General features: G+C 40.6%; 1 pseudogene; it reads left to right on the top strand.

Annotated features, from left to right (window-relative positions):
* The first annotated feature begins 30673 nt into the window (after positions 1-30673).
* Positions 30674-34004, top strand: LOC149185507 (uncharacterized; annotated as a pseudogene).
* The last annotated feature ends 38085 nt before the right edge of the window (positions 34005-72089 follow it).

Below are 72089 nucleotides of genomic sequence, written 5' to 3'. Positions count from 1 at the left end.
AAGCTAATAAGCATAAGCTGTCGACAGTTGATCCCATCATCCTTAAAGCTCTAGCTCACGAGGTAAGAGGCCTTAACAAGTCTCCTTCTCCTTTTAGTTTTCAATCAAAAATTCAGAAGCTAAGAATACTTATACCTCTGATTGAACTAGTGAAGAATGAGTCCTTCAAGAAATCTATCTTCGAGGCCCTTGAGCCTAAAGCCATCCAAGCCTCCACTGACTATGTAAATCTGCAAGATGACAAACCAGTTGTTGTTCTCAGCCCAACGATTGAAAACTATGATGACAACTCACCATCATTCTATGTCTCTCTGACTATGCATGACAAAATCCTTCACAACTACCTTTTGGACACTAGAGCCAACCATAATCTAATGCCCAAGGCTGTCATGGATGAATTGTGTCTTGACATTACCAAGCCTTATCATGAACTGTTTTCTTTTGACTCTAGAAAAGTGAAATGTTTGGGATTAATCAAAGACCTAGCCATCACCTTGTCTCAGCTACCCATGAAGAGCATGATGATGGATATTGTGGTATCAGATGTACCCCCCAAGTTTGGCATGTTGCTTTCCAGAGGTTGGATCAAGAGGTTAGGTGGAACATTACAAAAGGATCTATCCTACGCTACTATCCCAGTTTTTGGAGGTGAGAGTAGGAGATTATACAGAGAAGCTCAGTTGGCTTATGTCATCAGTGATGAAAGGAATCCCACTAATCATCCTATTTATGATGTCGACACTAATTTTGGAGCTTGTATTCTTCATATTGAAGAATTCCAGTTGGCCTCCATGCAACTTAAGAAACCAGTTTGCCAGATCACAGAGGAAGAAGGCCTACAAATTTGGGACATGTTCTTTGATGGAGCTTGCTCTAAGGAAGCTGCAGGGGCAGGTGTAGTCCTTGTGTCCCCCACACAAGAATGCATTCATTTATCTTTAAAATTAACTTTTCAGTTCACAAATAACATAACTGACTACGAAGCCTTGATATTGGGCTTAAACGTTGCTAAAGGATGGGCATCAAAGGTATGAAAGTGTTTGGATACGCAAACCTTATCATTCAGCAGGTCAACAAAACTTTCCAAGCAAAGCATCCAAGGCTGAAAGCATATAGAGATGAGGTATGGAAGCTCAAGGACTCTTTTAATATTTTTACCATTTCTTACATCTTGAGAATGAAGAACCAACTTGTTGATTCCCTTGTTGTGTCTGCTAGCACATTTATTCCTCCTTTGCCTCCTAAATTGACTTATGAAGTTCAAGTGAAAATATAGACCATCTCTACCTGACAATGTAAAATACTGGAAATATTTTGAAGATGATGATGAAATTAATAGGTTTTTACAAGTCATTGATGAATTTTCTGAAATGCACATTGACCAAGAAAATGAAACCATTGAAGAATGCAACCAGTCCAAGCTAAAGGGCAATATTGGTCAGGACAACATTATTCAGCTACCTAGTAACCATATACCCAAAGGATTGGTGCCCCTAGAGAAGATATTTGGTCATAATGATGTACCTTATAAGCCTACCAAAAAAGAAAATGAGTCTACTATTCATAAACATAATGTAGGGAGTCAGCCCATCCAAAGTACATAAATCTGTCCACTCACTTGTATTTTGCCTAGAGTTTCAAGTATTGCACCCTTATGAAACAAATTTGCTGATATTTTTTCTTGGGAATACAATGATCTTAATACCTATGACACCAACATCATTCAGCGTAAGATTCCACTGGAGAAAAACACCATCCCTTTTAAGAAGAAATTAAGACCTATCAACCCTCTCTTATTGCCTTTGATTGAAAAGGAAATCAAGAAGCTATTAGATGCCAAGATCATAGTTCCCCTAAGGTATTCAAAGTGGATAGATAACCTTGTGGTAGTAAGAAAGAAGAATGGAGAAATCAGGCTTTGTGTTGACTTCTTGAAACTGAACAAATGCTCTAAAAAAGACAACTACCCCTGCCTAAGATGGAACACTTGCTGCAAAAAGTTTCAGGGGCTAGAGTCACGTCTTTCTTAGATGGATTTTCAAGTTACAATAAGATTGTTGTACATCCAGAAGCTTAGGAAAATATCGCCTTCACTACTCCTTGGGGCACTTTCATGTACTCCAAGATGCCTTTTGGACTGATGAATGCTAGGGCTACTTTTCAGAGGGCCATGGACATAGCCTTTTTGGGAGAGAAGGACAAGTTTGTCCTTATTTACCTTGATGACATAACAATCTTTTCCAGCACTCATAAGGACCATTTGCAGCATTTGAAGAAGGTGTTTCTAAAGTGTAGATGGTTTGGAATTTCTATAAACCCAAAGAAGTCACAGTTTGCTCTAAAAGAAGGAAAACTTATGGGACATATTGTTTCTGCTGAAGGTGTGAAGATTGATCCAGCAAGAGTTCAAGCAATTCAGACACTGTCCATCCCAAGATCAAAAAGGGACATTCAATATTTCCTGGGTAGGATTAACTTTGTAAGGAGGTTCATTCCAAACTTTGCAAAGCTAGTGAAGCACATCACTTCCATGCTGAAGAAAGGATCAGAAATAAAATGGACAGATGTTGCAAGAAGCTCTTTTGAAGCCATCAAACAAGCTATCATGGAAGCTCCCACTCTAATCAGCCCAGATTACACCAAGGAATTTTATATCTTCTCTTTTGCCTCTTATGATACACTTGCAACAGTTCTATTGCAAAAAAATGATGAAGGCATAGAGCACCCTGTGGCCTTTTTCAGCAAAACTCTGAGGGATGCTGAACTAAGGCATGACCTTATTGAAAAACAAGATTATGCTCTCATAAAATCTTTAAATGCATTCAGAATTTATATCCTGCATTCCAAAGTGATTGCATATCTACCTTCAGCCTCAGTAAAAGATGTCCTAACTCAGCCAGATATTGATGGAAAGAGAGCTAAATGGATTGAAAAATTCATAGAGTTCAACATAGAGGTGAAGCCCACCAAGCTTGTCAAAGGTCAGGGCTTGGCTAAGCTTATGGCTGAGGAAAATTGCAGTTTGCTAGACATAAATTTCATGGGTTCAAATTCAAGTGATGAGCAGACAGAGGAAGCAGCAGAAGAGCAAGAGCAGAATCAGTCTTTGGTTGAAAATCTAGCCACCTATGAATGGTATTCCAATATAGTTAATTTTTTGCAGAAGCTAGAAGTTCCTCCAGGGCTTAGCTCAAGTCAAGCCCGGGCCATTAAGCTCAGATCAGCCAAATTCTGCATTAATGAAAACCTGCTCTATTGGAAAGACCCATCAAGAATCCTCTTAAGATGTCTAGATAAAGGACAATCTGTGGAAGTCATGCACCAGTTCCATTCTAGCATATGTGGAGGACATCATTATTGGAAAACCATAGCCCACAAGATCTTGAGAGTTGGGTATTATTGGCCTGATCTATTCTCTGATGTGTTTTCTTTTGTGAAATCTTGTGACAAATGTCAGAGGTTTGCAGGATGACAACAGCTAAAATCTCTTCCCTTGAAGCTAGTACACGCCAGTGGTCCCTTCCAGCAGTGGGGCTTGGACTTTATAGGAGAGATCAACCCACATTCTAGTGGCCAGCACAAATGGATCTTGGTAGCCACTGATTATTTCACCAAGTGGATTGAGTCTATACCCACTAAGAATGTTAATCATCAAGTTGTCATAAAGTTCTTGAATGAGAATATTTTCACTATATTTGTTGCCCAACCAAACTAGTCACTGATAATGCAGCAGCTTTCAAGGCAAAAGAACTGGTGGACATGACTGAATCCATGGGCATTCAATTGGTGAATTCTACCTCATATTATCCTTAAGGAAATGGCCTGGCAGAATCATCTAACAAGAGTCTTGTAAGGATAATCAAAAAACTATCGGAGGACAACAAAAAGAGCTGGGATTCTAAGTTGAAGTTTGGACTGTGGACTGACAGAGTTTCCAACAAGAAGTCCATAGGAAATTCTCCATTTAAGGTGGTTTATGGCGTTGATGTTGTTTTTCCTATCCAGCTGATTCTCCCTGTGGCCAAATTCTTTCAAGAAGAACAGGATGAAACGAATGACATGGTAAGGAGAATGAATAACCTGGTTGAATTACAGTAGATCAGAGAGCAGGTGGTTGAGAAGTCAAAAGTTCATTAGAAGAAAATCAAAGAAACCTTTGATAGGAAGGAAAAAGTTGACAATTTCCAAGTTGGTGACTGGATTCTCAAATGGGATGCATTAAAGGAAAATAAAGGTAATCATGGTAAGTTGATCCTTATGGACAGGTCCGTTTGTCATCACTCAAATTCAGCAGAACAATACCTTTATTCTGCACAGTCTGGAAGGAGAAGATGTTTTTGGTGGCCCAGTCAATGGGCGGTTCTTGAAACTTTATTTAATTTAAGGCTTTAAGGCCTTGTTATTGTAAATATGTTTTTCAGTTTTTATTTTCTATGCAAAATAAACTCAATGCCCAATGGAACACTAGGAGATAGATTTGATTTTGGTTTTACAGGAAAGGCATTGGTCTGTGGTTCTTGAAACCTCGTAGGGAGGCTTTCATCCCCAGAAGGAGCCAATGTTAGCCTTGTTGGCATGTGGCCCAAAATGGATCCAAATATGCTCTCTAAGTCTTTAAAAGTTAGTAAAATCATTCAAAAGATCAAAACCATCGCATAAGGCGAACCTTCAAACACACAGAAAAACACTATCGGGAGGCAAAAAATGCAAGAAAATAGTGAAAGAAGGCTTAGCGGAGGCTTACAGTAGCTTGGCACAGCAGCCGTCAGATATGGCCGATCAATGGTCTAGATCTAATCGGCGAATCGAAATCGAAAAACACCATGGAGCGGGGCCTATGCACATGTATATGTGCGATGCGATTAACCGGACCTGATGGCTATATAAATATTATTGCATAGATTTTGAGATCCACCAAAAGGCGTTTTTTAATGTATTTTCACATATTTCGTTATTTAACAAAATACAAAGAAACAACGTCGATGCAACATTATGGACCCGAAAGGATTTATTAATGCTGTTGAACACCATTTCAAGTCCGATAAAGCGGGACTTGCACATTTCTCGAGGTCATCCTGTACCTTCTTGTCCCCCCGCCGTCAATCTTCCCACTGATCTGACAGCCCACACTTCGTCCGGCTAATGATTTACGCTCACCCACTCCGACCAACCACCACTGTTAGATCATTTCCGTCAGATCTAACGGTTATCATGCATTTCGCTCAGATAGCGAGAAGGATACCCATCCGATAAAGGCAGTTTCCTCTCTCTCCTCCGCTACTACGTGGCGCCTGATGAAAGGAATCAGGCGGGCTCTGACCTTTACCTCTTACCGCTCGATGACCGCTTGATAGAAACCATTCCTGCTCAAATGAAACCGCTCCTGGGCATTATCTTTCAAACACTTCTACCACCCGATAGCCATTTGATTTTCTCATCTGAGATCTGACGGCTCAGACTTATTCCGCTCCCGCCATGACTTCCAGCCTCCGGCGATTGATCTCCTCCGTCCATTCCTCCCGATCCAACGACCCTCATTCACGATCATCTCAATTCATCCTCTGCCATCCAACCAACGTCCTGACCGTCAATCCATCCCATCCAACAGCCCATATGCCTCCATACCCTGCTTCCCATCAGTCACCCTGTGAGGAAAGTTGTTGGCTCTGTCAGTGTTTGTGACAGTCAGACAGTTGAACTGAAATAACGGAATACATGGCCGAAAGGGGAAAAACAGTAGCAAGATGCAGCCGAACTAACATAAATGATCTTGGAACATCACAACACATGCGAGCCACCTGACAACGCGACGAAATGACCAAAATTTGGTTACTATGTTTGTTAGAAATAGAGCCCCTATGCTCATGCTTGTCTAATTATGGCATCAAGTAGTTAGAAGATAGAGGGGATAGATTAAGGCATCTCGAGCCCTAGAGAGCCTAAGAGCATTGTAAAAATCCTATAAATGGCTGAAAGCTAGAAGAAACAACGGTTCAACTTTTGGAGACTGTGGATACTCTGTTCCTTCTAGTGTCTCATCTTCATTCCAGTAATACAATCTTCTTTTGCTGTTACATGTTCAATTGCCATCTTATCCTTTGTTCTAAGCTTGCACTTGAATAGGTTATTCATGTTTTCTATTGTGTCTAATGCCAGATAACTGTCATCTTATCTCTGCGTTGATAAAGTAGATCTGCAAACTTCATTTACTTTCTGTAGCTAGCCCTTCATATGTGTTTATATATGTATCTACTGCTACAATCAGGATTCTCCATTTATTCATTAAATCTATAAACTATTGAGCATTATTGGTCTAAAGCCTTGTCAAGCCAAGGGTGTTCATGCAAGTCTTGAGAGGAAACATAGTTGAAACATTCATCTGACTTGATCCAAACCCCAATCCATTCCAATAGTTCGGAGAACGATATTGAAGATTTATATGTTACCAAGCATCTCCGAGCTACAACCTAGGAGAGCTTCCTGGAGTGATAATAGGTACTGTAGTGATTATAACTTGCCAGATCATCAAGTGAACCAGGCCTTTGTAGTGCTCAAACAGAAAAACAATTTTAGGTTGTCTAAGGAGGAAGTATATCCTGCTTATTCCTTAACTCAACTACACCTTAACGATCTTATTGCATGAGGACATGCAAAAGGGTAAGTAGGGGAGTATGCTGGGCCAAGGAAAAGGTATGTTTTATCCTCATAAATAACTTAATTAAGCATTTGTATTCACATGTTTATCTTCGTTTTATGAATAAAAATAGAGGAAACAGCATCATAAGCTACGTAAAATCGATTAGTAACAAATTAGATAAATTTGGGCATCAAAAACTGACTTTCACTATCTTTATATGCAGGGACGCGGATTGGACGATTATTGTTCAATTGACACAATAACAGTAGCCATGAAAGAAAAAAAGACAGTGTCTTGAGTATGGAAGATAGCGGAAGGCCAGGAGGACCAATGCCATTCTATGATGAAATCAGATCAAGTGTTGCGAAATCCTCTGGATCCCCTTATCTCGAGGATTCACTTCTATCCATTTATTTTTCCAAATGTTATATAAAGTCATGAGGCGAATTGAACAACTAGTTAGGAATTTGCAGATTATAACTATTCTTTTTGGACATATAATACTTTCATCACGGTGATGCTGTAACTCTGTTATTGATTTTAATGAAGAAGACTACGTTTCATCCATAATCGTATTCTGAATATCTAACAACAAGGACTTTTGGAGACTTTGGGCCCAGTCAATAGGAGATCTTCTACTTCAATTGTGTTATAATTATTTCTGTTTATTCTTATAACTATTTATTATTGTTAGTTTGTAAAGTTAGCACCATTATGATTACTGTGAGGATTGACAATCCTGGTTTGCATTTGATGTTTAGTTAAGTTTCTAGATTTAGCTGTGTGTTACATATGCGTGATACTCTTTATTGAATTGGTTATGTTAATTTCAGCATTAGATTGTTGTTCATTCTAAAGTAACACTATCAAAGATTTCAAATCTAGAGTTGATTACTTTCCATCATATGTTTATATGGCTATTTGCTGTTCAATTGTTATAGCTTTACTTCATGTTAAATAATTAGTTTCAATACCAGTTAGATTGCTAAGAGTGGTTCTTTATATTTGCATTCTGATCAAGTTTCTTACAGAATATATTAATTAGACTTGAAAGTATGTTACAAATTTCTTTCAGAATTGTTTGGTTTGAATTTAGAGAGATAGACATTAGCAATTGCAATGATTCCAACTTCTTTCATTATGAATTGACCTCTGAACTCACTGCATATACAGTGTTGACACTCTTGAAATAAAAATAATTTCCCTGGGTTGATGATTAATGTAGGTATTAATATTTCTTGTAATAAGATGTCTTAGTGCACCAACACTAAGTTCCTAAGGTGTTATTTTCTATGGTGATGTTTTATTTTCTTTGTTTATACAGATCATCTAGCCGCATAATGGCCACTATCGAATGTTGAGGTATATGTCGTATAAATATTTTATAGTCTACTTTATTTTATATTCAAGTATTCATCGTCTTTCATGTATTATACTTTGCATTGTATCTTATTTCATTTTCAGGAGAGGAACTCAATATTGATGGTAAGAAGTAGCAATTGAAGAAAGAGGAGAACAATAACACAAGAGCAACAAATTCAAAATGAGAGAGAGAAGAGAATATGTCTAGTGATACCCTTAGATACAATATCTTACATAAGACACACTCATAGAGACTGATGGTCAAGCCTTCAAAGTTGGTGAATTCACTTGCATTGCTTTGGCAACACAGTGATAATGTTTTGAAATGATTAAACAATATTTCATGTGTAAATTGTAGTCCAACTGATATTAAGTTGGAAACTCATATTGTAATACTTCATATTTTATATAATAAAATTTATATGGTTGTAATTATTTTTATTTGTACTTGATATTATTTGGTCTTTTGATTAACATATGTAACTTTGCGTTATCATATTAGATAAACATGCACATTGTATGTCATTTTTTTTTAAAATTTAGTCACAATCATACTAATTAATTTATGTTGATTAATAGTGAACGCATAAAATCAATCTAAAACTACTAAATTAGTAGTTTATATTAATTAATGATGAACACGAATATATGACTAAATTAGTCGTTTATAATGATTATGAATGAAATTAAATGAAATGAATATAAACTACTAAATCAGTCGTTTATATAATAAATATGAAAATACCAAAAAAAAGATAAATGACTACCGCAAATGATAATTTTTTTATTCAAATGATGAATAAATTTTGCATATATACAACTATTAGTAGCTAATTTACAGTATCTTATGACACGACTAAAATTTAGTCATATTTCTTTAGTCATGACTAAAATTTGCATATATATGACTATTAGTAGCTAATTTACAATATCTCATAACACGAACAACACTTTGGTCATATTTCTTTAGTCATTAATTGGTTTTCTCGACGATTCATATAGTAATATGTTTTGTTGTATATTTGGTCATTAATTGCGACAATTAATGACTAAACCAATGAAAAATTAATGACCAAATTTATGACTAAATATACTAGTAGATGGTAAAATTGAGGAAACCAATTGATGACTAAGCTAAAAATGACTAAAAGTTGGTCGTGTTATAAGATACTGTAAATTAGCTACTATTGGTCACTGACTAAAAAATAGTCATTTATATGCAAATTTTAGTTGTTTTTTTAGTAATTAATTAGTCATTTTGTACTTGTGATAGGTTTGATACAGGATGTTGCTATAGGATGTCCTAAGATGCTATAGGATACCTTGAATTGCTACAGGAAGTTGGCTGAGAGGTGCTAGAGTGAAAGAGTTGTGAGATGAAGTGTTAGAAGGATGTAGGACAGGGGTGAAAGTGTGGGGAAGGTGACCATCACCCTTTTCCAAGCCCAGCATTCCAAGAAGGCCAGATTTTACTAGGACAACTTGCTCATGGTGGCTAAAAGACAAAGGTTCAGAATATGGGTTGGCATGAATCAACATAAGGTGGAGAAGACCTAGATGGAGTTGGTTGGAGGAGTCCCTTCCTGCAGATAAACAATCCCACAACTACACCTATTTCTCTTTTCATTTGTAATTCATTACATGTCAATGTGGAAAATATGAATTGAATTTGGAAAATTTGATCTAACTATTGCTAGAACTAGACCTCTGAAAGGACCTACCTTCTAAGCTAAAAAATCCTAAGAAGTGTCATAACAACTATAAATCTTTCCAAGAAATCATAAACAACTATCTAACTAAGACTGGATCTATGCAATGGACAAAAATAAAGTCAAACTTTGTTTTTGGGCTGTGAGAGTGGGGTCCTCTAATCATCATCCCATGAGGGAGATGAGATAGAGGTCACTGTCATGGGATTTTGGATGTATTTTACTGTATTTCACTGCAAAAACTAATTTAACCTTTGAGCTAATGGAAGCATGAAAAAACCAACAACCTAATCAATCTTTTAAGCTAAAAGAGATATGAATAAACTGCAACAACTAATCAACATTCTAGCATAACAATATAAATAAAAGAGAGGAACTTATACTTCTAGGGTTGGGCCCTAGCCCAAGAGCTTTAGCCCTCTGAGTTGACTCAGTGCTGGATCAAAACTGAATTTATCATTATTATTCAAGAAGTTTCAAATACATCATAACATATTAGTAAAAATGGGGTGCAACTAAAATGGCCTCTTTGTCTATCAAAAGTTTGAATCTTAATGAGTCTTTTAGCTTGTTTTTTTATAAAAAAATGGAGCTACCAATAGCTCCCTAGAAAATAGGGATACTTGGCTCCCTAACTCGAGTATAGGTGGGTCTAACTCTTCCTTCACTTGCACTGGCTCGACTGCCAATGAAATTGGCATGCTTGGCTTCTAGTGAACTCAAGATGATGAGATAGAGTGGGAGTTCTTCGACTGATTGGAGGAGTTAAGGAGAGAGACCACCTCCTAGAATATCTCTTTCTTGTCTACTCTGAGTTCCTACACCCAAATCAACTCAATATTGAACGAATTCCTGCATTTAACACACATTAGGACACATGACATAGTAACACATCTTTACTCCTCACATTAGGCATATTATAACAAAATCTGTGGATAAATGTGAGAAAAGACAATTTAATAAGCTAGAGAATGGCATTGTGACCCATATATTTTACCTATTGATGAACCTCATCAGTAGCATATGTATTATTGTGTACATATTGTGCCTATTGTATATATGGTGTTGTGTACATATGGTGTTATGTACATGTTGTATATGCAGTGCTATGTACACATGATGTTGTGTGCATGATTGTACATGTGGTGTTGTGTACATGTTGTACATCCGGTGCTATGTGTAGGTGGTGTTGTGTATATGTTGTGCATGTGGTGTTGTGTACATGTCATGCATGTGGTGTTGTGTGCATCTGGTGTTGTGTACACATTTACAGGTGGTGCGGTGTACATGTGGCGCAGTGTACACGTTGTGCAGGTGGTGACGTGTACATGTGATGTGTACAGGTTGTGCAAGTGGTGTTGTGTATAGGTGGTACTGTGTACATGTTGTACATGTGGTACTGGTGTACATGTGGTATTGTTTTCATGTTGCACATGTTGTGTTGTGTACATGCAATACTACGTATGTGCATTGTGTAGTCGTGGCATTGTGACATGTGTATTTGTTGTGTTGTACTATGTGTACGTATGTGTATTGTGTTGTTTTGTACACCAGGTGTATGTGTATGTGTCGTGATGTATATCAGATGTAGGTGTATGTACTATGTGGTGTCGTATGCAGTGTGTGGATATATTTTTTGTGATGTACATTCAATATGTGTATGTGATTAAAGAAAATAAAAAGGCACTAGGTGTTTGTTGGGTTTGACAACTGATCATGTGTGTGTACGAAAAGGACAAAGGATAAAGGCAGAAGTGAAGGACTAATTAAAGGATAAGTATCAGTATTTTATTTCATTTTTATTATGCATGTGATCTATGATTCTAATTTATGATGCTTACATGTGATCTATGATTTTGGTTTATGATGATTGCATGTGACTCATGATTTTGATTTATGATTGTTGTGTTTCGAGCTAACTGGATGTGATATGTTTATACATGATGATTTGATCAAAGAGCTAGTTTGACTTGTTGTGACAGGAATTAAATAGAGTTGCAGGCCTACCTTATTGACGAGCTACCAATGAGGTATGATTTGAAATTATTTCAATTTATTTTAAATCTAATGGTAGTTATGTGCTTGGTACAGGAAAACTGTCAGAACAGGTAGTAACTCCACAAATTTAATTAATCTTATTCCTTCAGGTAGGTCTTTATTATATACATGAGGGAGACTGTTCACTTCATCTCTTGATGACTGTTCATATTTCTTATTATTTATTTACATCAATTGTATTTATTCACCCAATCCTGATGATTAGGTGTCAACATTCCCCCCCTTAATCTGAAGGGATGTTGGTGAGTCCAAGCATCATTCTGAATCATTCAAGATTTTCTCTTCCAAGCACTTTGGTGAAGATCTCTGCAATTTGCTCATTAGTGGAACAATGACAGAGATGGATTGTCTTGGCCTCAACATGATGTCGAATCAGATGATATTTAGTATTGATGTGCTTCATTCAATCATGGAACTTTGGGTTCTTGGCCAGCTTTATTGCAGAGGTATTGTCAATCATGAGTGGAGTTGATTGTACTTGTTTTACCTACAAATCTTCAAGAATTTTCCTGAGCCACACAATTTCTTTTGTTTCCTCAGCTGCTGCCACGTATTCTGTTTTTGTTGTGGAATTTGCTGGAACTGATTGTTTGCGTGATCTCCATGAGACAACTCCTTATACAAGACTCATAGCATATCCTGAAGTAGATACCCCAGTTTCTTTGTCTCCATCGAAGTCTGAATTAGAGTATCCAATCAAATTGAAGTCGTCCACCTGTGTATACTTGATTCCAAAGTCTTGAGTTCCCTTCAAGTACCTTAGAACTCTTTTTGTAGTAGACCAATGTCCTTCACAAGGCTTTTGCATAAACCTGGAGAGAATTCCAACAACAAACGAAATGTTTGGTCTGGTAGTAGTTAGGTAGTTGAGACTTCCTACAAGCTGTCTATACTTTGTTGCATCCTCAAATTCTTTTCCTTCAATAGATGTGAGCTTTAAGTTTTGTTCCATTGGAGTAGTAAGAGGATTGCATTCTTTCATGCCAAACCTGTTCAACAGATCTCTAATGTATTTCTTTTGAGAAAAAAATATGGACTTTGGATGTTGGGTTACTTCAATACCAACATAGTAATGAACATAGCCCAAATCAGTCATTTCAAAACTTTTTCCCAATACTTCTTTATGGATGCAATGTAGCTTTCATTTTTCCCTATCATCAAAAGATCATCTACATATACCACAAGATATACAATTGTTTTGCCAACTTTCTTGACAAATAAAGTTGCATCATCAAGATCATAATGTTTGAAATTGAGTTTCAGAAGATGCTCAGTTAGTTTTTTATACGAGGCTCGAGGTGCTTGTTTGAGTCCATACAAGGATTTCAAAAGTTTGCATACTTTTTGTTCATGTCCTTTCACAACAAATCCTTCAAGCTGGGACATAAAAACATTCTCTTTTAGATCTCCATTCAAGAAAGCAGTTTTTACATCCATTTGATGGACTTTCCAACCGTTTTGAGCTGCTAGGGAAGAGAGTGTCCAGATGGTAGCCCATTTTGCTGTGGGGGAAAAAGTCTCCTCATAATCAACCCCTTCCTTCTGTGAAAAACCTTTTGCCACAAGCCTAGCTTTGTTTTTGTCAAGTGAGCCATCAACTTTATACTTGTTCTTGTAGACCCACTTGCAGCCAGTTGGTTTGGTTCCTAATGGAGGATCAACCAGCTTCCAAGTGCCATTCTCTATGAGGGCATCATACTCATTTTGTATCGCTTCTTTCCATTCATCATGAGAAGCATCTTCTTTGAAGGAAGTTGGTTCAAAATCTGTAGACAAGTTCAATTCACAATCATAAGAAACATCCATATCATTAGGTGAATTAGAGTCATCTACATCACCTCCATTTTGCCGGTTTGAATTTCTAGTTCCTGTCTTTCCAACCTCATCAGGATGAACACTTTCAAGTGTCTTTGTTAGCCACTTTGGGGGACCTTTCTTAGATGGTCCAGGCTGCTCCGTTTATTGAGTTGGCACTGAATCAAGATTGAGTCTCCCAATTCTATCAATCACATCACTTAAAGCATCATCCGTTGTTGGAGTTTCATGCGGGGGAGAGAGTTATTCAGAAGAAGATTCCACATGTTGATCTAGTATAGGAATCCCCCCTTCAAGATGTGGAATCTGATTATCAAATTCTTGAAATGATTTTGCATTTGCAAATCTATCCAAGCAATCAAGTTGCCACTCAACAACATTGTCAGTTTTGGATGATTCAAGAAAAATTACATCTCTAGATATAACAAACATTTTATTGACTTCATCATAGAGACGGTATGCTTTGGAGGTGTTTGAATACCCCAGGAAGATACACTTACGACTTCTTGCACCAATTTTTTTTCTATGTGCCTTTGGTATCAAGGCATAACTGGTGGAACCAAAGACCCTGAGATGCTTTACCGAAGGAACATGCCCATACCACATTTCATATGGAGTCTTGTTTCTAATAGCATTAGATGGACATCTATTCTTTATATATGCAGCACATAGAACAGCATCAACCTAAAACATTATCTTTACATTTTTGAAGAAGAGCATGGAGCATACCATATTTAAGATTGTCCTATTCATTCTTTTAGCTACACCATTCTGTTGGGGATTATAAGGTATAGTTGTTTGATGTTTGATCCCATGTTGGCGAAGATAGTTTTAAAATTCATTTGATGTGTATTCTTTTCCATTAGCAGTGCGAATAGACCCAATATGAGATTGTGCATCATTTTCAATCCATTTATGAAAGTTCTTGAATGTTTGAAAAGCATCAGATTTGTTCTTCAATAAATAAACCCAACACATTCTAGTGTAGTCATCAATAAATGTCATCATATATTTATTTCCATTTGCAGAAAGAACAGGAATTGGACCACATAAATCTGAATGAATGAGTTCAAGTTTTCTATGTGCTCTTGAATGTGAATCATGAAAACACTGTTTGCTATGCTTTACTAGAATGCAAGCATCACATTGCTTAAATTTCTTAGGTATTGTAGGCAAACCAACAACACCATTTTTCTTCAACAAGTGGAGGCTGTCATAGTTCAAATGTCCAAATATAGCATGCCATAATAAACTTGATGGAAGTGTACCTTCTTCATAATGAGAATTGTATGAGAAATGTTGTGCACGAGCATAGGTACCTTGCAGCTTGAGAAGCCTTTCTTCTTCTATTCCCCTCATGACAAGTGAGTGGTCAGATGCTTTTCTCACCTCAAGCTTGCCATCAAACATGTGAATGGAGTGACCTTGCTGGCGGATGTGAACCAAGGACAACAAGTTTCTCTTCAGTTGTGCGAGATAGAGAACATGATGCAGAAGAAAGTCTGGAAGACTAGGCAATTTAAGCCTAATTGTGCCAAACCCTGATGGCTTGATTTTTGATTGGTCTGCAAAGTATACTGCTCCATCAACATTTTCAGTAAATTCTTCAAAAAAATATTTTCTATGAGTCATGTGGCAAGTTGCTCCTGAATCAAGCAACCAGTCATTTTTCCAAGAAGCAAGTGAAGCATTAAATAAATCTTCATTTACTCCAATATTACATTGTGCCACAACATAGTGAGTGGATTCAGGTGCTTTACCTTTGTCTGTGTCATTAGTTTTACCTTTTTATTGATTTCTTTGCTGCTCAATGTTGTCCCATGGTAACTTGCATGTAGAGGCATCATGTGATCCATTTATTTTGCAATGTATGCAGTGCAGATCTGCCTTTTCTCCTTGAGAGTGTCTGCCCCCCCTACCTCTGAGATATCTTCCTCTTCATCTTTGACCACCTCTTCCTCTGGAAGAATCTTGAGTAGGATTCTTTTCTTTATGAGCAAGGCACATAGCCTCTTCAGAAGATTCAGGGGCTGTCTTCTTTCCAAAAGCTTTCTCTCTTTCAGCAAATTTTTTCACAAGAGAGTCAAAGGTAATATCTTTGAGATTTCCATTTTCTTGCAATGACTCAAGATAATTGGAGTAAGTAGGATAAAGTGCCTTGAGAAAAGTGATAAGAGGAATATCCAATTCAACCTTAGTGGATTTGATATCATGCATTATAGATTTTACTTCGGATGCAAGAGCAAGAGGATCATTATTTTGTAATTCAAGAGTGAAGAGTTTAATCATGAGTTGAACAACTTCAAGTGCAGAATGTGAGTCATAGAGTTCTTTAAGCTTTTGTAAGGCTTCAAAAGCAGTTGAAAATGGCAAAATATGGTGACTCACCTCTTCATTTACAGATGCTGCAATTACTACATAAGATTTGTTGTTCTTATTTTCCCAAATGGCGAGCTCTTTGTCTAAGTTAGGCTGTTCTGGCTCATTGTCTCCATCTCCAATGCACACTCCTTTCCACAACGCATTGAAAATGAGGGTGTGTTTTATCATCTGGGACCAGTCAAGATAGTTCTCATTGCCAGTGAGAAATATTCCCACAATGGATGTGATTGAATGCATATTGTAACAAAAAACTTCTGCTGCAAAATTTTTACTCCTAATGGGAAAAAAATATAATTCTAATATGACGGGACAACAAATTTAGATGTCAATATACATTCAACTGGAAAGCGTTAAAGTATAGAATATATATGGGTGAGGTAGTGTAAATATATGGTGAGTGATTGTGTATATATATGGCAGCCTAAATATATTGTCGAGTAGCTCTAATACACAAACAAACTGTATAGCGCATTCAATAGAGGTATCATATCAGAGGTATATATCAGTAGCGTATGGACAGCGTATTCAACAAAGGTATCATATCAGAGGTATATACCATACAACATGAGACCATAGCGTTCACAACGCTTCATGCCACAGTTCTTTGATACCAACACATTTCATGGATTCGACCCATGACCTTGTTTTAAAAAGACTTTATTCAACACATGGCATTCAACAATTTTTATATGCCAAAAAAACTTCAACGCATACACGAGTCTTGGACTACTAGTTCAACACAAATGAACTACCGGTTTAATGACTTCCAAATATTTTTTTTTTTGCAAAGATTGACCATAAAAAGAACTCACCGCAACATTTAATTAAACACAGTCATGCCCCTGTCACGTATACTTCATGCACAAGCCAATTTACAACCCAAGTTCAACGTACTTCACGCAGAAGCACATATGGTGGTCCTTCACGCAGCACAACCAGAGCAGCCCACTTCAACAAGACACGCAGCACAACACCTTCACCTTGTAAGCCGGGGGAAGATTGTCTGCTTTGCGACCATAGTTGATACCCACAGTGCCAGCCCCAGCAGAGGCAATGACAGACAAAACCACCATAATCGTGATCAGCACCGAACTCGTCTGGAAGCTCACGCTGAGCAAAGAAACTATAACCGGCCAAACTTATTTCTTTTTCTTCAACTTCTTTTCGCACTGAACTTTTACTTGGAACTTCTTTTGCTTAGTGTGATTCTAACGTATGACCTAGTATACTAGACTCAAGTGCTAACGCTCTGAGTTGTCACTCCTCACACACCAGCACCATTCATGCAGGTATGGTGTGCAGCACTCCCTCACACTTCAACAGCACACCGGTCGCATGGGTTGGCTCACTTGTTTCTCCTTCGGGCCAGGCCAATGAGAGGAGAAAGTAACGGGTAAAGAAAACGTTACGACAGAGGGCTATTACAACTGTACAGAAAAACCGTGCCAACTGTTAAGAGGGCGCAGACAAGGATTATGGCAGAGAGCCCAGAGAATGCAGAAAGGACAATTATGCATAGCTTAGGGAGCACAGAGGGTGCAGTCAAGGAGTTATAACTAATTTTAGGAACTTGGCTCTGGTACCATGTCAGACCAGGTAGTAACTCCACAAATTTAATTCATCTTATTCCTTCAGGTAAGTCTTTATTATATACATGAGGGAGACTGTTCACTTCATCTCTCGATGACTGTTCATATTTCTTATTATTTATTTACATCAATTGTATTTATTCACCCAATCTTGATGATTAGGTGTAAAAAAAAACATGAAAATGCCTAGTTTGGGTGGTTGAAACTGACTGCAAGGATTAACAACAACATCAAAAGGAATTGGAATAGGAAGCAGTATGCTGGTAAAGCACTTCAGGAGCATGGCCATTGTGGGATATTGGTACCCAATAGTGTCCACTGATTTCCATGAGAATGTTATGATGGGTATGATGGTTATGAGGCAGAGATATGCCTTGGTTTTTGGACCTTCTGATGTGAGGAAATCTTGCCAAGGGATGGATAACCCAGGATGGGGGATGTTGGGGAACTTGGAAGGTGAGTGACTGGATTGCCTAAAGAACTATGTAGCAGAGAAGGGAAGGTCAAGAATATATTATTTTTGGTCATTAGCATTGTCGCATGGAATCATATGCACATTAGGAGAGTGCCCTGGAACAATGAGCTGGTAGTTGTTCACTTAGGGGACATGTAGAGCAGGAATGTAGCACTGGACATTGGACATAGATTTGATGTTGAAAGTGGATTTTGGACTTCTTGGGTCCTGGGAAGGAGTTGAATCTTGGTATTACTTAGAGGGTGGAGGTGTCAGCCTCTGGATTCCCTTGTTGCGATGGGGGTATCGTATCCTTTTATTTGTTGGTTGAGCATATGTGTGTATGTTTATGTTATTGTAAATATTTTATCGAGTTGGATTTATAAAGCTCCATGAACAGTATGGTTATTTGTTGGTTGAAGCAAAAGTTTATGAGTATATATGAGGTTTTTAATGTAAATAACGTAATGATTTATGTTATAAATATCTAGCAAATGGTATAATTATCATGTTTTCTATAGTGGTCCTTGTAAATACTACAACGAGCTATGTTATAAAGCTTCGTAGGTAGTATGTTTTGGTTTTCAGCAGTTTGTTGATTTATAGGTGTCATTGAACACCAAGGATGTTGTTCCAACAAGGGAGAGGATTTTGTAGCAGCCCTGGTCAAAATTCTATGTAATAAAGTTAATAAAGGAAAAATAAGACCAAGGTCATGGTACACGCATTCCAAGTTGAATGTTGGTAAAAGCATCCTAGTGTGGGTGTTCTTTAGGTTTATTATGGCTAAGGAAATTGGAAAAGGAAATGACAAAGGCTTTGAAAAGGAAAGGGGCATTAATTGGAATTTTATTTATGAAAATAAAGGAAATTAGGGGAAAAGGAAGGTGAAAGGTCATAGGTTGCATGTGAGGAGAAAAATGAAGGAAAATAATGGAAAATGAAGAAAATACAGGCCTCATTGATAAAAATGTTTCTGAGGATCGGTTCACAACCTTTTGTAAGTTTAGTTTTGGAGCTATCTCTCTATTATCTCTACTCTCTCATATCTTGGATACTCAGAGTATTCTTGGAGGACTCTAGCACTGGAGAAAGAAAGGCAAAGGAAGGACAAGAAAGAGAAGGGAAGAAAAGATCAAGGAAGGAGATCAGGATCAAGCGTAACAATGAGATTGCTTGTAGGCATCAAGTTGCATATATGATTTCCTTGCTAGTTTTAGCATGAATGTGTGTATTTGGTGCTCTTGGTGTCATTGGCATGGGGTTTTCCATGTGTGACAATGCTTTTCAGCCTCGCCTTGTCATTTCTTGATAGACATGGTGTGATGGGGTTCTCATGTTTGGTTGAGTTAGAGTTCCATATGGATTTGAAGTTGAGTGGGGTGGTCTCGGGATTAATCACAAGGCCTAGGAGTCCTGATATAGGATATACGGTAAATCCTAGAGGGTGGGAACCTCGTTGGGTCTAGGAATCCTCAACCGGTGAATGGAGGGTGTTGGGATAGGGTCCCCTAGAGGAAATTTTGGGGTTAAAAGCCCAAGTTTTGGGGCTGAAAGCGCCCCAAGTGTTTGTAAGAAAAGTGTAAAGTCTCCGCATTTTGTGGTCACAGAGCGCGAAGATGTAAATTGTCATAAAGGGTTTCTGCCCTTTTGTTATGTAACTTGTGTCAGCTTTAGAAGATCTACCCATGGTCTGCGGACCATGGGATTGTATAAAAAGGAGAGTCTTAGAAGAGTCTAAGGCAGTGCTAAATTGGAAAAAGTTTGTAATGGGTCAGTGAGAGCTAAGAGAGAAGAGTATTATCATAGGAAAGAGGCTATGCAGTTGTGTGCGCAGAGGCCTAGGGTAGAAGTCCTCAGCTGAGTGCGCAGACCCCTACAGCTGTGTGTGTAGACCCCTGTAGTTGTATGCGCAGGGTAGGTAGTGTCTGTAAGAAGATCTGAAGTATTAATAAAGAATATTATTCTAGAATTATTTGTGTTTGATCTATTTACTTCCGTTATGTGTTGGCTTGTTGGGGCCTGACCCAGGTTCGGAGTTAATTAGCCAAACAAATCCCTGTACTACTTGCCCTTTCGGCAATAGTCCGCGGGGCGCGGATTGAGGTCTCACTCGAAGTAGTATGGGAGGGTGCTAGAACTAGGTTTTTGCACCCTTGAGATGGCTGAGAGGTTCGACTGTTCCTTTGTTTGTTCCTACACGTAGGTGGCTTCGTGCACCTTCCGTTCCTTGCGGCCTAATACCCTGCCTTCGCGCAGCTGTAACCAGGGGTTGTGCCACGCTTTGCGCTATTACCCGAGATCTTATTTATCTTCCAGTACTAATTAAGCACCTTCGCTTACTCAAATTTCTTAAGTTATACTTAACAATATAAAACATTCGTACATGTTTGTGCAGTAACTAAACAGTATACTTGCAAATTATATCCAATCACGCATTAAACCAGGAAAATATACACATAATTATAACAAAAATTCTCTTTATTGATTCTTCCAACGGTTACAGACTCGACTCGCCCTATGCACTCAGCTGCAGGGGTCTGTGCACTCAGTTGCAGACTACTAGGCCTCTGCACTCTCAACTGCATAGCCTTCTCCTACTCTATGACCCATAGACACACTTTACACTTCGACTCAATCACTTAGACTTCTCATGCTTCTATTCTCTTTTTTTCTTTTTTTTGGTTCTATTTTACACTTAGAGCCTTGCTCTATTTATAAAATCCCATGGTCCGTGAACCATGGGCAGGTCTATCTAGACAACATTACATTACAAAAACTAGGGTGGACAACCTTGTGACTTTATTATACTTTCGCGCCTCGCGCCCACAATTTCCGGAGCTTTTACAACAATATTTGGTCAAAACTTGGGCTTTAAGCCCCAAAACATGCCTTGGGGGATTCCATACCCAACAGGCCCCCAACACAAACATCGTGACTTTCCCTTGGGGGACTTGCCCCTCCAACTGTTCTCGAACTATGGCAAGGTCATTAGCACACTGAGCTGCTGCTTGCTGGATCTGTTGCATACGTTGTTTCGAGACCTCCGTGTCAGAACTGATTCTCAAAATCTGTGCCGGTATCTGCATTTGTTTATAGTCCCGCACCTTTGTCCGGATCGTTGGAGCACAAAGACTGTGCTTCTGCTGGTTAGTTATATAGCTGGGACACTCGTGTAGGGCTTCAAATGATTGCAATTCACTTTTCCTGGGAAAGGATCTCCATTTAGTTTGACTATATGTACCACGCCTCCATCTATGACCTCCTTAACAACGTATGGTCCCAGCCAATGCATTCTAAACTTTCCCGGGAATTTATCAAACTTAATGTCATACAAAAGCACTAAATCATTCACCTTGAAGGTGTGCAACTTAATATGGTGATTGTGCCAGGCCTTCCCACGCTGCTTTTGCACCTGCTGATGAAAGCCAGCTAGGAACCATTCCTCCTCAAGTTCTTCCAACTGCGCAAGCCTTTCTTCTAGGGCTTCAAAATTCATCATACCTGTGAGCGTTGTTATGTGTAGACTTGGTACAATATACTCCATTGGCATGAAATCTTCCACACCATAAACCAGCTGGAAAGGTGTCTGTCCCATCAGTTTCTTACACGTTGTCCTATAAGCCCATAGTACTGCAGGTACGCGTAGGTCCCAATCACTCCGCTAGGTGTTGCATACTTTGGTTAGTGCAGTCTCCCGTATTTTATTGAATGCTTCTACTGTCCCATTGGCTTGTGGGTGATACGATGTGCTTTTTTGATGATACACCTGGAACTCTTTTGTTAGCACGTTGATGGTTTCGTTGAGGAAATGTGTATCGCGATCACTCATTAAGATTTTCGGACAGCCAAATCAAGTCAACACGTGTTCAAACAAAAACTTCACAGCCATGGTGGCCGTGCAGTCTTTGATCAACTGCGCTTCTGCCCAATGAGTCAGGTACTATCTCACGGTGATAATGTATCACACACTCGTTTTCCCCTGAGGTTTGATAGGTCCTACAAAGTCGATTACCCACTTTTCGAAGGGTTGTAGCATTATTTGTGGATTCAAAGGCATCTCGTTCCTCCGTGATGGTTTACCTGTCCTTTGACATATATCACAGGCCTTACGGTGTGCTTTTGAGTCCTGATGAAGGGTTGGACACCACAACCCTGCGTAGAGAATATTTTGTGCGGTCACTCGTCCTGCATAGTGTCCTCTTACAATGCCCCTATGTGCTTTCGCGAGGATCTGACTTCATTCAAATTCAGGTACATACCTTCACAGTATCTCATCATTGCCCATTTTGTATAGGTGCCTCGCGATGACAGAAAAATCAGTCGCATGCACCACCAGTTCCTTGTTCTGCTGGATGGAGTATTCCTTCGGTGCAGTCCCCATTGTCAGAAAGTGGATTATATCTTCAAAGTTCCTGTTTGCGACGTGCACAACAAAGATCTGTGTGTCAGGTAATCCTTCCTCCAAACTAGTAGGTTCCTTGCCCATCTCAATACACGACAAGTGATCTGGTCTCGCGTTTAGGCGTCTAGGCCTTACAACAACCTTAAAGTCGTATTCTTGGAACAATAAGAGCCACTTGCATATGCGCCCCCCCAACACAAGCTTATTGACGAAGTATTTTAGTGCGGAATGGTTTGCATACATCTTGAAATGTCCTCCTAGCAAATAGTGCTGGTATTTTTGGAGCACGTACATCATACCCAACCCCTCGCATTTGGTTGTGGAAGAGTTCTTTTCCACTTTGGATGACCTGCGACTTGCAAGCATGATAGGGTGATCCAAGCCCTCTCCACCCTCGTGTGTTAGCACCGTTCCCAGCGCTATACATGATGCGTCAACATGGACATGAAACTCCACATCCCATTTTGGGAAGACCAGGATTGAGGCGGAGGCCAATTTCTCTTTTAGTACATCCAAGCTCTTCATGTAGTCATCATTCCAACAGAACGTAACATCCTTTTTCAACAGTTTCTCCATTGGTGTAGTGATCTGGGCATAGCTTTTGATGAACTTCCTGTAGTACCCTGTATGTCCCAAGGTAGCGTGCAACTGTTTAACACTTCGTGGTGCTTCCAAATTCAAAATTACTGCAATCTTCGCGGGGTCTACCATTAGTCCCTATTTGCAAACCACATGTCCCAACAGGTTCCCAAAGGGAATGAGGAACGTACACTTTTTGAGGTTCAGTGTGATTTGGTGTCGTCGGCAAGTATCCAACATCAAGCGTAAGCTTGCTACATGGTGCTTAACCAATCCAAATACAGTCCAATCATCTAGATAGACCTCCAGGAATTTGTGGATATATTCTTTGAATGCTACAACAACTATGCGTGAAAAGATGGCCAGCGTGTTTTTTAACCCAAATGGAATAACATTGTATTGAGAGCAACCCCACTCAGTTGTGAAGGTGGTCTTGCTCCTGTCTTCTGGCGCGATTTTAATCTGGTGCTACCCTAAGAACCCATCAGTAAAAGAATATGCTTCTTGCCTGCCGACATTTTCCAATACTTCATCTATGAACGGAGTCGGGAATGGGTCGTGCACACAGGCGTCATTCAATTTCTTGACGTCCATGCATATTATTATCTTTCCTTTCTACTTCTTCTCATGTACTACCATAGGGCTTACCTTGTCAGATTCTTCCACTAGCTCAATAATTCCAGCTGTGAGCATTTTGTCCAATTCTACTCGAAACTTTTCCTTGTACTTCGGATTCAAGCGATAAGGCCTCTGTTTAACCGACTTCACATCGGGTTTTAGGGTGATCTTCATCATCCGTAAATGGACAACAATCCCCTTTAAGTCTGTGATCTTTGTCGGGAATAAGTCTTGGTACTCACAGAGTAACTCAGCGACCTTATCCATCGTGGCATCAACCCAATAGTTGCCGAGCATTGCATACTTCGGTTCGGCCTCCGTACCAATTTTCACCTGCTTCATTTTTATCAGCACGGTAATGTTAGGGTCTTCAATCAATGGTCCTTAAACCTTGCAATAGCCTTCAGTTTCTGTAATATTAACTTTTCACGGATCTTCGTTGTCTTCTTCAATCTTTACGTTGTAACACTCCAGCATGCAGCTCAGTTGGGTTGCCCATTCAGGCTGAAGCACTTCCATTGTCTCCTAGGGTATTTTAAAGATAGCTGCTTTTACTGCTTGTAGCGCATCATCAACAATATCCCAGCAATGATCCTCAAATGTGAAGGTTAACAGGAATCCTTCGCGCAAGATATCTCATTCGTTTGTGCCATGGCAGAGCTCCGTTTCTATTACCAATTCATGAGTATAATATCCAGGATATGACAGAACATGTGCACCCACTTAGGTTGTGGCTCTTCCCCATAGACCTTTGTCCATTTCGTGAGGTGTGTGCATGGATCATCCCATCTATCATACTTGTGTTTTAACTGCATCTTAGGCTTCCCAAACTACATGCGCATCATCCTTCTGCATTCGCGCCAGTCCTCAAAACTTCTTTGGTGCATCCCCCACCATCTTGTGAGCGTAGCTCGCAGTACCCATTTTAAAGCGTCGAAAAGCTGCTGTTCCCGTACTTCTCTTTAAAATTTGTTCAGGAAGTCATCCACTTCACTCAACCGTCATACGTAGGCAGATCTCTTACCTCTGTTGCCACGCAACGCAGGGAACGTTTCATCATGTTACAGTTGAGCGTGGTTACCTCGTGTAATTGGTTCTTCCATCATTCTATCTCCTCATCAGAATCTGATGTGCAGGAGCTTTCGCGCTCCCAAGAGATTCGGAAATCCGTGGTTGGATTTACCCAATCTTGCTCCCATGCAGTTATCTTGTAGATGCAGTTCAGATCGTCATCGCTATCATAGTTGCGCACTGGCTCTGTGTAGCGCGATCCACGTAGTGATTTTTTCTCAAAGATCATCTTTTGCTTCTTTATATTTATTACTCCATTCATGTTAGTGGCCCAATGTATTCCCAATAGCGTGGGGTAGGGATTGCTGTCATCAACAATCTCTATCACTTCGAAATTTTTTAGGGTGCTCGCTCCTTCGATATCTACTATGATTCCCTACAATCTCCCCATAGGTAGGATCTCTTGTTGGTTCACCATCTGCAGTTGGATAGGAAACCATTGCAGTGCAGGTCTACCCATGCACTCCCATGTCTGCTTCGGTAGGACGTTCGCATCTGATCCTAGGTCTAGAGTCACTTGATCCTCTCGCATTCCCCGATCTGCATGGTCAATCTCATCTCCCTTCCTGTTCGTGTCGTGTGCTTCTCGAGCTTTCGAGCTATGCGTGGTTCTCCTAGCGTGGTCCCAGCGCATCTAGTTATGAGTTCTTGCAGCCCCTTTACAACTTTTCTGTTGCGCAGTAGCTTCATGCATGTCTCCAAGAATGTAGTCAGCATCGATGGGTCCATTTCTGGCTCCAATCTATCTTTACTGTTGGCATTATGATGCATGTGTTGTACTTGATGGCAACCCACTTGTAGCAGAGTGACTAGATGAATCTACAGAAGAGATATCAGATGTGATAGAATGAATGGTAGTAGTATTTATAGATGTGATGAAATGCAGAGTAGCTTCAAGGAATCAGTTCAAAAGGCAACTCACTCAGATGACAAAGCATAGTTCAGCAGGTTAACAGTTCAGAGTTACAGATCAGACCTCACAAAATAAAGAAAGAGGGGTATACGCAGGTTCACCATTGGCCAAGCCGCGTATACACACGGGTTCACTATGTACAAGTCGTGTATACATACACACACACTTTCACAAAAGGAAAAGAGCGTATACCTTGGAAAACTAAATGTTTGGTCTGTAGTATTTGGTCCATGGTATTTTGATCCATGGTATTTGGTCCAAAGTATTGGTCCTAAGTGGTTTTGGTCCATGGTATTGAGAAAGGCCTAAAACTATAAAAGGAGGAGAAGATCATTAGGCCAAGGGGTGCAAGTATCAAATATCTGATGAAGTGTGAGATCTAGTATGCAGGTTATTGGGTTATGGTGCATTGCTGGATCTAAAAAAAGGAAGAACCTTAGCAGATGATGAGGAACTAGATCCAAGGATGGATCGGGATATTAAGGCGTAAAATGAACTATTATTATGTGTTTTTTCTCATGAATATTCTAGATCTGAATACTGACGCATATATTATTCTGTAAATAACATGATCTGGGTATGACTTAAGTCTGGAATAGTTGTAATGTTTAAATCATCATTTACAGATCTGTATGTAGGTTCACTTTAGAACAGGGGCATATACATGCTGGTTCTACATATCAAAGAAGTGTATACGCAGGTTTGCTTCGAGGAAAGAGTGTATGCATGCAGGTTCGACACATGGAAGTAGCGTATTCCTTATAAAATATGTTTTAGTTGCTTCTGTTTGTTGTTGCAGTGTTCTGGGTTATTGCTTGGGTTCTGGTTACTGTATTCTAGTGACAGCATTCTGAATGATTAGAGTGATTGATTGATTCGGTTGTGGTTGGTTCAAAAGGAGATTGGTTGATGCAGATATATTTGATGATTGAATGATGTTGTTGATGGATCCAGTCTGAAAATTTATGAAATGTGGTCCCTGGAAGAAAAGAGAAGGTTGTAGCCTTCTGTAGGCCGGCACCTACGTACTAGTAAACATATCAGCTAGTACAAGAGCTAGGGGGTTGTAGCTCCCTTCCAGTAGAAGCTGGAGAACGAGAGAAGGTTGTAGCCTTCTGTAGGTAGAAGCCTGCATACTGGTATAAGACTACACCAGTACAAAAATTGTAAACAGAATTCTCTTATTATTAAAAGAAGACAGAGATGATTGCAACAGGTGGTTTTCACCCACATTGGGTTTCCACCTTATATCTTGGTGTTCATGTGTGTTTTATGTGTGATGATCTGTTCTATTTTTTACTGCACTTGGTTTATGTTTATATATGGTTCTGATGCACTGATTAAGATCAATATATGATGAATTAATTGAATCATAAGTTTGTTGGATATATGCTAGTTGCTCTAAACACAGTTGCGTGTACACACGAGTTCCCTTATTTGAAGTAGTGTCTATGAATTTGATTATGGAAATAAAAATTATTAGTTTGATAATACTGATTCACCCCCCCCCCTCTCAGTATTATTTCCAACAATTGGTATTAGAGCAAGCCCTTCAGAGGAAGCTTAATCACTTGAAGGAAGATCCATCATCATGAGTAATCAAGAAAGCAGAGGATCCATTAGACTGCCAATCTTTGATGGGAGCTGTTAGCACCTAAATCTGCCTTAGGCTGAAGGAAGGAAAAAATTAGGGTAACCACAAACCACGCTCAGTCTGGTAGCTAGCCCTACCAGAGCAGGAGAGGGCTCTCTTCGAGTCACACTCAGCGAATGGATAGGCAAAATGGTCTGAGATGACTTGCAATGCGATGTTTACCTTAGGCTAGTAAGTGAAAAGGGATTTTGGAAAAGATTTTTTGAAGTGACCGAGCTTCTGGGATGTATATGGGACTGGCGCTCAGCAAAGAACAGAGAATCGAATATTAAAGCACAGATTATTCCGTGAGGCAAGGTAGGTGGCAAGCGCAGCAATTTCGACTTAAGGTAACGCGGAATGGAAACATTGCTGAAGAGGGTGAAAAGGGCATGGTCGCATGAATCCTTTTCAACAGAAGAGTAACACTACACATGAAATTTTCCCACAGGCAGAGCAATATAAATTGAATTCTACCTAATCTCACTTAGAAAATTTCACTGAAATGAAGCATGAAATGAATTATGAAACATAACAAGATACATATGGAACATAATTCATTTCATGCTTCATTTCAGTGAAATTTTCTAAGTGAGATTAGGTAGAATTCAATTTATATTGTTCTGCTTGTGGGAAAATTTCATGTGAAGTGTTACTCTTCTGTTGAAAAGGATTCATGCGACCATGCCCTTTTCACCCTCTTCAGTAATCTTTCCATTCCGCGTTACCTTAAGTTGAAATTGTTGCGCTTGCCGCCTACCTTGCCTCACGGAATAATTTGTGCTTTCATATTCGATTCTCTGTTCTTTGCTGAGCACCAGTCCCATATACATCCCAGAAGCTCGGTCACTTCAAAAAATCTTTTCCAAAATCCCTTTTCACTTACTAGCCTAAGGTAAACATCGCATTGTAAGTCATCTCAGACCATTTTGCCTATCCATTCGCTGAGTGTGACTTGGAGAGAGCCCTCTCCTGCTTTGGTAGGGCTAGCTACCAGACTGAGTGTGGTTTGTGGTTACCCTAATTTTTGCCTTCCTTCAGCCTAAGGCAGATTTAGGTGCTAACATAGTGGCGACCATACTGGGGAGGGAAGTTTACTTGTAGATTGTCTTACCCCAGTTCACATCTCAAGTTCCGATCTGATTATTGATGGTGGACGATGATCAGACACTGGAAAGGCTGAAAGCATTCACCTGGCGACTCCATTCACTGAAGAATCCAGCAATCAATCCTTCATGGTGACTCCACTGCAGAGAGATCAGTAGCGGTAAGATTTTCAAAATGGATCGGATTGCAAGAAGATACGCTCCCATGAGCCAAGATCACATCCCAGGTTTTCCAAATAAAATGCCCAAGGTAGATTGGTCAAAGAATTTGCCTGTGTTCAGAAATGTGGAAGGTAATGACGCTGCTCTTCATCTGGTGAAATTTCACATTCATGTGCATAGATTAAAGATCAATTTTCCTGAAGACTGTTTGATGAAAATGTTTATGGCTACCTTGGAAGATGAAGCCCGATCTTGGTATGAAAGCTTGCCACCTGCTTCCATTTATTGTCTAAAGGATTTTCATTCAATATTCTTTGAGAAGTATAAAGAATCTTATCCATCATTAAATTTAGTTCAAGATTGTTGCAAGCATGCTTATGGTTTTATTGAGAACCTTGAAAAATACTATGAGGATGATAATTTTACGGACGAATAAATCACGGAAGCATTGTATGAAAATCCGTTTCAGCAGCCTACAGAACTCTTAGAGGAAAATTTGCAGCAGGATCAAAATTAGCAGGTTAAAGATTTCCATATGACTGAAAATGATGAAAAAAGAAGTACTATTTCAAATCTGGTTGAAATAAATGAGGATACGCAGGAAAATGATGCTCCAATCTCCGAAAATGATGATGATAAACCAGATCCAGAGACGGATTGTGATCAGGAAAAACATGTTGCTCCAGATCTCATAGAAGAGAATTGCATTGTTGAGGCTGCCTCAAATGAAGAAGACAGAGTTACAGGCTTAACTGCCCTCATCTTATCAGAACACAGCCTTCCTACCAAGGTAATCCAGTCAATTCATGAACAGCCAGAGAATATCTTTGTTCAGGTAGGTGAAAACGTTTCTCTGGATGAATTTATGATAGAGGATAGAGACGTCATGCTTGAGTTTCAAGAATCATCCGAAGATGCTTTTCTTATGATTAATGAATGTAATAAGGAACATGAAAACCTGGCTATCATATCATATGAAGATAACCTACAGTACATTTACACTGCAGAAGATCAAAGCATTCAGGATTTCCATTCAGATTCTTCTTCATATGTTTCATGTGCTGAAATGTTTTTCCAAGGAGAGATCTGCTCATCTATTTGTTCAGAATTTTTTGGAGACCAGGAGCAGATTTTTACTGAAGTACATTTTGAAGAAAGATCAGAAGCAGGTGAAAAGGACACGTTGTTCTTTCAGCAGGAGGTGGCAATGGCAAATCTTCATGTTTTTCAAGATCCTCTGGCAAGTTTGTTGCAGCCAGTAGTGACGGTGATTATTGGAGTGTTCAGTGATGAAGTAGACCAGGTTCAAATAGCTTTTTGGATGCCCAATTACAAGTATCTACGGTTGACCTAGAGATCTGATAGGAAGAATCAGTCAAGAAGCCATCTTCTTGATTGGTTGCATTGGCATTTTGATATAGTTTGAGGGTATATTGTCTTGTAAGAAACACAGGTGGCCATGTACTGCCACCAAGCTTTAAGTTTTAATTCCAGGTCTTTGGTATTTTGAGTTAGTTTGCTAGGGTTAATTTTTTCAGTCATTTCAGTTTGCATTGAGTCAGTTTGAGTCAAGTTTCAGTCAATAAATTGATGTCATGTTGGTTTGTCGGAATAATGGACTCCATAGCCCAATGGACGAAGGCACTGTCTGCTCTCCCAAAGATCTGCAGTTCTTGGCACCTCCACGGAGCGGCAGTTGCCATCCCAATTGGAGCCAATGTTAGACTCAGTCTTGTATGTCCTCTGTCAAAGTCTAATTCACCAAGGTTGATTTCTCGTCATTTGCAGTCATCAAATGCCACTTTGGGTCAAAAAGAGGCATTTTAATTCTTGAGTCCAGGGTTTTGTCTCCAGAAATGTGAAATAACTCTTGCAGGCCAGAGGGAGGTTGAATAGGTCTCTTACTTCAAGAGTTTCATCATCAGTAATGCTCGAAAATGATCCTTCTCCAAAACTCTATTTTGGAGAAGAAATCGACAAATTTTTTTTTGTAATAAATTTGCATTTTAAAGTCTTCCATCATGGAGTACTTCGAATACAGGCCCTGGTCATCTTGCTAGGTTCAATAGCTCCATCAGTCTATGTAAACAGGAGGAACAGCAGTGAAATTATGATTCAGGCCCTGTAAAGTAAACATCCTACTACGATTTGTGCCCTGTAAACTAATTTGGGATTTTGCCATGGAGCACAATGGGGCTGATCATCTTGTGGACCCATTGATTCAACATGAGGATATCAAGAGTCAGCAGAAGTCTGAGGAGGAGTCGGCCTTCATAGAATCAGTGTTATTTCAAGAACATATTTCCTGGTCCAGAGTTGCTCAAGCTGCCATTATTGAATCCAAGAAACTATGGATTCTCTCTGCCCCTTCTATAATAGTTAGTGTTTTTAATTTTATGCCCTCTGCCATATCTCAAATGTTTGCTGATCATCTTGGAGAGTTGCAGCTTGCAGGAGCATCCATAGCTAGTGTGGCCATTCAAGGATTGGCCTATGGAATTATGCTTGGAATGGCAACAACAGTCCAAACTGTGTGTGGGCAAGCTTACGGTGCTAAACAGTATAGCATGCTCGGAGTCATCTGCCAGAGGTCCATGATAATAATGACTGGAACTGCAATACTCCTGGGCATCCTCTACTATTTTGCAGATCCAGTATTGATTGCCATAGGGCAGAGTAAAGAAATCTCTGCTGCTGGAGGTTGCATTCGTGTGTCCTCAGATACAAAAATGTTGCTTAACAAAGAGTTTGACCTTCTATCAAGGGAGCTCAAAGTTGTATCCGCGATTCCAGAGCATTCTTATGCTGGTTCTATTCTAAAGAATGTTGTGTTTGGAATCTTTGACGACGAAGGGAATCTTGATTCCAAAATGGATGGTTTCCAGCATACGTTGACAGTTGATTTGTATACTCTGAGTTCTGTTCAATACAAATTCAGTCAGGGAAAGTGTACGGTGCCCAAAATTATGCTTCCAGAAGACATTAGACTGTTGCAATTTAAAGCTTTCCATTCCTGGCATACCGAGCTCTTTGTGCATATTAAGGTTGATATTCTTCCAAATCCACGGCTGGAGATTGTTAGTGTTCTGGATCAAACTTTCAATGATGGAGCAATCTGTCATGCTTACGATGAGAGCAGAGCTATATTAAATTATAAAGCAAATCCATTGTTTTTGACAACCTATCTGCATGTCAAACATTCACAAAAATCCAAAGGAGAAAGCCGAATTTGGAGGTTGAAGAGTGAATTTCAGTGTTGGAGAGGCCGACAGTGTGTTGACAATGTGCGCGGCGCATACAAGGAGCGCGCGGCGCATACAAGGAGCGCGGCGCATACAAGGAGCGCGCGGTGCATAGGATGCTCGCGGCGCACAGAGCCAGAACACCACAGAAATTGTGCCACCACTTATAAATTTTAAATTCAAAATTGCTCCGGTCACACCAATAACTTCTCTGCTTTATAAATTTGAAATACATTTTAAATCCACGATTTTTTTTAGTAATCTTCCAATTGAGGAAGGATATAATATAATGAGTATAAGACAGTCGTAATAATTCTGTGAGTGAGGAAAGTTTTGATATTCTTCGGGAAAGTTTTGATCTTCTTCTTCGGTGGGCAGACGGATCCGGTTTCAGCTCCTTCACATCGATTTAGTGCAGTTATTGAGAGGATCGAACGTTTGTACAAGGGAACTAGAAGTAGTGATGAAGAAGAGCTAGATAAAATTCCAGACGATGACCAGTATGATACTGAAGACTCATTTATAGATGATACAGAACTGGATGAGTACTTCTCAGTTGATGGGGGAAAGACAAAGCACACAGGATTTTTTCATCAACAGAGGGAAATTAGAACACTCGAATGAGCCTGCTGCCTCTCCCGTGCTTGCTCCAAAGAAAAGGAGAAGGAAAGATACCAAGAAGATGCCAAATGATGAAGAGATTCCAAGCAAATTGTAAAAGACGGGTGCTCTTCGAATAAAGGCAGCTGCAAGAAGTGGACCTTTGGTGGGTATGAATGCCACCAGCTATGGTCAGGATATCACTTGTCTTTCTGTTGGTAAATATTCAGATGAAAAACCATTGAAAAAGCAAGAATCAAAACCAGGAAATGTTCACGTTGGGCCCATTTCATTAAAAGCTGAGAGATGCAAAGAATTTCATTGTAAAACAGAGCCAACTGTCATAGGCATTGAGGTGTTTAATAAGGATGGGGTAATTCCAAATATTTCGATTGCAGGCTCTAAAGAAACCATTTTCAAGAAGGCAATCATGGCTGAACCTTCAGATGGTGATATGCAATATCACTCAGATAAACATGCAACTCTTGGAACTGAATGCCATACAAGACAATTGATGAAGTACGCAAATGATATGTCAACCTCCAATAAAAGTAGAGCCTTTGAGAAAGTTGAAGAAGGTGACGATTCAGTGGATGTGAATCCTGTTGTATACCAGATATCGACCTCCAAAATCAAACCTTCACTACCGCTTCATAAGGAAGCTAGTCCTGCAAGGCCTAAATGCACTATTCTGGACAAAGCCTTCCAAGATTTGGAAAAGGGAGTTGATGAATTGTGTCCACCTTCTACTGACATTTGAGAATCAGATCAGTCATGCCAAGTGGTGAAAAAGCGTATACCTCGTGATGTCAAGCAAAAGCTTGGCAAAGTAGCTAGGTTGGCGGCAAAACAAGGAAAAATCTCGAATGATGTAATTAATCGTCTTATGGGCATTTTAGGCCATGTAATGCGGCTTAAAACATTGAAGAGAAACTTGAAGGAAATGATTGCATCAGGAATCTCGGCCAAGCAGGAAAAATAAGGTAGGCTTGAACACATAAAAAAGGAGGTGACTGAAAGGGTCCAAATGCAAGTATCTTCTTTGCAAGCTCAGGAAAGCAGGCAAGAAGGTTCATTGGATGATTTACAAGCAGTGTCAACCTCTGTAGAAAAAGGAAAATTGAATGGATGCTACAAGTGGGATTATGCAACCGAAGACCGACTTTGTGATCTCTATGATCAGTATGTTGAGGGAATGGATGAACACAAAGGCCCACAAATAAAGAAACTATACATAGAGCTTGCTGAACGTTGGCCAGAAGGTTGAATGGACAACAATGGCATAAAACATGCAGTCTATAGAGCAAAGGAGCGAAAAAAGAAATTGAATAAGATTACTAATGGTGGTGGAGAGACGATTAAACAAAATAAGGCTCCAGTAAAATTGAGTACTGACGGATGGAATGGAGATGTGAATACTGGAACTGTTTCTAATCCCAGCCGTGAAGATTCAACTCCTCGTGACAAGCAAACTATGGTGGAGCAAGTTCATAATAAATCTTTAAATAGAGGTAATATACTGCAATACAGGATCGCAGATCCAAAGTCTTCATCTATTATTGACCGAAAACAGAAGTATTTTGAAAAAGGTGAGAATAAGGGTTCAGATTGGGAAATTGAATGGAATAAATGTCGTCTCAGACATTATAATTTAAGATTGAGGAGATAGTCCGGTAAAAATGGGAACTGGAGCGATCTTGCTATTTGCAGACATGGCTGTATCCCGTCGTTCATGGCATCGGTCTTCCAACATCGCCCAGTACTGGTTTTCAAAATGGTGCTAGTGATCTCCTGGAGTCTTCAGATGAAACTACGAATGATCATCGGGGCAATGGCATCAGCAAAATCGCAGGCAGAGCTAGATTTCAAGAATTGGCTGCAAACAGTAAAGCAAAAGACCGTCCCTAACAATGGTGGCGATTTGACTAGCTCCCTGAATGAAATTGCAACTGCCGATGAAAAGCACCGAAGTTATGAGAGATGGGGCCTAACATGCAAGATGTCATCATACTAGCAAATGACATTGATGTAATTTCCGAATGATGAATGTGAAACGATCCATCTGCGTATCCATGATCCAAAATTGAATGAAAGTGGCGTTATGTCTTAGGTGGCAGTCATTGCATACTTTGGCATTCGTTCTAAAGAACATATGTGGAGGATTTGACCCAAATTTTTGCATTAAAATATTGGAGACCTTTCCCCTTCTGTAAAATGGCAAACGCATCTCCCGAAATTTGAGGGCGGTTGTGCAGGAATGTGCCAAGTGGCATTCAAGAAAGAGAATATTTAGGCCTAAAATCAGCAAACTACATGATTCCAGGTTCAAGATTTAGCAAAAGAATAGGATTCGACTACCTATGTTTGACTTCAGTTATGTTTCAAGGATTGACAGTTACAGCTTCCACCTCTCCATTGGTCTTTTGAGTGAAAATGTAACGCTGCTTATCTTCAGAAAAGATGATTGGCTCCTGTCAGTTAATGACTAAACAGCTCCCCATTTGTGTCGATTTGTTTTCACACAGATTGAGTTTATTTATTGTATGAAAATTTATGTGTAAAGGGTTCTGAGTTCTGAGAAAAAGTGTGGGAAGAAAAAACCCAGCACTATCACTGTACAGTTTTGACAGAGAAATAATTAAATGGTGTAGCTCTGATTTATAAGATCCTTGCGATATGAGTTTTGGCAATGTGTTTTTCTCTCTGTTTCATATGTATCATGTGTTGTTTTACAGTCCATTCATGATTGTTTCCAGCTGAATACTTTCAAGTGAGAAAGGTAGAATTTAGTCATTGCTCTGCCTTAAGGAAGTGTTCATTCTTTATGTGGTTTCTTCTGCCTGGAAAGGATTCATACATTAATGCCCTTTTCAACTTTCTTAAACAGTCTTTTCACCCCATTTAATTTCAATTCGATTGCTAAAATCTCATGCTTATCTCGCCTTATGAAATATCCTGTGCCTTTGGTTAAATCTCTGTTCATGCTGTCCTCGTCCCATACAGCCCAGCAACTTAGTCATTAAATCAAATATCCCTCATTCAAATTCATTTACTAGCCTAAAATCAGTTATCATTTAAGTCATCTCGGACTCTATTGATCATTTTATCGAGATAGACCCGGAGAGAGCCCTCTCCTGTCCTCGTAGGGCTAGCTATGAGGCTGAGCTTGGTTTGATGTTGCCTCGAACCTCACCTTCCTTCAGCCTGAGGCAGATTCGAGTGCTAACAGGAGAAAATTTGTTTATTGGAAGGCAAGAACCATAGCCTATCTTCAATCTCTTGGAACAGATGTCTGGGAAGTGGAAGGAGGATATACATTTCCATCAGTAATTCCTACAGATGCAGCAGGTAAAAAGCAATATGAAACCAATGCCAAGGCTGTCAATACGTTATTGGGAAGTCTGTCACAATTAGAGTTTGTCAAATTTATGCAGCTCAAATCAGCCATAAAAATATGGGACAAAATCATTCTAATCTACGAAGGAGACTCTCAGGTAAAACATGCTAAACTGCAAACTTTCAGAATTCAATATGAAACTCTCAAGATGCACAATGATGAAAATGTATCTAGTTACTTCTTACATATAGATGAGATTGTTAATTGCATGAAGAATCTAGGTGAAGAGATAAAGGAAGTTACCTTAGTTGAAAATTTTTTAAGATCCTTATCTTCTAAATTTGAATCAAAAGTATCTGCCATAGAAGAAAAGTAGGATCTACAGACTATTACTATGACACAGCTTTGCAGAATCTTAATTGCCTTTGAGATGATAAAAGGAGGTCCTTCAGATATGAGAGAAGTCGCATTTAAAGCTTCAACAAAATGAAAAGAAGAACTCAATGAATCAGGAAATATTTCAGAAGAAGAAGAGGAAGCAGACTTTGTCAAGAATCTTCAACGGGGTTCTGGTAGATTCAGAGGTAAACTACCTTTCAAATGTTTTGCTTGTGGTAGAGCCGGTCATTATGCTACCAAATGTCCTCATAAATATAAATATGATAAAGGGAAGGAAACTGAAAAATGGAACAGAAAACAAAGTGTAAGTAAAAAGAGCTACTATACTCATGAAGATAGTGACGGTTTATCAAATAGTGATGAAGATGAAAATAGTAATGACTATAAACTTCTGATCGCTTATGAAGATGATGATTTTTTGGATGCTTTAGATGAAGATGACCTTTATGAAGAAATCTCTAAACTCAAAATCTATTTAGAAGAAAAGAATATGATTATAGATACCTTGACATAGCAACTTGCTGAAAGAGAAAAACACAATGAAAAGCTAGAATGTGAAATTGTGGGTCTAAGAAAGGATCTTGAGAAAACAAAAGCTCTCAATCTTAGATTTGCTAAAGGATCAGAAACCTTAAATGAAATTATCAAAGTGTAGCACTCTTCTCTGATAAAGATAGGTCTTGGATATACTGAAGAAACATCTCAATCACAGAAGCTGTCAACCTCCACTAAGAGCTATCGTGATGCAGCAAAGAGCAACGAACAATTCAACAATCGTCAGCACAGGCATAAAGAAGATCACCAAGTGAATCAGGCTCAATTTACTTCAAGGATGAATAGAATCCACAATCAATCTCAGGTAAATCATACTCAATTTTCTTCAAAGAATATCAATCAAAAGGTCAATAGGAGGAACTTCAACTACAATCAACAGGTCAGTAGATTTGATAATTGCGGGAACTTCTTTAATGGTCAATGTTTCTCATGTCATAATTTTGGACACAAAGCTGCTCAATGTGTTGCTTACAAAAATATCATGATTAGAGAAGCACGAAATCAAAGGAATGTGATAGGCATCAAGAAAATTTCATATAATAACTTTTCTCTTCTTGAAAATGAAATAGAATGCTTAATCTATAACAACTTTGGCCATGAAGAATCTGAATGAAGGAGTAATTTTCGGAAAATAGCTCAAAAAGAGAAAACTCCATTAAATCCCAAAATATGGAGAAAGAAAGAGCCACAAACAGAAAGATGTGGTATAGCCTTGTATGCAGAAGGACAAGAAAACCAGTGGTACATCGACAGTGGATGCTCAAAACACATGACAGGTGATAGAGAAAAACTACACTCATATAATGCCTTAGAAAAGGAAAAGAGTGTCTCATTTGGAAACAACACTCCTGTTGTCATAAAAGGTAAAGGCTCTATTTTCTTGAAAGAAAAAGTTAAAGCTGGGAATGTTATGTATGTTGATGGCTTAAAGCATAATCTGTTGAGTGTGAGTCAAATGTGTGATCAAGGAAATGAAGTAGTGTTTCGATCAAATGGATGTGTTGTTCGTGAGCTTGATACAGGAGAAACCATGATTAAAGGGACAAGAACTCCAAACAACCTATACATACTCAAGGGAGGACAACAACAGTGCTATCTAAGAAAAAATGATGAAAACTGGCTATGGCACAGAAGATTGGGACATCTAAGCTTTTCTCAAATAAGAAAAGCATGCAGATTCCAGGCTGTTTGTGATCTTCCAAATATCAACATTCCTGAAAATACTATATGCAAATCATGTCAATTCGGTAAGCAAACCAGATCTCAATTCATCGAAAAGGAAGGGTCAGCTAGTAAGCCTCTTGAACTTGTTCATATTGATTTATGTGGTCCATCAAGGAAAAAGTCACCTCGAGGAGAAGAATACTTTATATTGTTCATTGATGATTTTTCCAGAATGTGTTGGATAGGTATTCTAAAGCATAAAGATGAAGGATTTGAAAAGTTCAAAGCCTTCACATCTTTGGTTGAAAATGAATCATATCGCAAAATCAAATGCCTCAGATCTGATCGAGGAGGGGAATTTACCTCAGATGAATTCTTTGACTTCTGTGAACAACATGGAATAAAAAGGCAGTTCTCCACCGCAAGGACTCCTCAACAAAATGGAGTGGTAGAAAGGATGAACAGAACTATTCAACAAATGGCTCGTGCTATGCTAGATGAATCTGGAACTCCTGCAACCTTCTGGGGTGAAGCTGCATTCGCCGTCATTACTATTCTCAACCAAGCAAATGTTTGGGTAAAAAACACTCAAACTCCACATGAAATTTGGTATGGTAAGACTCCTACTGTATAATACTTCAAATTTTTTGGAAGAAAATGTTACATCAAAAGGATTGACGAAAAACTTGGTAAGTTTGAACCCAGAGTAGATGAAGGTATTCTACTTGGCTACTCTTCCTGAAGTGAAGGATATAAATGTTACAATAAAAGACTTTGGAAAATTATTGAAAGTATTCATGTTGTGGTTGATGAAGCATGCAAAAATCCAAAACAGATAAAAACCGAAGATTATGAATAAGATGAGGATCATTTTTCCACATCAAATCACACTGATTCTGAAGAAGAAACCAATTAAGCACTAGAAGAAGAGATAAAGATAGAAGAAAAGACTCCATCTAGGTACGTTCAGAAAAATCATCCAGAAACTCAAATTTTAGGAGAAAAAGGAGGTGTGCAGACTAGAAGAACCATTGCCGAAGCTTCAAGCTATCTAGCATTACTATCTTCCACTGAACCTCAAAATGTAAATGAAGCATGAAGAGATGAATGTTGGGTCAAGGCCATGAATGAAGAACTTGAGCAAATTGAAAAGAATAATACTTGGGAATTAGTTCCTAGACCTCATGATAAGAATATCAAAGGAACTAAATGGATATTCAAAAACAAGCTGAACGAAAATGGAGAAGTTATTAGAAATAAGCCAGACTTGTTTGTAAAGGATATGCTCAACAAGAAGGCATAGATTTTGAAGAAACTTTTGCACCTGTTGCTAGACTTGAAGCCATTAAAATGTTTCTTGCTCTTTCTAATTTTCAGAAATTCAAAGTATACCAAATGGATGTAAAATCTACCTTTCTTAATGGAGACTTAGAAGAAGAAGTCTATATTGAAAAACTAGAAGGATTCATTCTTGGAAATGATGCAAAACTTGTTTGAAAACTCAGAAAAGCTCTCTATGGTCTAAAACAGGCTCCAAGGGCATGGTATTACCGTCTTGACAAATATCTCCATCAACAAGGTTTTTCAAAGGGGTTAGCAGATAGCAATCTATATACAAAGATGGACACTAGTAAATTGCTAATAATTGTTGTGTATGTTGATGATATCATTTTTGGTAGCAATGAAGAATCCATGAGTCAAAATTTTTGTTATAGACATTTTTGGGCACTGCAACCCCAAGCATTAAATGTCCATAAACCAAGGGCTCCTAAGTCCCTAAAAGTGTTGTTCTAACCCCTAAAGGAACAAGGTCAACTGATTACAGCTTCTCCCAGAAGTTCTCCATGAAAAACTGCTCAAAACTGGTCAAAACAGGATCATTTCAGCTGCTCCATAGGCAAAGTGCATTGCATCTCACCTAAGTACACTGTGTGGGTGCGTTGCATTTCAAAAATCCCTTCTATGGGGTGCGATGGGCGAGAAGTGACAAATGGCAGTGTCATTCCGCGAGGTGGAGAAGCATGGAATCTTCCAGAAACTTCTCCTGTGACACTTGCCTCTCTGAATTCGACCAAGGATGAGTAAGAGATCATCAATCTCCAAGTGGAAGAAAGAACTATCAGAGGGAAGACACTAATCAAATCACAAGCTGACTCATCTCCCTTACAGATATCTATATATGGATCCCTCATCCTAGAGATCCAGAGGCTGGAATTTTGCATATTGTAAGGAATTGCTGTTGGTTTCTTGAGACAACATCAGAGTGTTGGGTGATCTAAGCTTTGTATGAGGTGAAGAAGGGCTTACTTGCTGAGAGGATGATGTTGGGTCAGAACAACTGGTTGTAACTCCCTTGGCTCTTTCTTGTTTATCAATAAAAGCTATTCAAGTTTTCCTCCATACTCTTGTGTCATTTATGTTTTATGCATTTGTATGGTCAATTTACATCTGATCCTAGATTGTTTATGATTATAGATCCATGTTCTTGTATAGTTTTATGCTACTGTGATGCTACAGGTACTCTGTGAAGCTGGGCGTATAAGGAAGCTAGTAGCGAAGGACTATCAAGAGAGAGAGGAATCGAACTAGGAGATTAGCGCAAGACAGAGGTTGGTCTTCTTTGTTCTTCTCTCAACTATATTTCATAAAGGAAAAATGAAAGTAGCTTTACTTTGTTTGTTTCTAAGGTAGCTACCACACCTTAGTGGGATAAGCAGTTCTGTGTAGACACTTTTCCCTGTAACAAAATGGCGACTCCGCTGGGGACGAATTAGTTTGTTTGGTTATCTTCCTTGTTGTTTATTTTATAAACTTACAGACGGAGCCTGAAGTCGAGCCAGGTAGCTTTCGAACTGCATTTGCTATGCAAATGAAAAGTAGATAAATGTCGCTTCAGTCAATCTCCGGGATTTGTTTATGACTTAAACAACTTATTCACAAACTCTCTGATTTCCATCGTGGTAGCTCTTAGAACCTCCTTAGATCTACCCCTGATTGTTGCATTACTGATTACCATTTGATCGGCCAAAACCCATGAACTGAACTGCAAACTGTGACCTGGAACCCAAGCAAAGTCTCGTCTCTGGCCCAGCGCAGGTACTGTTCTGTGAATTTGAAATTCAGCGCACTTCCCGAGTGTAGTAGGTGCGTTGCATTTCAAGTTCCCTGTGTTACAGGTGCGTTGATCAGACTAGGCATTGTTTAGTTTTGGTTTCTGTGATTCATTCTTTTCAGTTCTATTCATGAATTTTGCTGCCTGTAATCAGTATATCTCTGTTTGAGACCCCTTTTCCTTGCTGTTATTCCGCCTCCATTGTGCAAAAGAACTGTAAATGTTTTTGTGTGTTTGTTGAGTCATTTTCAGTTCTCCTTTGCAAAAAGTAACGTAATTGTACTGTCGTCCTTTGATTTGAAAGTGTCGCAAGTGTCATTTTCAGTCATAGGAAAGAGTTTGGTTGCTGTAGATAGTCGATTACCCTGCTACTATTGTATTTGGTCTGAATTTGTAATTTTTCTAGTGTCGAAAGCAAGTATTCATTTCCAAATCGTAAAGTGTTGTGATTGTCTCCATTTTTGATTTTGAAAAGAAACTTGTTAGTAATTGTCACTTAAAAAGTAATTCAGATTTGTGCATTAGCTTTCTTTTTACCATTCACATACTAAGAAAGCCGAAAACAAATACATGCATGTGCATTTGCATTTAGACTGTTTGATTGGTTTGATTTAGGACAGTGCATTTAGTGTGTGCTCTTTGCTCTTTGTGAAAGAATACTGTCTCTCTTTCCTTAGTAGCTAGGATTTTCATTGCACAAAGAAGATAAAAGACTGTTTATCATCTTAGATTGCATTTTAGGAATCGTACATCTACATCTCGCGGTGAACCTAAAAGGAAAATTTCTTAAGCAAGATCAACTATAAAATAAATTCAATGAATCTAACAACGCTTTGGAACCTAACGCACAACATCTAGAAGTCTAGGCTAGAGACGTATTTCGGCGTCGTAAAGCCTGGTAACTGTTGTTCTCACTGATGGTTGGGTGATTCCTCCACTTTGAGACGATAAGTGCCAGTACGGACTTGTGCTCCCACGTACCGTCGAGTATATTTTGGGAGGCCACAATAGGCCTAATCCTTTATCCATAGGAAGCCGTGTCTGCCGCCCTATCGATCGCAATGCACTGAACACAACATTCGGGAAGATTGACTGCCGTACCGTAAAAAGTATTCTGCAGTTTTGCGATTGGTTTGGTAATCCCTCTACCTAGATTTCCAGAGCAGTCCCTTTCGTTCCTTTTCAGACTCCTTAATGGAAAAGGTCCATCTGAGCACTTGTCACTTCAGGCTCATTAAAAATCGAAGGCGACTAGAGTCATCTTTTGTTTTTTCTCGACTCTTAAAAATTGAAAAAACAAGTTGTGTCAAAGCATCTAAAATTCATCTAATTCGGAAACATACTTCCCCTTGATTTTTAGTTGATCGAGTAATCCGCAATCGTGGAAGAAAGTCAATTGAAACCCCGTCGTTCGTGGAGGCTTACGAGTCAACCGTCTTTGTCTTTGGAATCGAAGCTATTACGGACAAAGCGAACTCATTTAACCGGTTCCAAATCTCCTGGTAAAGTTAGAACAAGTGTTCCAACAACATCAGAGACTCTGGTTACTCCAAACATTTCTGGTATCCCTGCCTTTACGGAAGAAGTTCAGCAGCCACCGAAGGACAGTAGTACTGATCCTAGTCTGAGGGTAAACACTTGTATCACTGAACCAGTTCCATCTACAACCGGTTCGGAGAGTGTTTTTCCCCAAACATCTATCGCTGCAGATTCCATACCTTCTTTGGCACCATAAATATTCTACGGACCTGACGGTCTACCTCTTCCACCTGGTCTGATTGCTATAGAAGAGATTGTGGAGGATCCTCAATCTAGTACTCCATCACAATTTGGAGTCAGGATCACTCTGTATCCTTCTTCATCAGAAATTAGTCTATCGCCAGCGGAAGCTCCTGTAGAGTCGCTAGGTAATCTTTTGGATAGACTAGAAATGTCTGAACAACCGTCAACATCTAGGACTGTGTCATCTGACACAACGACGGCAGAACTTCCTGCTATCACTCCGACAATGTTCGCCGGTATACCATCTGTCCCAACTAGCTCTCAACCGCTAGAAGGAGCCCACTCAGGGGCTATTTTGATGGTATGGTCCGTTCCTGTTTGTTCGTCCGGAATAATATCCGGGAACTCTTATGTTGAGTCTCAACAAATTGATCCATTTGGAGGTCAATTTGGGCAGTCTGGTCTTCAAGGGCAAACCATTCCCTTAAGTACCAGATTACCGCCATATGGGGGGCAGTATACCATTTCATTGTCCCCTCCGGGAGGACAACCATACGGGAGTTCACAACAAAATTCGGGTTATGCTGGAATTACGTCAAGCGGTTGGGTACCAATACTACCTCAACAACCAACAGTTGTATATTCGATGCAACAATGTTTACTTATGTCAAGTATACCAACTACGCCAGCTATTGTGACGGTGTCGCAAGTTCAAGCGCTGCCTGTTGTATGCCAACCTCAGGTTTCTCAGGTTGTAATGCAACAGCCCCTTGACCCTGCAACTCAACCACAATCGCCGACTGGTGGAATGACACAGGTTCAAATGGGTACAATTACCCCTCATCTTGTTCAAATAGTTAGTATCAGGCAACAACACATGGCTTCACAACCATGGCTAGTGCAATACCAACAACCGCAGTTCCAACAAGTATACCAAGGTTCTGAGCAACAAATCTTTGCAAATAGTGGGCAGCCGTATATTCAAAACGGTCAAAATCAACCATTTTACAATGGTCATGCCCACCAACCTTACCAAAGTTACCAGCATCAAATGCATTATGCTGGTATGCAAAGACCAAATGCTCATGCGATCCCATCTTATCCTGGGTATGCTTCACCTAACCTGAATCAACAGTTGCCCTTCGTGGCGACTTTAGAGTTACCTGATTTAAGTCGGTTAACAAACAATCCAATCGCTTACGCCCCTTGGTGGCCAGCGATTCCGCATAAACTTCCATCAGATATTCCTAAATTTAATGGAAATCCGGGTGAAGATCCGTCGAATCATGTGATGACCTTTCATCTGTGGTGTTCATCAAACACCCTAAACGATGATTCGATTAGGCTTCGCCTTTTTCAGAGGACGTTAACTGGTCCGGCAGCAAAATGGTATATCGAATTGCCCAGAGCTTCATTTGACAACTTCAGTACCCTAGCCACAACCTTTTTAACCCATTTTCAGTTATCGATAAGGTACGAAACAGGAACGGAACTTCTTACCAATTTCAAACAAACAACGGCCACTCACATATCTGATCATATACATGAGTGGCGACGTCATCGTAGAATGGTAAAAACGTATGTTCCCGATCAACTTTTAGCTGAATGGTTTATTAAGTCATTATTGCCTTCCATCACGGAAGATGTGGCAAAAGGGGGAGTCATCACCGAAGAGCAGGTTATCGCTCGTAAGCAATATTTGGACTGATTTACACTCAGTCTGGCACGCTCTACGATAAATACCTGATGCTCCTAGACCGGAATTCTCAGTCCCTCCTCCTCCTAAATCAAACAATGACTCTCATGCCGGCGATGGCGTGATTGGCGCAACGGACACGAAATCGACAAAGGCTACATCTAAAAAGGCCCGTAAGATTTCAAGTCAAAATGCAAAAGAGGAACTTCTTGCCTCGGAAGTAAATGCCGTATCGACAGATAAGGGCAAAGAAACCAAGCAACCAGGGGGCAAGAAGAAAGGCAAAGGGAAGAAGAAGAAACAGGAAGAATCATCGCCTGAAAAATCTTCTGCGAACCCTTCTGGAAATAAGAAACCAAATCATCCATGCTTTATATGCGATGAGGATCATTGGACAAAAGATTGTCCACACAGAGCTGAGCTTAAAAAATTCTTCAAGAATTCAAAAACCTCGGCAGTGTTAACTGATGCGTTTCCAAATCCAGGAACAAATCTAGTTGACAGTGGAAATGCTTCCCCGTCACAAGTGCTAATGTTGTCAGTTTCCAAACAACAAAATGATGCTTTGATATTGACAAGGAACAAAGATTATGGGAATCCACAGTTGTCGAACAACAAGGATAAAGATCAACCTAGTAGTTCGACAACAACTTCGACAGAAGTTGCGCCACCCATCATTCCTGAACTGACAATAAAACCGCCAAAGGGAGTAGTACACAAATCGACATTTAATCCTCGTGCTAGAGCAGCACAGCACTATAATATAGTGGAAGATTTGGCCCAATCGCCATTCGCTATGTTGACTCTTGAGGTACTACAAAATTGCCCATCCCAAAAGCAAGCTTTATTATCAGCCATCGGTGGGATAGACCGAAAGGATTCCAATCTTGTATCCTTTGATCATAAAGGATACGATCCTCAGTTACCAGCTCAACTAGCTTTCCTTGTTCAAGTGAAAGCCCTCAACAAAACTGTTCATTGAACAATTATTGATGAGGGGGCATCTATATGTATTATGTCGATGAGTTGCTGGAAAACTTTAGGATCTCCAACCTTGTCGCTATCTTCGACGAAATTAAAAGCATTTGACGAACGAACATATACCCCTTATGGTATTCTAAGTAACTTGAAGGTTGAACTAGGAGGGAAAACAGTAGAAATAGATGTTGAGGTAATCGACGGAAATCTCGATTACAACATCCTACTGGGAAGACCATGGATATATGCTATGGCTACTGTTGTGTCGACCTATTTTAGGAAGATTGCATTTCCTTTTCAAGGAGGGATTACAATCGTCGATCAACAAAACTTCCTCCCCAATGGTTCTCAAGTTACGGGAAGCATTCCAATGATCCATGGAAGCCCCCATTCGCTTCAAAATATCGGAGTAGGCCTACTAAAAGATCCTATATTAATGGGAACTTTCGCCCTTCCACCTCCAATCAATTTGGCGGAAGTAGCATCGATAGGAACCTGCAATATGATATCTTCTAAAAAGATCTCAGAAAACGATATCGATATGGATCATGCGCAGGTTTTGCCTCCACGCCCAACATAAATATTGTAGCAATCAATGTTCCTAGCATGGGAGGCAAACCCAAATCAATGTTCATCAAGCGTTTGGATAGATAGGTCTAAGGAATATGGCACCCCTTCAGATCCTTGGTCGCGAGTGCATGTCACCGACGAAGGAATTGTTCAATCAATGATAATTGAAGGGGCACCATGGGAAGATTACCACCATCATTCCCCTCTTCCGGATTGTGAAGAAAATATTCCTGACTACCTTTGCCATCCTTCATTTTTTTATTTTCTATCAAATACTGTAAACACGGTGGATTCCGAGCGAAACTTGTCCAACATTGAAGAGACTATCGCCATAAATATCTCGACCAAAACAGATGTTGTAGAAAATATTTGTGTTGGCAAATGTTGTTCTCCTTCAGAACTGGAAATATATAACGCTCTTTTTCGTGAATTCAGAGATGTCTTTGCTTGGTCATATAATGAAATGCTAGGCATTGACTCGAGTATCGTTGAACACGAAATCAAGATGTATCCAGATGTCAAACCAGTACGACAACGGCTACGGCAGGTGCACCCCAAGAAAGTCGTTGCCATCAAGGCAGAAGTTGAAAAACTTCTCCATGCTGGTTTCATTTACCCGGTTCCTCTAACCGATTGGGTATCGAATATTGTCCCTGTTATGAAAAAACAAGGAACAATTAGAGTGTGCGTCGATTATAGGGATGTAAATCAAGCTTGTCCAAAAGACAACTACCCTACACCCTTCATCGACCAGATAATTGATGAATGCGCCGGATGTGAAATCTTTTCATTTATGGATGGATTCTCCGGGTATAATCAAATAAATATCCGCCCACAGGACCAGTCAAAGACTGCATTTATTTGTCCGTGGGGCACATTCGCATATCGAAAATTACCCTTTGGTTTAAAGAACGCAGGGGCAACATTTCAGAGGGCAATGAATTATGCCTTCCATGACATCAAAAACATCGTTCAACCATACCTCGACGACCTTCCGGCTCATTCGCGAAAGCGGACTGATCATCCGCAGCATTTAAGAGTGATATTTCTACGTTGTCGACACTACAAGATACGACTCAATCCACACAAATGTGTATTTTGTGTCAGTTCTGGTCGTTTACTTGGCTTTGTAGTCTCGAAGGATGGGATTTGTCTCGACCCATGTAAGGTTCAGGCAATCATAAATTTTCCTCCACCTTCGAATTTGCTTCAGATTCAGAAACTCCAAGGGAAAGCAAACTTTCTGAGGAGGTTCATTCCAAATTACGCTGAACTTGCTAAAGGTTATATGTGACTTTTGAAAAAGGAAGTACCCTTTGTCTGGGATCAGGTTGCGCAAGCTTCCTTTGATGCTTTAAAAGAATCCCTAATGAAAGCATCATTAATGTACGCTCCTGATTATCAAAAAGACTTTAACCTGTATCTGGCTACAGCGGATAGAACCATCGCAATGGTTTTAGTTCAAGAAGACAACGGAATTGAACATCCTATATATTATTTAAGTAGGAACTTAAATGATACAGAAATCAAATATTCTTATGTTGAAAAGCTAGCGCTCGCAACTGTTCAAGCGATACAGAGATTTCGACACTACGTCCTCTTTCGAAAAACTACCATTCTGTCAGATTGCAACCCCATGACTTATATATTGTCGCGACAGTTGCTGGGGGGCAAATATTCAAAATGGATAGCAATTCTACAAGAGTTTGATCTAGAATTTGTAAAATCCAAGTCAAAGAAAGCTCTGGTATTCACAGAATTATTATGCGATCTCCCATCATCGTCCAATGATGAAACATCCGAAGAAACGATCGTGGACGAAAATTTGTTTCTGATATCTTCAAGCAATCAGTGGTATGGGGATATAATCATTTATCTCCAAACCCAAAAATATAGGCCAAATACCTCTCGCTCTGAACAAAAATGTATTCGATACCAAGCAAAAGACTACATGATCGTCGGTGATACACTTTACCGTCATGGTGTCGATACAGTTTTGAGAAGGTGCCTCACTCATGAGGAGGCCGAAAAAGTCCTGAATGATTACCATTCAGGCGCGTGTGGGGGGCATCAATCCGGTTATGCTACAGCGCAAAAAATTTTACGAGCAGGATACTTCTGGCCAACAATGTTCAAAGATTGCATAACCGCAGTCAGAAGTTGCCATGCTTGTCAAATTTTTGATAGCAAAACTAGAAGACCACTCGCACCTCTACAGCCAATAGTTGCTGTCGGGCCATTCGCCAAATGGGGCATCGATTTCATGACATGTAACCCCACCTCGACCGGGGGGCATGGGTATATCATAGTCGCAGTTGACTATTTTACCAAATGGGCCGAGGCGATGCCTACATTAGATAATACTGGTGAAACAGCTGCCCTTTTCTTTTTCAATCATGTAGTCGCTAGATTCGGCGTCCCACAAGCTATAGTCACAGATCATGGATCACATTTTCGCAATCACATGATGGTCGAATTAGCTGCCAAATTAGGGTTGTCTCATGACAGCTCTACTCCATATTACCCGCAAGCCAACGGACAAGTTGAAGCAATCAACAAGGTCCTGAAGTGCATGCTGCAAAGGATGATTGGAGTTCACAAAAGAAGCTGGCACCTAATCCTGTACTCAGCCTTGTGGGCTTACCGAACATCGGTAAGGAATGCAATCGGGTTTACACCTTTTCAACTGGTGTATGGCCTAGAAGCAGTCTTGCCAATCCAGTGTGAAATCTCATCCCTCAAACTCGCAATTGACCTTCTCCCCGGTACTTCAGAAGAGGAGGCTCATTTCTTGGAACTAATCCAATTGGATGAAACCCGTCGTGATGCCGCTTTGGCTAACGAAGCCCATAAGAAACGAGTCAAAGCGCAGTTCGACAAGAATGTCAAACCCCGTGTCTTCTCAGAAGGTGACTTGGTCTTGCTTTATGACCAAGAATCCGATAAATTGGGGGCAGGTAAATTCAAGTCTTTATGGATGGGCCCCTATATTTTTAAGCGAGTATTAGCAAAAGGAGCCTACGAGTTAATGGATTATGACAGGATTCCACTGGCGCAACCTCGTAACGGGTTGTACCTTAAGCGTTACTATGCATGATTCAGTATAGTAACCTATATGCTTTTGTTATGTTTTTGTTTTCGCTAAAGTATTTGTTTTGGTCAAGTAATCCACATTTTACATTTATTGCAGATGTCAAACCTATTGGAGTCATGTGTTGGATATGCCGACGGAGTGAGTCGTAGTTCGCGGAACCTATCTTCCGCGGCCTGGGCCATTTTTGATCCAAGCGGCGAGTTAGTAAGTTTCAGAGGGGTATGCATTGGTCGATCAACGAATAACATCGCTGAATATAGCGCGTTGATAGAACTTCTCTCTGATGCCATCACACATGGTATACGCCGACTAATTGTCAGGCTAGACTCACAACTCGTCATACTACAACTCACTGGTATCTACTCTGTCCGAAATCCAGCTATTTATCGCATGTTCCTAAGGGTTAAGATTTTGGAAAGGCAATTTGATTTTATTCAATATCAACATATTTCCAGAATCTTAAACACATTAACTGACTCATTGGCAAATTATGTGTTAGATAGACATTTGCAACATTTATAAAAAGAAGCATACCATCAACATTTGCATTTAGATCATGTAACTTAACCAAAACAAAACTTCGAAAATAAAAAATATATATATAACTGTTTATGGTTTACACATAATGTTCTGTAACCGAGACAAAATTGGTCAAATGACCCAAAACTCAAAACGCCAGGGGGAACCCTAGTCTAATGGTGCTCGTGATAGCAAGTCACAGCTTGTGCGATCATGCGTAAGAGGCGAGTCCATCATCTTGGCACACCAGTAGTATGTCGCTGCAACCTCAAAGGCAGCTCGTCAGTCCTCACATCTGGAATACCGAGAGTGAGGCCCTCGACCTGGTCCTGTAATGCTACGAGAGTCTCGGCCACATCGAGGTCGCGAAGGATAGCCCTTCCAACAGCCTCTCCTGCTGGGGCGGCAGCTGGCACTCTCAGACGTACTACTGGCCGAACGGGACTAACATCTGCATGAACACATGAGTTTGATTAGTCTTGATAAAATAAAGCACAAGGACATTATAACAGAAAAACGATAAACAGGAATATGGTTAAAGAATTTACCAATGGCACCCCACTGTTCGCCAGCCGGCAGTACTAAATCTGGGTCACCCCGAAAGTCCATACCAGCATATGGATACTCGGAATAAACCATCTCCTGACAATCAAACCACCCAAAGAAGGTATCAGAAAAGGAAATCTGAGACTGACCAGCATGCCTAGACATATGGTCGACCCATCTCTGCATACGTGGTTCAGTCGGTGAAGGTAAATCGAGTGCAATATACTACGGCTGCATCAGTGGTATCTTTTCCAAGGCAAAGGCGGTCAATATAGAACCATACCCAAAGTTCTTCAACCTCCCACTCTTCACCTTGGTCAACTGTTCTTTCATCACAAGAAGTACTGCGTCGCACCAGTTGAACACCTTCAGTTGGAGACATTCCAAGGCATACTGCATATAAGATCAGTTGGCTACATGAAGAGCCGCACCACCAGCCATCCTACCAAAAGTGAACAGAATAGTCCTGAGGGACCTGTCAGTGACATCACGGATGATGATCTTGCCGTATTTACTCGGTTGAGATCCCTCTCTGCAATATTGGCGAACATAATCTCTCACAGATTCACCTCCTCGGGCCGAACCTGATAAAGAGATGGGGCCACCCCGCCTCGACAAACCGGTCAAGTAATAGATGTCCACTACAGTCAAGGGGATGGATTTGCCCCTAATCTGGAACACATGGCTGGTAGGATCCCAAGCATTGAGAAAATACTGCAGCAAGTTGATTTGTTGTCTCATGCTAGAAATGCGGAAAAACTTCAGCAAGCCACAGTTCCGCAGTGCGTTTACTGTAACCGAATCATGTAAAGCAAGCATGTCCTCTTCTTCATGCTCATCGCCATGTAATAGTCATCTTGCTCCAAAAATCTCTGAAAACAAACAAGAGAAGAGTTAGATCCTGATTTTGGTGAGAAACAGGCAAAATTTCCATCAAAAACTGTGCATAAACTTCCTTCATTGCGCCCATCGCACCTACAGTAGTGTTCTAGGTGCGTTGCATGTCAATTGGCCAGTAGACAGGCCAACATCCAATGCACCTTTCGATACACAAGGGGTGCGCTGAAGCCAGGGCGAGTTTTTCAAACCCCAGAGGCTCAGAAAAACTAGGAATCAAGCTCAGAATGCAAAATGGAAAGCATGAAATGAAAGAGCTCAGGTTTAGCTCCTACCTGGTCCAGACGGCGCCGAGAATCGTCCACAGAATCTCCCGGAATCAGCTGATGAAAAATCAAGGGGTAAAAAGCACCTCCAAGTTCCAACAACCAAAGTTCAAATGAAATGGTAAAATGAGAGGTAAAAGAACTTTTAAATTACTTTTACGTAATTCGAGTAAAATATTAGTGTTCTAACTCATTTTTCAAACATATATTGTTCATTTCTAACTAGTTTGATGAAGCGATTGAAAATGCAGTACAATCTTTGAAAGAACAAAGCTATTTATGGTAAAGTCAAGAAATGACCATTCAATCGAGCAGGTTTAGCACATAGTTCAAGCTCGTTAAAAAATAAACATAAGTCATGAGCAAATGTTTCCCCCAGTGTTTAAGCTCAATAAAAAAAAAATGAACCGATTTCCAGTAAATAACCATTGTGAATGTAGTACTTCAGCCTTTAAAGCCCTGGTCGTGTTCTCATCATCACCTCCACTCTGTATTGGCCGATCATTCACCTCTATTTGATTGTTTACCCCTTTTTGAGGAACAGCTGCGAAGAGTGATCTCACTAGCCATCCTTGTAACACTGCCGTGATTGGAAAATTCCAAACCTTACCTGGAATCAGCTGCTACCCAATTTTATCACTTGTTCCTCAAAAGATGAGTCTCCTTTAAGATCTTTTCAACTGACTCGTAAAATATGAAAAGATTGCTAAGCCATTGGCCTCTCCAGCTCGTTAAAGGGACCGGAAGTGCTATCCCTCCTCTAAATTTTAATCTTTTTGGACCTGAGGGATTATTACACAAAAAGATCGAGCGTTTGTTTTGTTCGGCTCGTTAAAAGGATCGAAAATTCATCCCTTCTGTATTGTTTTATACTTTTTCGGACTTAAGGGATTAGATGATGAAAAATGAATTTTGGAGTTTCCTTTACGTTCCTTTTCAGACTCTCTAAAATTGAAAAGGACCGAGTTATCTTTGTCGTTAAACTCGTTAAAACTTAATAGCGACAAACTTGTCCATAACAGACAAGAACGAGTTTCACTATCACTAGGCTCGTTAAAACATAGCGATGGGTTTGCCCGAAGGGCAAATTATAGAACAAGCATATGTTATCCTCCTCAAGCTTGACAAAAATAAAGAGGTACTGGTCAGCAATGACTGGGGAAAAATTGGGAAGAAAACTTGAAGAAACTTTGTTGGTAGAAAGTCGCTCTTGAACATGACACTTTCACTCCGCATTCAAGTCGGGTTGCGTTGTTTCATTCATCGGTCACATCACCATGGTCCCATCACACCATCCACATTTGGGGTTAATGCTACCAATCCATCATGTCAGTGTCGCCGATATGTTCAAGAGAAGTCATTCAGAGAGTTCACCTGTGTCTCACCCGCTACAATACATTTACACTCCATTCTTTCATGACCGCCACCCTGAACCTTATGTCATCAGATCGTTTTCACCTCCATTAAAATCATTTGCTCCGTTCCGTGTCATTGATGTGGGATTCATTAAGGCCCTCCTGTGACGGACCGCTTCTTGTCGACATCAGCTCATCATCCAAGAAGCCGATCTAGGAACACCCCATTCAGTACTTTGAAGCTTGCATGCCTCAATGGCAAGTTTCTCACTTCCGGCGACAGGTTTACATCAATGACCTTCGACCGAAAGATTTTGTGTGGTGTTCGACGCCAAGTCCTTTATTCACACCATGTGAATTGTACTGCAGTACCTTGAGGGTCATTATCATTATCGGTGATTCCTCTCGTGCATGTTAACAGCTTACATCATTGGCTGGTAATCAGGCGATGTCTTTCCATGTTCGACTCCAGAACACTCCCACATGGATAGACTTGTACTTCGAGTGAAGATCGAACGAGATTGAAGACCCCAGATCTAGTTTCATCCATCCGGGTTGCGATATATATTCAGGTAAATAAAGACATGAAATGTACATCGTTGCTGCACAAATAATCATCCAATCAAAGGGATGATGGCTCTACCAGAATCATCAGTCTACACTCAGACGATTGTCTGTCCTATGTACATGAAAATGAATTTATAAAGCTGAGCATGGGAATGCCTGCCTCAGCTAGATCATGAAAATATTATGAAGATAATGTATTGTATTGTATCTTATTACAGGTCTCCTCCCAGCTTGAAAGAACTTCGGATCCTCATAATAAAGCATTTCACCTGACATCAAAAGATTAACGACCTCATGCTTTAGGGGGCAACTGTTATAGACATGTTTGGGCACTGCAACCCCAAGCATGAAATGTCCATAAACCAAGGGCTCCTAAGTCCCTAAAAGTGTTGTTCTAACCCCTAAAGGAACAAGGTCAACTAATTACAGCTTCTCCCAGAAGTTCTCCATGAAAAACTGCTCAAAACTAGTCAAAACAGGATCATTTCAGCTGCTCCATACGAAAAGTGCGTTGCATCTCACCTAAGTACACTGTGTGGGTGCATTGCATTTCAAAAAGCCCTTCTATGGGGTGCGATGGGCGAGAAGTGACAAATGGCAGTGTCATTCCGCGAAGTGGAGAAGCATGGAATCTTCCAGAAACTTCTCTTGTGACACTTGCCTCTCTGAATTCGACCAAGGATGAGTAAGAGATCATCAATCTCCAAGTGGAAGCAAGAACTATCAGAGGGAAGACACTAATCAAATCACAAGCTGACTCATCTCCCTTACAGATATCTATATAGGGATCCCTCATCCCAGAGATCCAGAGGCTGGAATTTTGCATATTGTAAGGAATTGTTGTTGGTTTCTTGAGACAACATCAGAGTGTTCGGTGATCTAAGCTTTGTATGAGGTGAAGAAGGGCTTACTTGCTGAGAGGATGATGCTGGGTCAGAACAACTGGTTGTAACTCCCTTGGCTCTTTCTTGTTTATCAATAAAAGCTATTCAAGTTTTCCTCCATACTCTTGTGTCATTTATGTTTTATGCATTTGTATGGTCAATTTACATCTGATCCTAGATTGTTTATGATTATAGATCCATGTTCTTGTATAGTTTTATGCTACTGTGATCCTACAGGTACTCTGTGAAGCTGGGCATATAAGGAAGCTAGTAGCGAAAGACTATCAAGAGAGAGAGGAATCGAACTAGGAGATTAGCGCAAGACAGAGGTTGGTCTTCTTTGTTCTTCTCTCATCTATATTTCATAAAGGAAAAATGAAAGTAGCTTTACTTTGTTTGTTTCTAAGGTAGCTACCACACCTTAGTGGGATAAGCAGTTATGTGTAGACACTTTTCCCTGTAACAATTTTGCTTCAGTGATGCAGCAAGAATTTGAAATGTCCTTGCTTGGTGAGCTTACCTACTTTCTTGGTCTACAAGTGCAGCAAAATAAAGATGGTATTTTTCTCTCGCAAACCAAATATCTTAAATAGATCTTGAAAAAGTACGGCATGGAAGATTCTAAACTAGTACGTACTCCAATGGTAACAAGATGTAGTCTCAGCTCCAATGATGAATCATCAGCGGTACATCAACCAACTTACAGATCTATGATTGGCAGTCTGCTTTATCTAATAGGTACCCGACCAGACATCGTGCATGTAGTGGGAATAGTTGGAATATTCCAATCAAATCCAAAGGAATCACATCTTCAGGCAGTCAAAAGAATTTTCAAATATCTTCAAGGAACACAGAACTTTGGCTTATGGTATCCTAGAGATACAGATCTTACACTTCATGCATATATAGATGTAGATTGGGCAGGAAGTGTTGATGACAGGAAAAGCACTAGTGGTGGTGCATTCTATATGGGTTCCAGGTTAGTATCTTGGTTCAACAAGAAACAAAGCTCAATTGCATTATCTATAGCTGAAGAAAAATACGTGGCTGTTGCATCTTGCTACACACAATTACTTTGGATGATGCAAACCTTGCAAGATATTCAGATCACATCTACTCCACCCATCTCCATTCTATGTGATAATACAAATGCCATCAGTATTTCAAAGAATCCAGTCATGCACTCCAAGACCAAGCACATACCCATCAAATATCATTTCCTACATGAACAAGTGCTTGAACAAAAAGTCAAATTGGAGTATGTTCCTTCCAAAGAACAGGTTGTTGATATATTCACTAAACCACTGCCCAGAGAGACATTTGAATATCTCAGACAAAATCTGGGAGTAGTTTCTGCATCATCCTGCTGTTAAATCCTATTTTTCAAAGAAAGGTGGTTATACGCGAGTTTTTGTGGACACTGGCATGTATCTGTTGGTTTAAAGAAAAACAGTGGGCCAAAATCAAGAAAAAGGGGGTCTGTTATGGTTCTATCAATTATCTTCTTTGCTTGATAATGATTTAAATCTGCTGATATAGTGGTCCTCATAGTGGTGTTGATCACTTGATGTATATCTAATTGATGATGATGCTTTTGATATCTCTTACTGACATATGCAATGATCATATCTGACAGTGAACAGGTGGAACAAGTTCAGGGGGAGAACATGGTTGATGATAATTTGGTAACTATTAATGGACATATACAAGTTGTTGGTCTGGATGTTGTTGATGATAGTTATTGATGCCTATCATGGTCTTGTTTAATACATTTGGTCTCTATTATATATGTCATGTATATCTTGTAATGTAACGGTCCTGAAAAGACCCAATTTGTAACCCCACTATGCATGGGATGAATGATGTAATGTTTCTTGTTTTTTACTTGTATAAAAAATTGATATATCCCCACTTGGTTGGGTGGATGAGTCAAAGTTGGTATATCCCCACTTGGTTGGGAGATGGATGTATGTATGAGTCATTGGTGATAGGAAGGTCATTGGTGATGTATGTATAGAGTCATATTACCTTTTTGCAGACCTTTCTTGTGCTTAGGGGGAGCATTGACTCAATCTTGGGAGCTCAATCATCACACTTCAGCATATCAAAGAATTCAGCATGTACTCAGGGGGAGCATGACCCTTTGCCCTTGATGTCAAAGGGGGAGAGTGAATTGGTGTTGTTGTTGCCATCAAGTCCAAAGGGGGAGATTGTTGGCATTATGATGCATGTGTTATACTTGATGGCAACCCACTTGTAGCAGAGTGACTAGATGAATCTACAGAAGAGATATCAGATGTGACATAATGAATGGTAGTAGTATTTATGGATGTGATGAAATACAAAGCAGCTTCAAGGAATCAGTTCAGAAGGCAGCTCACTCAAATGACAGAGCACAGTTTAGCAGGTTAACAGCTCATAGTTATAGATCAGACCTCACAAAATAAAGAAAGAGAGGTATATGCAGGTTCACCATTGGCCAAGCCGCGTATACATGCGAGTTCACTATTTACAAGTCGCGTATACGTACACATGCACTTTCACAAAAGGAAAGTGTGTATACCTTGGAAAACTAAATGTTTGGTCCGTAGTATTTGGTCCATGGTATTTTGATCCATGTTATTTGGTCCAAAGTATTGTTCCTAAGTGGTTTTGGTCCATGGTATTGAGAAAGGCCTAAAACTATAAAAGGAGGACAAAATCATTAGGCCAAGGGTGCAAGTATTGAATATCTGATGAAGTGTGAGATCTAGTATGCCGATTATTGGGTTATGGTGCATTTCTGGATCTAAACCAAGGAAGAACCTTAGCAGATGATGAGGAACTATATCTAAGGATGGATCGGGATCTTAAGGCGTAAAATGAACTATCATTATGTGTTTTAGTTCATGAATATTCTAGATCTAAATACTAACGCATATATTATTCTGTAAATGACATGTTATGGGTATGACTGAAGTTTGGAATAGTTGTAATGTTTAAATCATCATTTACAGATCTGTACGCAGGTTCACTTTAGAACAGGGGCGTATACACGCTGGTTCTACATATCAAAGAAGCGTACACGGAGGTTTGCTTTGAGGAAAGCACGTATGCACATAGGTTCGACACATGGAAGTAGCGTATTCCTTATAAAATATGTTTTAGTTGCTTCTGTTTGCTGTTGCAGTGTTCTAGGTTATTGATTGGGTTCTGGTTACTGTATTTTGGAGATAACATTCTAAATGATCAGAGTGATTGATTGATTCGTTTGTGGTTGGTTCAAAAGGAGATTGGTTGATGCAGATATATTTGATGATTGAATGATGTTGTTGATGGATCTAGTCTGAAAATTTATGAAACGTGGTCCCTGGAAGAAAAGAGAAGGTTGTAGCCTTCTGTAGGTCGGCACCTATGTACTAGTAAACATATCAGCTAGTACAAGAGCTAGGGGGTTGTAGCTCCCTTCCAGTAGAAGCTGGAGAACGAGAGAAGGTTGTAGCCTTCTGTAGGTAGAAGCCTGCGTACTGGTATAAGACTGCACCAGTACAAAAATTGTAAACAAAATTCTCTTATTATTAAAAGAAGACAGAGATGATTGCAGTAGGTGGTTTTCACCCACATTGGGTTTCCACCTTATATCTTGGTGTTCATGTGTGTTTTATGTGTGATGATATGTTTTGTTTTTTACTGCACCTGGTTACTATTTATATATGGTTTTGATGCACTAATTAAGATCAATATATGATGAATTAACTGAATCATAAGTTTGCTGGATATACGTTAGTTGCTCTAAACACAGTTGCGCGTACACGCGAGTTCCCTTAATTGAAGTAGTGTATATGAATCTAATTATGGAAATAAAAAATTATTAGTTTCATAATACTGATTCACCCCCCCCCCCCCCCTCTCAGTATTATTTCCAACATTTACTTCCTGAAGTGGAGGCATTAGCAAAGCTCCTCTTAGCTTCCATGAAGGTCTCCTTAGCGCGCTCCAAATCAAATTCTTGTTTCTTTGTTGGGGTCTTGCGAACCTAGGTACATTCTTCAGGTTGATTTCCTTTGTCATCCCCTGTCATAATACCACTCTAGAGCATGATATTTACATTAGGGTCTTCCTCGCGTGGCTCAAACCTCATCATTTGCAGGTTATGAGTCGGAGGAAGTTGGAGTGATCCTTTATCGCGCAACCTCGCTATCATTGTTGGACAGTCCTATGTCTCATGATCAAACAACGTACAGTAAAAGCATGATGGTCACATTGGATTTGTACAATCATGGGCATAATGTCCTAGCCCTTCACAATTGTAACATATCAGTTGTCCGCGGCCTCTTCCTAGTCCCATTCCACCTTGGCCTCGTCCGCACCCCTGAAATCCGGTGCACGCCGTTCTTGTGTTTTGATCGAGGGCCTGTGTTTCGGCCTAAACTCTGTAGGTAGGAGTTCGATCCATCATCAGTTCATAACTTCTACAGGTGTGCTCATCATGTCCTACTGACCTGCAGAAATTATAGAACAACTGTTGGGAATTCTGCATATATTTTTGTAATAGATGGTAGTTATTTGTAGCATGCTTTCCTCCTATTTGACAAATCGCGCACCATAATGCAGGCGCCGCACTTGGTCCTGCTTGTGCCTCCGGTCTTAGTGGCATTGGCCCTCCTCCCATAAGGTAATTCACGAACACTGGGCAGCGGTCCTTGTCGTGCCCCTAGCCCTTGCATTTTACGCACCATACCTCGTCATGCACTTTTGGGCAAGCCGTCCTATCTTGTTTCAAAATCTGCATCTCAAGGCACAAGTTTTTCAACTGCACGTGAATCTGCTAAACTCCCAGGTTAGGATCCTGTATTAGAGTCTCGTGCAATCTCATCGCGACCTCCAAAGCCTCAGCTTGAGTGGTTAGCCTTTGTTGCGACAGCGCGTTCCATAGATGCGGTGTTAACAATGCTACAAACCATTCATGGTGTTGCCCATCTGTTAATGTCATGTTTGCTTTGCGAATTGTGAACTTCAGTCTTTGATCCAACTCCCACAAGGTTTCGCTTGGTAGCATTGTGATTTCCTTGAATCCAATGATTGATTGTGCCTCCAATTTTGGCCTGCTAAATTCTTTGTTTAGCGCATCTTGGATATCCACTATCCCCGCATTTGGTTTTTCATTGGAATGCTTAATGTACCAAGTCAGTGCACGATCCTGTAGAGCACTGACCAACGTTGCCTTCTTTATATTTTCATCCGTGACACCTTTTGCTTCCCATACAACTTTTATCACGAACCAAAACTAGTCCGGATCTTCATTCTCTACTCCCTTTAACACTGGTAGCTTTATCGTGCTAGCCATACTGCTTCGTAGTGATGGTGGAGGTGGTATGGACGATGCCAGGGGTGAAGATGGTGAAATTGGTGGTGGTGTGGGTGGGGGTGGTATGTGCGGAATTCTCTACCTTATCAGATTGATCACACTTCTTGGTGAAACCTTCGTGAGCTCTTCTTCGCCTTCTCGTGGAGATAAAATCAAGGGGCTAGTTTCTAGTTCTGTGTTCCTTCGTTTCAATAGATTCTCCCACTCTGTGTAGCCCCAAACATCAATTTATTCACATAACCCATTTTTCACACAATAGAATTTTAATCCAAGTGTTCAAGGATTTAACATACTTACCTCACGGTCCCTTGAGGAAACGTCATTCTGCCTCGCTATAGCTGACTGAAGTATCTACCGTGAATTCGGTGATGAATCCTCCTATGATTCGATCGAGCCAGTGATCGACAGCGCACGCGATCTTATCTTCCGATGCTTCCAATCTATGCACCACTTCTGGAGTCCACACAATAGGTTTTTCGAGTTTACACCTTCCTTGGTTATCTACTAGCTTCGCAATCCACTTGTACAACTTAGTAGGGAAGGATGCAAAGAAAATTTCATGAATCTCCATATACAAGTAGCAATCTAACCACTCTTCCTTTGATAGTTGCGGATTCTTGTTTTCCTGCACCGCGAACTCATGAATCTTTCTGTCCAACCACTATTTAATTCCTTTCTTTGTTAGATTCTAGGTTTACGACATCAAACATCTCTATGCAGATCCCGGTCCTAGCAATGGAACCATTTGTTGGCTTGTTGGGGCCTGATCCAAGTTCGGAGTTAATTAGCCAAACAAATCCTTGTACTACTGGCCCTTTCAGCAACAGTCTGTAGGGCACAAACTGAGGTCTCACCCAAAGTAGTATGGGAGGGTGCTAGAACTAGGTTTCCGCACCCTTTAGATGTCTTAGAGGTTCGACTAGTCCTTTTTTTGTTCCTGCGTGCAGGTGGCTTCCCGCACCTTCCGTTCCTTGCGACCTGATACCCTGCCTTCGCGCAGCCCTAACCAGGGGTTGTGTTGTGCTTTGCGCTATTACCTGAGATCTTATTTATCTTCCAGTACTAATTAAGCACCTTCGCCTACTTAAATGTCTTAAGTTATACTTAACAATATAAAACATTCATACAGGTTCATGCAGTAACTAAATAGTGTACTTGCAAATTATATCCAATCATGCATTAAACCAGGAAAAGATACACATAATTATAGCAAAACTTCTCTTTATTGATTCTTCCAACGGTTACAGACTCGACCCGCCCTGCACACTCAGCTTCAGGGGTCTGCGCACTAAGCTACGGTCTACTAGGCGTCTGCGCACTTAGCTGCAGAGCCTTCTCCTACTCTATGACCCACAGACACACTTTACACTTCGACTCAATCACTTAGACTTCTCATGCTTCTATTCTCTTATTTTTCATTTTTTTTGGTTCTATTTTACACTTAGATCCTTGCTATATTTATACAATCCCATGGTCTGCAAACCATGGGTAGGTGTATCCAACTGAAATTACATTAAAAAAAACTAGGGTGGACAACCCTGTGACTTTATTACACTTTCGCGCCCCGCGTCTACAATTCGTAGAGCTTTTACAACAAGATTCGGTCAAAACTTGGGCTTCAAGCCCTAAAACATGCCTTGGAGGGATTCCATGCCCAACATTATGAATGAATGTGATTATGTTATGTTGAATAATGGGTTTATGATTTAATGCTATGTTGATGCGTGAATCTATATATTTTAAATTGTTATCTGAACGCACGTAATAATATTTGTTTACGTGAAGAACATCTCAATTCTTGCTGAATTTATCAGATACTTAAGCCGATCTAGGCAAACGCAGGATTAGGAGTAATTACAAAGGCACATAAGTAGTTGATGCACCTATTTAGGGTATGCAAAGGATGGTTGTAGACCTTCGCGAAGGTCTAGAGGCTGAATAAGAGAAGTATATCGATAAGCCCCAAAAGGCTTATTGATCTATGCGAATGAAGGTTTAGGGTATAAAATGACATCACTACCATCTCTAGGTGTAGAAAGTTTGTTCCTGCATCCCTCCATACTGCTTCGGGTGAGACTTTAGTCCGCGCTTCACATATTGATGCCGAAAGGGTCAGTAGTGTAGGGATTTTCTTGGCTAAATAATGTTAAACCTGGGTCAGGGCCCATCAAGCCAACAAATGGTTTTGTTGCCAGGACCAGGATCTGCATAAAGAGATGTGTGATGTTGCATCACTGGAATCCAACTAAGAAGGAAATTAAAGACTGGTTGGATAACAATATCCATGAATTCGTGGCACAAGAGAACAAGAATCCGTGATTGACAAAAGAACAGTGGTTGGAAAGATATCTGTACAAAGAGATACACAAAATCTTCTTCTATTCCTTCTTGGTTGAATTATAAGAGTGGATTGCGAATTAGCAGACGACCAAGGAAGGTGGAGGCTTGAAGGTCCGATAGTCTGGACCCTAGAGTTAGTGTGGAGATTAGAATCTTCTGAAGATAAGATCGCACGCGTTGTCGATCATTGGCTCAATCATATCATAAGAGGATTTTTGACAGAGTTTGAGGTTGATACTTCGATCGGTTACAGCGAAGAAGAACGTCACTTCTTGAAGGGATTGCGAGGTAAGTATTTAAGGTCTTTAAATACATGGATTAAGATGCTCTTGTGTGAAAAACGGGTTATGCAGTTACCTTGATGTTTGGAGTTACGCGAATTGGAAAGATCTTTAGGGACAGATGGAAAATAGACCCTGAATATAGCCTGCTGAATGAGCCTCCTCTGAGTGACGACGAGGAAGTAGCACAGGCTTCACTGCAAAGCGTTGTTCAGTTGATAAGGAGAGGGTTCCCACGAATACCCCATCCACCCACACCACCTCCATCTTCATCTTCACTGCATACACCTTCGCCCACACCACTGCCACCTTCACCACCATTCAGTATGGGGAATTCAGTGAAGCTGTTTGTGTTCAAGAGCTTGGGAAATGAGGATCTAGACCAGTTTTGGTTCGTCGCGAAGGTTGTATGGGAATCTTAGGGTATTACAGATGATTAGATGAAGAAAGTAACATTGGTTACTTCTTTACATGAATTCATGCTAACATGTTACATTAAGTATTGCACTGATAACCTGATGGCTTCATTAGAATATATTCAGACCGCGCTGAATAAGGAATTCAATAGGCCCAAGTTTGAAGCACAATCAATCGTGGGATTCAAGGAGATCATGATGAATCTTGGCGAGACACCTTGGGATCTGGATCAGATACTGAAGTGCACGATCCATGAAGCTAACATGAATCTTATGGGTGGGCAGCACCGCGAATGGTTTGTGGCTTTACTCTTGCCTCATCTAAGGGTTGCTTTATCACAACAAAAGATTGGCACCTAGGCGGAAGCCCTAGAGATTGCAATGAGATTGCATGAGACACTGATGTAAGATGTTAATTTGGGGGTTCAGTAGATTCACGCACAGTTGCAGAACCTTTGCCTAGAATTTCAAATTCTGAAGAACAACAAAGCATTTCGGCTAGAGGTGCGTGAAGAGGCTTGGTGCCTGAAATGCAAAAGTCAGGGGCATGACAAATATCATTGTCCAGTCTTCACAAATTATGTTGCAGTAGGAGGGACGATGCCTCTAAGACTAGAAGCTCAAGCATGGCCAAGTATAGAGCCCACGTTGTGGTGTGCTATCTGTTAGGTTGCTGGAAAACATGTGACTAACAATTGCTGTTGGGTAGTGGAGGCCTCGCGTAATGGTTTTTGGGACCCAAAGTCCACAATTTTGGGAAAAAGTATGGTAAAGACTCCACGAAGTGCGTGGAGCACGAATTGTAATGAGTCAAGTCAAAGGGTTGTCCGCCCAAGAATAATGTAAAATAATAAGAAGTGAGTCGGCCTGCCCATGGTCCATGGACCATGGGAATGTATAAATAGAGCAAGGCTCTATGGATAGAAGTCAGTTTTTGGAGAAGTCTTTGTCTTGGATCTTGGTATTATGAGTCTGTGAATATAGTATTATCCGCGTCTATAAGTCTGAGTCAAGGGTGGTAGTAGATAGACAAAGGCTTTGCAATTGTGTGTGCAGGGGCCTGGTAGAGTCCGCAGCTGTGTGTGCAGACCCCTGCAGCTGAGTGCGCAGGGCAGATCTGGTTGTATTGGCAAAAGGTTTTAATAAAGATAAGTGGTTTCTGAAGTATCGTAGATCTATTGTGTTCTGATTTATGCATCTGTTATATGAGTTTATATCTTTTTATACTTGCGCACACTGGGTTTTATTATTAAATGTTTGCTTAAAGACTGTAATTAGAAGATCAGATCTATAATAATTTCATTAATAAGAAAGTACACCCGGGCGGATCTTCGCGAAAGCCCGATAATAATCCTGAGTGGCACGAGGCCACAGAACAGTTTGCGACCCCTCCAGACCACATCAAGACATCCCAAGGGTGTGGAAACCTTGTTCCAGCACCCTCCCCTACTACCTTGGGAGATACCTCAGTCCGCGATCCGCGGACTGTTGCCGAAAGGGCTGGTATCTGTGGGATTTGTTTGGCTAATAACTCTTCTGAACCTGGGTCAGGGCCCAATAAGCCAACAAATAGTTCCGTTGCCAAGACTAGGATCTCCCTAAGGGATGTCTGATGTCGGAACGTCGGAACCCTAAAAAGAAAGAGCTTGAAGATTGGTTGGATCAGAAGCTTCATGAGTTAGTGGTACAGGAAAACAGAAATCCTCGGATATCTGAGGAAAGGTGGCTGGATCACTACATATACATAGAAATCTACGAGATCTTCTTCACGTTTTTCTCAATGGAGTTGTACGAGTCGATCGCGAGGCTAGCTGACAACATGGGAAGGTGCAGACTTGATCAACCAATAGTGTGGACTCTAGAGCTGGTGCGCAAGCTAGAAGCATCTGAGGATAAGATCGCCAGGGCGGTAGATCATTGGATGGATAAGGTAATAGGAGGGTTCATCACTGAGTTCACGATAGACACCACTGTAAGTTACAGTGAAGTGGAAAGGCATTTTCTCCAAGGACTATGGGGTAAGTACATCAAATCATTGAATACTTGGATTAAAATGTTGTTATGTGAGAAACGAGTTATGCGAATCCATTGATGTCTAGGGTAACTGGAGCAGGAGAGGTTACCGAGGGATCAAAGGATTAGAGAATAGTCCCCTAATTTCACAGTCGCGAGAAAGCGAAGAGGAGCTCGCTGGGTTCTCTCCAAGAAGCATGGTCCAGTTGATAAACCAGTGCATTCCACTGTTACCACATCCACCCACACCATCGCCCACTTCACCTACGTCAACCCTGCCTTCATCAACCACATCTCCACCTACCCCACCCCCACCACCTCCAAGCGGTGGAATGGCGAATGCGATCACGTTGCATGTATTTAAGGGCGTAGGAAACGAGGCGCCAGATCAGTTCTAGTTCGTGGCAAAGGCAGTATGGGAAGCCCAAGGCATTATGGATGATAACCTTAAAAATGCCACTTTTGTGAGCACGCTGCAGGATTGCGCACTGACGTGGTATATAAAATGCTCTAGCAATCACCCGAATGTGGGAATAGTGGTGATTCAGGACGTGATGAACAAAGAATTTAGCCGACCAAAATCGGAAATGCAGTCGATCATCGGGTTCAAGGAGATCACAATGATGCCTGGGGAAACCCCATGGGATCTGGACCAGAGGATGAAAAGTACAATCTGTGAGGCGAACATGACATTGATGGATGCATAGCACTAAGCATGGTTCGTGGCATCATTGACACCACATCTAAGGACGGCGCTATCACAGCAAAAGATCTCAACCCAAGCTGAGGCACTGGAGACAGCGATGAGGTTGCATGAGACTCCAATACAGGATCTAGGGTTGGGAGTTCAGCAAATCCATGCGCAACTACAAAACCTATGCTTAGAAATGCAAAGCTTGAAACAAGAAAGGGTGCCCCGACTGGAGGCGCGTACAGAAGTAGGATGCATCAAATGCAAAAGTCAAGGTCACGATAAAGACCACTGCCTCATATTCGCGAATTATTTGGTGGGAGGGGGGCCGATGCCATTAAGGCTGGAGGTACAAGTAGGACCAAGTGCGGTGCCTTCCCTATGGTGCGCGATTTGCCAAGTAGGAGGAAAGCACACAACAGACAACTACCACTTGTTGCAGAAGTATACCTAGATCCGTTACCAACTGTATTGCAATTTCTGTAGGTCAGTAGGTCATGATGAGCGAAGTTGTCGAAGCTATGACCTAATGATGGAGAGGACCCCAGCCTATCGAATGCATACTGAGGCGCGGGGTTTCGACCCAGCCGCGGGACCCCATGGGGGATTCCAAGGACACAAATGAGGAAGAGGAATGGGGCCTGGACGGGGACGCGGACAGCTAATCTGTTAAATTGTGGCGGTCCGGGCCATTACGCTCGCGATTGTACTAACCCTACGAGAATCTCATGTCTGTACTGTGAGCAGTTTGACCATGAAATGGTAGACTATCGGACGCTAATTGCCCAGATGTGTGAAAAGGGGGTATTAATGTCCAGATGATGAAGTCAAAACCCGCAGGAAGAGGACCCCAGCGTAAACATGGTACTAAGGAGTGGCACAGCTATAGTGGGAGATGTGCAGATACAGACTGCAAAAGATGAGAGAGGTCTCGATGCCCCTATAAGGGAACCTGACTCTGAGATGGAACAGGTGAAGAAGACGGCTAAGGAAGTACAAAAGAGCTTCACAGAAGTCTCTACTCTAGGTAGAAGTGATCTAATTGAGCCGGAAATGGATTCCTCTATGATTACCACCTTTTTAGAGACATGTATGAAGTTGCTGCACGATAATAGGGTCATTAAAGGACTACAAGAGCTGATCACTAAATGCGCAGGGTCAGGGGAGCCGCGCGTAGCCCGGAAACTGGGAAAACACGCTCTGCGCACTGGACAAGAGATGCGAATGACGACGCAAATCAGTGAGTACGAGATGGACCAGGTCATTCTGGATTTAGGGTCGAATACGAACGTGTTGCCTAAGCAAATGTGGGAACGCATGGGTAGGCCTACACTACAGTGGTCTCTAATTCAACTACGAATGGCCAACCAGTAGAAGATCTTACCAATGGGAATATTGCAAGGGGTGACAGTGGACATCAAAGGCATTAGTATGAAAATAAAGTTTGAGGTGATAGAAATTGTTGATGACAACAATCCCTACCCTGCGTTGCTAGGGATAGATTGGGCCACGGACATGAATGGGGTCATTAACTTAAAGAGACGAAAGATGACATTCGAGAAACAGTCTCTACGTGTAGTAGTTCCATTGGACCCCACTGAAGGCATGCGCTACACTGAACCTATGCGCGAGGAGGACAACGATGATGAACTGGACTGCATCTACCAGATAATAGCGCAAGACCAGGACCAGGTGAATCCAACAACGGTCGAGAGAATATCATGGGAATGCAACAATTCCTACACATCGAATTCTGATGAAGAAACTAAGCAGTGGCAGAACCGATTGCAGGAGGTCACAACACTAAATTGTAATATGATGATTAGATCGTTGCGACACGTAACATCCCAAGCAAGGGAACTGCCAACCGATGAGGGCACCGCGCACACAGAGGGAGCTATAGATCACTATGAAGAGAGGCGACTGGAATGGACACATCACGATGCGTTGCATGCTACAACTGTACTAGGATGGAATACATATTAGGAGACTCACAGGGTTTGGGGCAGATATAGAAGATGGATGCATGTCTGAGTTAAAGGACAAAACATCCACCGGCTACAGGGGGTGTAGATACATGTTGTGCGAACACCCACCTGACCAAGAATTAAAACTCTGAGTCTGCCGCGACAACAGGAGAAGCGACGCATTCCAGTTGTTCACGCCAACATGATCAGGACAACAGGGGGAAGCATGCACAGCGTTCGCACAAGAAGATGAGCCCATGAGAACCTGCACATGACAAGGGTTCGATGGAATTATCAGACCAGCAGCAAACGAAGGAGGGCAAAGGTGATGAGATGGGATGAAACTGAGCGTACTGAAGCAACTTCCGTAATCGTAACCTCCATGGAGGTCAGGGACGAAGCAATTCGAGGGTTTCTTGAAGTCATTCGGTGCGGCAGCAGAAGGCTTCGCGAAATTAATGAAGAATGGGCATGGCTAGAGAGGAAAAGCGCAATGCTGGATGAGGAGATCAGCAAAATACAAATGGCAGTCACAAACAGGCAACGCGAATGTGCGAATAAGGAGCCTGGACTTGGTCGACCCTCCTATGATACTAGAACATGCTATAACCCTGCTATCATGGTTGCCACCACACCCTACTCAACAAGGGAGCACGGAACGTGTGGCGTGACTTGCTTCAAAGGTACGCGAAGGGTGCCTGTAGCCCAAGCTAGCAGGGAGACGGAAGGCTCGCACGTGGCATCCGACCACCTGACTATCCGTAGGAGGCCCAGTCTCAGCGCTCCACGTAGTTGGAAGAGGGCGCGGGACTATAAAGAAGTCTATAGACAGGTTGCACGATTCGGATGTGGTGCACAGGGACAGTAGGAAGCAGAAAACACGTCTGCATACCGAGGACTGCGCTACCACATGGGACAGATGGAATGCGACCATTGCAGTTACTATTCATGATAAGATGTCCCATTTAAGACACCGACGAATGGGCAGCGGGAAATTAATGCCTAGGGGTAACCGCCAAGATCGCATTAATGTACCACAAACTCGTGAAGCTTTTAATCCAACCAATCTTCAAGCTCTTTCTTTGTAGGGTTCCAGTGTTCCAACATCAGACATCCCTTAGGCAGATCTCGGTCCTGGCAATGGAACCATTTGTTGGCTTATTGGGCCCTGACCCAGGTTCGGAAGAGTTATTAGCCAAACAAATCTCGCAGCTACTGCCCCTTTCGGCAATAGTCTGTGGAGTGTGGACTGAGGTCTCACCCGAGGTAGCAAGGAAGGGTGCTAGAACCAGGTTTTCGCACCCTTGGGATGTCTTGATGTGGTCTATAGAGGTCACAAACCGCTCTATGGCCTCGTGCCACTCAGGATTATTATCGGGATTTTGCGAAGATCTGCACTGGTGTACTTTCTTATTAATGAAATTATTATAGATCTGATCTTCTATTTACAGTCTTTAAGCAAACATTTAACAATAAAATCCAATGCGCGCAAGTATAAAAATATATAAATTCATATAACAGATGCATAAATCAGAACACAATAGATCTGCGATACTTCAGAAACCACTTATATTTATTAAAACCTTTCGCCAACACAACAAGATCTGCCCTGCGCACTCAGCTGCAGGGGTCCGCGCACATAGCTGTGGACTCTACTAGGCCCCTCTGCACACAATTGCAGAGCCTTTATCTATCTACCACCACCCTTGACTCTGACTTACAGACGGGGATAATAATATCTTCACAGATTCATAATACCAAGATCCAAGACAAAGACTTCTCCAAAAACTGACTTCTATCTGTTATACAACAAAATGACCTCCTCATCAACTCAGAGGTGAAAAACATGATGACTGAAGGAAAGACCACAATTGCAAGCCCTAATTCCACACTAACGATGGTTGCACACTGAAAACTTGCTTTATAAAGCTTGTTACCAAGCCTAAGGGAGTGTTAGTGACCCCACTAACTCATGTTACTAGTGAGGGGACAGCATTAGTGAAACTTGATGAAGTTCAATGGGTCAAAGGAATGAATTGGCTCATAAATATCTAGATATTTGTTCCTAAAATTATGCAAGAAAAGCAAGGAAACATCCAAAATCGAGATATTTGGAGGATTTCTAATCTGAGAAAAGGAGGCAAATTGGAAAGAGCTGAAAAGCATGGCAAGTTCATTGCTTTTGCCCTAGTGAACTCAAGGAGGAGCTTGGAAACCCTAACTCAATTGCTATATAAGCAAGGTGAGGGTTATTGTGAAAGGGGTCAGAGCATTTGAAAGGATAGCCTACTAAGCTATTGTGAACTATCACATACTTGAAGAAGTGAGCTAGAAGAGAGAGAGAGAGAGAAGTGGAAGGGGCAAAGGAAGACTGATACAACAGATGGTTGTAATCACTCTTCTGTTATTAATACAGAACTGCAGTTGTGTTCCCTACTCCATGGTGTCGGTAACCTTGTTCATTAAGTTGTTCATTCGATACTTGTTTAGATGAGTAGTTTGGTAGTATGCAAATAGATGAACATGTGTATAACTTGGTAGCTTCTGCAGATAATCTTATAGTCTGTCGAAGGTCTTAGGAAGGCCTTTGAGGGTAGTTCCCAGTTTACCCTGATTCTTCTCTGTTCTCTCTTCCTTCCAAGAGCTCCCTATTCTTTAGCAATCCTTTTCTAATCCACCAAATATCTTCTTGCATCCTACTAGTATACATTCATCTCAGAAACTGATCTTGGAAACCCTTGTTGTGAAAGATTTCCCACACTAACGCAGGTTACCAAGCTACACAGAGCTTTATAAAGCATTGTGCCTGTGTACAGGGAGCGTTAGTGACCCTACTAACTCTCTGTAACCACTGTTACAAAGTGTTAGTCTCCCTTTTCCTTGATTTCCAGTAGTATCTGTGGACCAAAAGGGATGGAAAATCTTCTCATGGGCTGAAATAAGATCTGTAGCTGTATTATGTCAACAAAATTGGTGTCCTAGAAATTTATTTTTAGGAAAAAGTTTTGGTTTTTCTCTCTTAAAAAACATTTTTTCTGAAAGAAAGACTGATAATTTGTATTCATCCTTCTGTTTAAATAGTTGTGAGTTGCTTCATTTTGGTTTTCAGTAGTTGTTAGGAAATATTGGAAAAGAATCTTTTGGTTATGCATGTGTTGAAAGACTATAGATGCACAGACGAAACTATGAATATGTGTGTTAGTGTTAGTCTTTACAGCCTTCCTCCAGTGATCAAACATGCTCTTACAAAGTGATTTTAAGGTGTCAAGGTCAAATTTTGTCATTTCAGTGAGTCTTCAAGTAAAATTTGGTCACTAGGTACTAGGTCTAGGGTTTTCTTTTACTCTTTTCAAAGTTGTCCAAATGTCATTCCATGTCACCATTCAGCTGAGTGCACCATCATTCAGAGTGTTTTCATCATCATGTCAAGTTCCACTGGGTCATTTTACACCTTGTTCATGCTCCAGTTGCGCCTAGGTAAGGTTCATTTCCCTCTCTTAGGGTTTTGAAGGCAGTTTCTCTTGGATGGTCAAATCATCAGCAAAACTTGTATCCTGATGTTCATACACCTTCCCCTATCCTTAATGTAACTTATTAAACACTTCCCATCACTGATATCCCCCAAATTTCTTATTTTTCCACAAACCCTAGTTTCTTGCTACAACTTGGCAATTTTCTAGGTTGGGCCTGTTTTTAGCCCTTTTGGACCCCTTCCCCTCACTCAATCTTTGAAATTCCACTTTCCCCTGCTTCCCAAAATCCCTCCCTACTTCCAAAAATTTTCTCAAGAATTTAGAAGCCCCTTATCCCCTTCATTTCGCTTCATTTCGACAAATCCCGTGTTCCACACATCGAGATAGGTTTTACTCCAATGATGTTTTTGAGCAAGAAAAGATGAATTTGGGAAAACTGAGAGAATTTTTTGTCCAAAATAGGCCAAGGAAGAAAAACCTCCTTCACGTTTTACACAGGTGTCATGGTTTTAGAGAAATGTCAAAAATACAGTTGCCTCGAGAGAATTGATGCACCTCTGAAGTGACCTTGGGAAAATCAAGTTTTCTCTAGCTTGGTTGGCCAAATGACTTTGTTGATGAGTAAAATAATAACTATACACAAATATATTTCCAATGAGCTATCATGAGCTCAATTTGGAGTTGAGGAAGACCTTCAAAAGTTGACTGCAACAACACTCTACCTTTAGGCAGCCTCATTTGACACATTTTGACTAGTCTTGGGAGATTTGATTTTTGACAGGGAAAATGAACTCCAAATTAAAAAATTCTAGTTGGGTTGGAAAGTAGACTCAAATACCTTTCCACCAAGTTATCCTGCACCCAATTTGGACATTGGGAAGTCCTCCAAAAGTCTCCTGTAAAAAGCGCTATGCACTGGGTGGTGGCACGGCGCATTGGGCAACTGGTGCGGCGCACATAACTGGCGCGGCGCATTGGGCTGCAATTTCCAGTGTAAATTTACACTGGCGCAGTGCATAGAGAAGGTGCAACGCATTGGGTTTGTGGTGCGGCGCATAGATCTGGAAGCCTGATTTCACTCACAAACTCTCCCAAATTGAAAAATTTGCTCAATCTTCTTGTGTTCAAGTAAGTTAACATTTCTCCCATGACCAATGAATGAGTTACCTTGGTGTTTATGGTGATTTAGTGAGAAATTTTTCAAACCCTACCTCCTTGCAATTTTTCCTGAAAGGTAATTGTTTCCTAGGGTTTGTATTGACTGTTTAGCCATCAAATCCACCTTTCTACTCCCTTGCTTCATTTTCTCTCATTTCCCTATTCCTTAAACTCACGTATCCCTAAATTCACTAATCCCATATCCCAATTCCCATTTCCCAAAATCCCAAATACAAATTCCTAAACCCTAGTCCTATACTAAAAGTTCCCAAATTGTTCTCTAATTCCCTGTTCCCTTAACTAAACCCTACCCCAACAGTCCCTAAATCCCTCATTGTTTCCACCCTCCACAGTCCCACATATCACTCTTTCCCTTGGTGGCGAAAGTAAAAACACATCACAACTGA

The sequence above is a fragment of the Pinus tabuliformis genome, chromosome 3_1, assembly GCF_031772625.1.
Source record: "Pinus tabuliformis cultivar Carrire ecotype Pingquan chromosome 3_1, CPIR1, whole genome shotgun sequence".
NCBI classification, from domain to species: Eukaryota; Viridiplantae; Streptophyta; class Pinopsida; order Pinales; family Pinaceae; genus Pinus; species Pinus tabuliformis.
This window is presented reverse-complemented; position numbering and strand designations above follow the sequence as displayed.